Source organism: Triticum dicoccoides, chromosome 7B (genome assembly GCF_002162155.2).
Source record: "Triticum dicoccoides isolate Atlit2015 ecotype Zavitan chromosome 7B, WEW_v2.0, whole genome shotgun sequence".
NCBI classification, from domain to species: Eukaryota; Viridiplantae; Streptophyta; class Magnoliopsida; order Poales; family Poaceae; genus Triticum; species Triticum dicoccoides.
Genome location: NC_041393.1, coordinates 664,784,021 through 664,856,109, shown reverse-complemented (window position 1 = coordinate 664,856,109; position 72,089 = coordinate 664,784,021). Strand labels below are relative to the sequence as shown.

At 46.5% G+C, this 72,089-nt stretch overlaps 3 protein-coding genes across 4 annotated transcripts; 2 read left to right on the top strand and 1 right to left on the bottom strand.

Moving 5' to 3' along the window:
* The first annotated feature begins 14,426 nt into the window (after positions 1-14,426).
* LOC119341318 (polyubiquitin-like) lies at positions 14,427-15,972 on the top strand. The gene is made up of 2 exons (XM_037613193.1): positions 14,427-14,660; positions 15,381-15,972. The coding sequence occupies exon 2, from the start codon at positions 15,381-15,383 to the stop codon at positions 15,840-15,842; it is 462 nt and encodes a 153-aa protein (XP_037469090.1). The 5' UTR covers positions 14,427-14,660; the 3' UTR covers positions 15,843-15,972.
* Positions 15,973-40,525: 24,553 nt separating this feature from the next.
* On the bottom strand, positions 40,526-41,413 carry LOC119339337 (tyrosine--tRNA ligase 2, cytoplasmic-like). The gene has a single exon (XM_037611441.1). The coding sequence runs from the start codon at positions 41,411-41,413 to the stop codon at positions 40,526-40,528; it is 888 nt and encodes a 295-aa protein (XP_037467338.1).
* A 7,583-nt stretch (positions 41,414-48,996) lies between these two features.
* Positions 48,997-52,709, top strand: LOC119339967 (thioredoxin O, mitochondrial-like). Of its 2 annotated transcripts, XM_037611873.1 has the most exons (7): positions 49,074-49,180; positions 49,285-49,350; positions 49,469-49,519; positions 49,601-49,680; positions 51,687-51,731; positions 52,031-52,125; positions 52,389-52,709. In XM_037611873.1, exons 2-7 carry the CDS (start codon positions 49,296-49,298, stop codon positions 52,396-52,398), a joined length of 336 nt encoding a protein of 111 aa, XP_037467770.1. In that variant the 5' UTR covers positions 49,074-49,180; positions 49,285-49,295; the 3' UTR covers positions 52,399-52,709. The 2 variants fall into 2 exon arrangements, with proteins under 2 accessions (XP_037467769.1, XP_037467770.1); XM_037611872.1 differs by lacking the exon at positions 52,389-52,709 and having other exon boundaries at positions 48,997-49,180; positions 52,031-52,129.
* Positions 52,710-72,089: the final 19,380 nt, after the last annotated feature.

Here is a 72,089-nt window from a genome sequence, read left to right as displayed (position 1 = left end):
GTGCTCCTGAGTGCCGTGTTTCGGACAGGGCTCGTTGAGTATCTGCTCAAGAGATGGTCCTGATCCGCCGGTTCGCGGTCACTTACCCTTGCGTCTCTGATTATTACCCTGTGTACTAGCGTTAGCCACAAGCTCCGGACTACCGTCCGCCTTACGCTTATTGTCGCCTTGATTCCCCGGGTTATGCTGTTGACCTGTTCCATTACCGTTCCTTTTACCCTTCCCTGCTTTCTCATCGTCAGACGCAGGGCCCTTGGTATTATCAGAATCGGCATATTTGACTAAAGCCGCCATCAGCATTCCCATATCGCTGCAGTCACGCTTTAGGCGTCCCAATTTCTGCCTCAGCGGCTCAAAGTTACAATTTTTCTCCAACATGAGGTATAACACCCACGGTGCGGCTATATCTCCCACGTGTCGAAGCACGACTTAGAGGCATAACCGCATTGTGGTTTTGTCGCAAGAAGGGTCATCTTCACACAATCCCATGTAATGAACAAGAATGGGATAAAGAGTTGGCTTACAATCGCCACTTCACACAAATACTTAAATAAATCATACATCATTCAGAGTACACACATAGTCCGACTACGGACGAAGCCAAAAGAAAAGAAGATAACCCAACTGCTAGATCCCCGATCGTCCCGACTGGGCTCCACTACTGATCAACATGAAACAAAACATAACAACGACCAAGATCTTCGTTGAGCTCCCATCTGAGCTCGGTTGCATCGCCTGCACTGGTATCATCGGCACCTGCAACTGTTGTGATAGTATCTGGTGAGTCACGAGGACTCAGCAATCTCAAAACCCGCGAGATCAAGACTATTTAAGCTTATGGGTAGGAAAGGGTAATGAGGTGGAGTTGCAGCAAGCACTAAGCAAATATGGTGGCTAACATACGCAAATAAGAGCGAGAAGAGAGCAAATGGAACGGTCGTGAAGCTAGCAATGATCAAGAAGTGATCCTGAACTCCTACTTACGTCAAACATAACCCAAAACCGTGTTCACTTCCTGGACTCCGCCGAAAAGAGACCATCACGGCTACACACGCTGTTTATGCGTTTTAATTCGGATCTGGTGTCAAGTTCTCTACAACCGGACATTAACAAATTCCCATCTGCCCATAACCGCAGGCACGGCTTTCGAAAGATTATACCCTGCAGGGGTGTCCCAACTTAGCCCATCACAAGCTCTCACGGTCAACGAAGGATATTCCTTCTCCCAGGAAGACCCGATCAGACTCGGAATCCCGGTTTACAAGACATTTCGACAATGGTAAAACAAGACCAGCAAGACCACCCGCTGTGCCGACAAATCCCGATAGGAGCTGCACATATCTCGTTCTCAGGGCACACCGGATAAGCTAAGCGTACAGGTACCGACGTAATCCAAGTTGCCAAGGAATGGTCCCGCACGGTGCTCTAGTTTGGACCAACACTTGGAGGAGCACTGGCCCGGGGGGTAAAATAAAGATGACCCTTGAGTCTGCAGAACCCAAGGGAAAAAGGCTTAGGTGGCAAATGTTAAAACCAATGTTGGGCCTTGCTGGAGGAGTTTTATTCAAAGCGAACTGTAAAGGGGGTCCCATAAATCACCCAACCGTGTAAGGAACGCAAAATCAAGGAACATAACACCGGTATGACGGAAACTAGGGCGGCAAGAGTGGAACAAAACACCAGGCATAAGGCCGAGTCTTCCACCCTTTACCAAGTATATAGATGCATTAATTAAATAAGAGATATTGTGATATCCCAACAATCCTCTCCGTCATGGAGCAATCTTCAACTTCACCTGCAACTAGCAACGCTAAGAGGGCTGAGCAAAGCGGTAACATAGCCAAGCAATGGTTTGCTAGGAATGGTGAAAATGTTAGAGGCTGACATGGCAATATGGGAGGCATGGTAAAGAAGTGATAGGTAGCGCAGCATAGCGATAGAACGAAGCAACTAGCAAGCAAAGATAGAAGTGATATCGAGCGTAATGGTCATCTTGCCTGAAATCCCGCAAGGAAGAAGAACGAGTCCATGAAGAAGACAAACGGATGTAGACAAACGAATCCTCACAACTCCGGAACGAAACTGAAGCTAACGAGAGAAGCAAACCGGAAAGAAGCAAACAACATGGTAAACACACAAGCATAAACATGTCATGATGCACAAACAAGTATGATGCATGTCCGGTTTAATGAGGCATGGCATGGCAATATGCACAAACAACACTACAAGTTAAGTGGAGCTCAATATGCAACGAGTTGCATATTGACGAAACACCACATCAATTATTTAGTTCTCTCTCATTTAGGAACACAAGAATATTAAATGTTATTAAACATGGCAAGGGGTGAAGCATAATTAAACTACCTATTTAGGCAAGTTTAAATGAGGTCGGAACACAAACGAATAACAATTCCGAAAAATCCCCATATCTCATTTAGCAATTTAAAGCAAGCAACAATTTTAAACATTTTAATGTTGTTATCATGATGCGGATGACATATGCAAGTTTAGGCAAAATTTATGAAAATGTTGACATGAGCATGATATGAAACATTTGTCGCCATGGCGGAAGGAAAAAGGTGCCACGGCGGTGAAACGGAAATGGTGCCACAACAACATTCCGGTCTGGGTAACTCATGGAGGTACCGGTGCAAAAGGAAGTGTGATGTGAGCGAGTCATGCAAGATGGTGGGGTGATTCCGGATTCCGGGTTCCCACGGGACGGCGGCATGGCAAACGAGGAACGTGCACGAAACAAACGGGCACGGTGCAAACATATCGTACATCTCATACATGCAAGGCCATCTCATCGCGGTCATCTCGGGTTATACCTTTGAAGCGTGCGTTACGGGCGGAACGAGTTCGATACGATGTAGAGGAAGTAGTCGTTCACGGGACGGTTGTAGTGGAAGTAGTGGTTCACGGACGTCGTGGAAGTAGTCGTTCGCGGCGACGGTAGAGGTACTCGCGATCTTGGCGACGGTAGTGGTACATCTCATAGTGGAAGTAGTTGTTCATGTCCCGTGGATGTTCGGGGTCCACGGGGTCTTCGAGGGTCGACGGTAGTGGTACACGTTTCGGAAGTGGTTCACGACGATGGTAGTCAAACTTGGTGATCCGAAGGGGTACTTGGCGGATGACGACCGTAGTGGTACTTGGGGGAAAACTCCCGGAGACGATGCTTGGCGATCATGGTGTGGTCCTGGCGTCCAAGTAGTCGATCTTGCCGGCCTTGACGGTCCAACACAAAACAACACAAGTGCCTCGGGATGCCAACAAGGAGGCGATGGTGGTGGTCAGCGGCAGGAAGCGGTCACCAGGCTCGTGGTGATAACGACGACGAACAGAGGCGCGTGGAGAAGCAGCCATCCGGCAATGGAGCAGAGGCGTCCATGGCCAGCGACCCAAGGCGTCGAAGATGGCCGGAACTGGGCCAGCTCGGGTTGGGGAGGCGAGGCGGAGCAGATTCAGGAGGAGGCGGTGGAGGCCGGCTCCGAGGCGGACGGGCGCAGGTCGACGGGGTGCAGAGGAGGCTGGGGCACGCGCCGGAGTTGACGAGCTCCTGGTCGAGCGGGGAGCTCGGGCGAGGCAGTGGCACCGAAGACGGCAGGAATGAGGAGGAGGGAGCGACGGGGATGGCTGCGGGGGGTTCGGGCTAGGGTTTAGGAGGGTTAGGTGGGCCGGGTTAGGTGGGCCTAGGGAGGCCGGCGGAGGAGCCTTGGCCCATGCGGGTGGAGCTGGAGAAAAAGCCTGGTTCTCTCTCTCCCTACTTCTTTATTTCCCAAAAATAGAAAATAAATCTAGGAAGAAACGGAGAAGAAAGGAAGGTAGAAATAGAATTTTGGGCATGGGGATTATTTTCCCGGACTCGCATAAATATGCTTGTTTCGAGAAAATAGAAAAAAGGCATGAATGAAAGATGTAAATTCAAACTCATTTGAATTTAATTCAAATGGGTTTGAACTAGGACTTGATAAAAGGAAGGTCCAAAAATGTTCGGATTTTTGGTGGAGCTCCGGAAAATGATGAAAGAAATTATGGGCAAGGTTGGAGACCAAGAATTGAGATAACAACGGCATGGGATATTTTGCAAGTGGGTTATGGTTAATTCCAAAATAATGGAATATTTTATAATATCTCCCTAAATATAGGGAGGGTATGTTATAAAGAGAAATCACCATTGTGAATATCCCTCAATTTAAATGGATCGAAAAATCCATACAATTTATTTAAAGGAGTTATAAAATTAATGACATGATGGCATGATGACATGATGCAATGCAAAAATAAAAGAGCAAGCACAAAAGAAACACACGGCGAAACTCGGAATAACTGGAAGTCTTCTGGAGCGTCGGTCTCGGGGCGTTACAACACTCCACCACTACAAGAGGATCTCGTCCTGAGATCTACGATGGCACCGGAGAGAAACGGAAGAGGAAGAGAAGAGGTAAAACTAAGTTGCTTCTTCGACCAATGAGTGAAACCAAAGAACCTTGAGAGGTTGAAAAGTTGAAAGAAAGAACATAACGGAGTTGAAACACAATTGAGAGCACTACGATAGAAAATAGAAACAAGGAACACCATGTGAACCTTGGAGGTTGCAAAGCTATGAATGACGAGTACAATGGACAAGAAGGAATTGGAACCACTCTGGTTGAAACGAGATAAACAAGGAACAAGGAAGATCAAATTCGGACAACACTCCGGTTGAAAAGAGATGCAAGGCTTGATAAGATGAAAGAACTTGAATGAGAACACAACACTCCGGTTAAATGGATGAGCAAGGAAATAACGTGATCTTGACAAAACGAGGTGATGGGTGAAGAGAGCAACATCACAATGCCTCCGGAACGAAAGAATAGAAGCTAGATTGATGGAAAGAAAAGAACGAAGAAGAAAATGACATCTTCTGCCACAAATGAACTTGGAAAGCATCCTTGCAAAGAAGAATTGAACGGAGTTGTTGGAAAATCAACAATGAAAGGATAAGCTTGTTGTGGGCTTATGGAAAACTTCTCAAAACTATGAGGTGACAACCGGCCACTAACTGAAACAATTGCTTGCTTGAGATCAACGAAGAGATGAAAACTGCTTTTGCCGAGAGGATAGGAGAAAACTTGGATCATTGATAAGCACCACAAATAGCAACATTCCTTAGGGAAGGCTTTAGGTTAAATATATCCCAAGATATGTACAACAAAGAGTTTGATGGATTTAAAATACCTCATTCTTGACAACATATGAATCATGAAACATGAAGGAAATTGTCAAGGATGACATAACACCATCTCAAAAGATAAGGTAGGAGAATTGCACTTTGGAATGCATGATGAAGAATACTTGAAATCCAGAAAACAAAACATGTGTTGAACACCATGTTTATTTTAGAGTATAGCTTGGCGGGTCATAACTTCGAGAGAAATCTTGAAGAACAATTGAAGAATGAAAAGAATCCTTGATGAACCACCATGTAGAGCCTCCATGAAGAACTCCGGTAATAGAAGGATGATAAAAAGAAAGAGAAGTTGAAAACATAGGGTGAGGCCTTGCGATGATTTAGATGGAGCTTCGCGACGAGATGATGCGGAAAACTTGGAACTCCGGAAGAAGATGAACACATATAACTGAGAAATTGATATCACTACGAACTCCGGAAAAAGGAATTAAATTCACTTGGATGAAACAAGAACAAGAATTATGTTATGCATATCCTTCACCAATATAAATTGATGACAAGCAACGGATTTGGCATACTACTTATTCTCGTAGAAAGGATTAAGAGAGATATAGCGTAAACTTGAGAAGGTATTGATGGAACCACCGGTGGGATTTGGAAGCAACGAATGAATTGATATGATAACGAAGGGAGTGAAATCTTGAACGAACCATTGTAAGAATTGAAAATGGGAGTGGCAAAGGCACAATTCACCGGGAAGAATTGGAAAACAAATGAAGATACTTGAGGGGATTTAGATATAAGAGAACGGAGAGATCATGAACTGATTAGAGGATATTTGGATGATGCACCGGAAGAATTCGAGAACGAGAGCTGGAAGCTAAGACTGAGAATGAATAATTCTGAGATGATGGGCTCCGGAGAATCAAACTGAAGAGACTCCTGAATTGCTCTGGATGGGTGAAAAGAACTCTCACAATCGAAAAACAATTATAAGAGGATAGCGGCAAGCTTGAACTATGAATCTTCAAGAGAACGGACCAAGATTTAGGAGAAATCCTTCTTCGGTCTTCAAATGTTGAGAATGATGATGAGAACCACCATGAATTGTTGAGGCACTCCGGAATGACAATTTGAAAGGTAGAACCAACAATGAAAGAATTTGAAAGATCTTGAAGAAAGACATTTGACTGATGATAATTCATTCTTACATCAAACTTTGAAATGAATTTGGGATAGTTCCGGAATAATTAGAAGAGTCAAGAAAGATCCTGGGAAAAGACCGTGGGTTAGGGCCCACTCAAAAGGAAAACACCGTTGAACGATTAATTGAAAGGGGGGATTGCGCCGGTTGAATTAAATGGCTTGAATGAGATAACAACCTCAAAATAACTTGAACGATGAACAGATAGAGAATGGAAACACGAATCTTCCGAGATAACTTCAACACTCCGGATATGAACTAGGAGAGGTGAATAAATAAGAGGTGCACCGGCATGGGAAAACATTTGAAACGAGGAAAGGCATATGATCAACACCGAAAGCTTGAATTGGATCCACCGGAGAAGAAACAACAATGAAGGATGATGAACTTGAAATTGTTGAGCATCTTCATGGGAAATCACCGGATAAGAACATTGAAAGAAACGAATGAAGAGACTTCACATCCATAAGATGGGTACTTGATTAAGAAACCAAAGTCCTTGAAGAAAAAGGTGGGAGGGCGGGAAAACAAAGACAACTTGGGGCAGATGGAATGGATACCATTGAGAAAAAACTTAGAATTGATCTTGCGGATGTTGAAATGATCTGATCCACTTGAAGAGAAGCACACCGGTCGGAAAGAATTGACATGAAAATCTCGATGAACAAGAAGGATTAGTATTCACATAGCAATATGAAAACACCGTTCAGGAAAGGTATGGATTCAACATTTGACTTCGAAGCAACTCGAATACCACAACTCGAAACAAAACAAAGGATTTGTCTTGCAGAATAAGCCGGAACAAACATATGATAGAGATTCCGTCCAAAGTTTTTGTGGTGGGGCCCACATGGGCTCGATTGTACAGCACCATCATGTACAAGGCAGTGCACATGACATACGAAGCGTCCCCGAACCAGCATAGCCAAGGGTTCTTTAAGACACAACGAGACCACTTTAAAAACGACCGTGGATAGGCGGACCACTAGACGTCGAACCCCAATCTCATATCATGCATCTGTCGGAAAGAAAAAAACTAGAGCTACTTGAATTCCCACCTATAAAACTCCCTAAACTTTCTGGTTATGCAATCTGGTGTTGGGGACACAGGGGAAGCAATATATATCTCACCCAAAACTAACAATCCCTACATCCAAGTTGTATCCATCCTCAACACATAACCAAGAAACCTTCAGAAATCGTGTACCTCAACCTTCGAAAAGCATCCGTTATACGAGCTATGGCAATACTCCCGAACTCCCCAGTACTGGGTGGCGTCGAGGTTATCTCACCAACAACTGCATAAAAGAGATTTTTTATGTCGGCAAAACTCAGGTATTCCAGAACTGCAACGATAAAATTATGACGACAACACCTCAGAGCTCAACTCCCCGGGACACTGCCACAACCCCTAAATGTTAGGAGGCACCAAGAACAATGTTCTCGTCATAAGAATATCGGAACGATCCCAAGATACCCGCGTGATCCTAAAAAAAATTAGTGAAATTTGAGGAGAGGAAAGTCAAAACCTCTACGTCAGGAGACCTCACCAGAGCAACGAAGGGACTGAGGAGTAAAAAGAATCCTACTCTCCGATATATATAATCCTAAGACTCAAAACATTTTTGTTCTAGACTCAACAACGCCAACGATCAATCAAGCAGGGGGGTCCTAAGTCGGGGATGGCTCTGATTACCAACTTGTAACACCCACGATGCGGCTATATCTCCCACGTGTCGAAGCACGACTTAGAGGCATAACCGCATTGTGGTTTTGTCGCAAGAAGGGTCATCTTCACACAATCCCATGTAATGAACAAGAATGGGATAAAGAGTTGGCTTACAGTCGCCACATCACACAAGTACTTAAATAAATCATACATCATTCAGAGTACACACATAGTCCGACTACGGACGAAGCCAAAAGAAAAGAAGATAACCCAACTGCTAGATCCCTGATCGTCCCGACTGGGCTCCACTACTGATCAACATGAAACGAAACATAACAACGACCAAGATCTTCGTTGAGCTCCCATCTGAGCTCGGTTGCATCGCCTGCACTGGTATCATCGGCACCTGCAACTGTTGTGATAGTATCTGGTGAGTCACGAGGACTCAGCAATCTCAAAACCCGCGAGATCAAGACTATTTAAGCTTATGGGTAGGAAAGGGTAATGAGGTGGAGTTGCAGCAAGCACTAAGAAAATATGGTGGCTAACATACGCAAATAAGAGCGAGAAGAGAGCAAATGGAACGGTCGTGAAGCTAGCAATGATCAAGAAGTGATCCTGAACTCCTACTTACGTCAAACATAACCAAAACCGTGTTCACTTCCAGGACTCCGCCGAAAAGAGACCATCACGGCTACACACGCTGTTGATGCGTTTTAATTCGGATCTGGTGTCAAGTTCTCTACAACCGGACATTAACAAATTCCCACCTGCCCATAACCGCAGGCACGGCTTTCGAAAGATTATACCCTGCAGGGGTGTCCCAACTTAGCCCATCACAAGCTCTCACGGTCAACGAAGGATATTCCTTCTCCCAGGAAGACCCGATCAGACTCGGAATCCCAGTTTACAAGACATTTCGACAATGGTAAAACAAGACCAGCAAGACCACCCGTTGTGCCGACAAATCCCGATAGGAGCTGCACATATCTCGTTCTCAGGGCACACCGGATAAGCTAAGCGTACAGGTACTGACGTAATCCAAGTTGCCAAGGAATGGTCCCGCACGGTGCTCTAGTTTGGACCAACACTCGGAGGAGCACTGGCCCCGGGGGTAAAATAAAGATGACCCTTGAGTCTGCAGAACCCAAGGGAAAAAGGCTTAGGTGGCAAATGTTAAAACCAATGTTGGGCCTTGCTGGAGGAGTTTTATTCAAAGCAAACTGTAAAGGGGGTCCCATAAATCACCCAACCGCGTAAGGAACGCAAAATCCAGGAACATAACACCGGTATGACGGAAACTAGGGCGGCAAGAGTGGAACAAAACACCAGGCATAAGGCCGAGTCTTCCACCCTTTACCAAGTATATAGATGCATTAATTAAATAAGAGATATTGTGATATCCCAACAATCCTGTCCGTCATGGAGCAATCTTCAACTTCACCTGCAACTAGCAACGCTATAAGAGGGCTGAGCAAAGCGGTAACATAGCCAAGCAATGGTTTGCTAGGAATGGTGAAAATGTTAGAGGCTGGCATGGCAATATGGGAGGCATGGTAAACAAGTGATAGGTAGCGCAGCATAGCGATAGAACGAAGCAACTAGCAAGCAAAGATAGAAGTGATATCGAGGGTAGTGGTCATCTTGCCTGAAATCCCGCAAGGAAGAAGAACGAGTCCATGAAGAAGACAAACAGATGTAGACGAACGAATCCTCACAACTCCGGAACGAAACCGAAGCTAACGAGAGAAGCAAACCGGAACGAAGCAAACAACATGGTAAACACACAAGCATAAACATGTCATGATGCACAAACAAGTATGATGCATGTCCGGTTTAATGAGGCATGGCATGGCAATATGCACAAACAACACTACAAGTTAAGTGGAGCTCAATATGCAACGAGTTGCATATTGACGAAGCAGCACATCAATTATTTAGTTCTCTCTCGTTTAGGAACATGACAATATTAAATGTTATTAAACATGGCAAGGGGTGAAGCATAATTGAACTACCTATTTAGGCAAGTTTAAATGAGGTCGAAACACAAACAAATAACAATTCCGAAAAATCCCCATATGTCATTTAGCAATTTAAAGCAAGCAACAATTTTAAACATTTTAATGTTGTTATCATGATGCGGATGACATATGCAAGTTTAGGCAAAATTTATGAAAATGTTGACATGAGCATGGTATGAAACATTTGTCGCCATGGCGGAAGGAAAAAGGTGCCACGGCGGTGAAACGGAAATGGTGCCACGGCAACGTTCCGGTCCGGGTAACTCATGGAGGTACCGGTGCAAAAGGAAGTGTGACGTGAGCGAGTGATGCAAGATGGTGGGGTGATCCCGGATTCCGGGTTCCCACGGGACGGCGGCATGGCAAACGAGGAACGTGCACGAAACAAACGGGCACGGTGCAAACATATCGTACATCTCATACATGCAAGGGCATCTCATCGCGGTCGTCTCGGGTTATACCTTTGAAGCGTGCGTTACGGGCGGAACGAGTTCGATACGATGTAGAGGAAGTAGTCGTTCATGGGACGGTTGTAGTGGAAGTAGTGGTTCACGGACATCGTGGAAGTAGTCGTCCGCGGCGACGGTAGAGGTACTCGCGATCTTGGCGACGGTAGTGGTACATCTCGTAGTGGAAGTAGTTGTTCATGTCCCGTGGATGTTCAGGGTCCATGGGGTCTTCGAGGGTCGACGGTAGTGGTACACGTTTCGGAAGCGGTTCACGACGATGGTAGTCGAACTTGGTGATCCGAAGGGGTACTTGGCGGATGACGACCGTAGTGGTACTTGAAAAACTCCCGGAGACGATGCTTGGCGGTCATGGTGTGGTCTTGGCGTCCAAGTAGTCGATCTTGCCGGCCTTGATGGTCCAACACAAAACAACACAAGTGCCTCGGGATGCCAGCAAGGAGGCGATGGTGGTGGTCAGCGGCAGGAAGCGGTCACCAGGCTCGTGGTGACAACGACGACGAACAGAGGCACGCGGAGAAGCAACCATCCGGTGATGGAGCAGAGGCGTCCATGGCCAGCGACCCAAGGCGTCGAAGATGGCTGGAACTGGGCCAGCTCGGGTTGGGGAGGCGAGGCGGAGCAGATTCGGGAGGAGGCGGTGGAGGCCGGCTCCGAGGCGGACGGGCGCGGGTCGACGGGGCGCAGAGGAGGCTGGGGCACGCGCCGGAGTTGACGAGCTCCTGGTCGAGCGGGGAGCTCGGGCGAGGCAGTGGCACCGAAGACGGCAGGAATGAGGAGGAGGGAGCGACGGGGATGGATGCGGGGGGTTCAGGCTAGGGTTTAGGAGGGTTAGGTGGGCCGGCTTAGGTGGGCCTAGGGAGGCCGGCGGAGGAGCCTTGGCCCATGCGGGTGGAGCTTGAGAAAAAGCCTGGTTCTCTCTCTCTCTCTCTCTCCCTACTTCTTTATTTCCCAAAAATAGAAAATAGATCTAGGAAGAAACGGAGAAGAAAGGAAGGTAGAAATAGAATTTTGGGCATGGGGATTATTTTCCCGGACTCGCATAAATATGCTTGTTTCGAGAAAATAGAAAAAAGGCATGAATGAAAGATGTAAATTCAAACTCATTTGAATTTAATTCAAACGGGTTTGAACTAGGACTTGATAAAAGGAAGGTCCAAAAATGTTCGGATTTTTGGTGGAGCTCCGGAAAATGATGAAAGAAATTATGGGCAAGGTTGGAGACCAAGAATTGAGATAACAATGGCATGGGATATTTTGCAAGTGGGCTATGGTTAATTCCAAAACAATGGAATATTTTATAATATCTCCCTAAATATCGGGAGGGTATGTTATAAAGAGAAATCACCATTGTGAATATCCCTCAATTTAAATGGATCGAAAAATCCATACAATTTATTTAAAGGAGTTATAAAATTAATGACATGATGGCATGATGACATGATGCAATGCAAAAATAAAAGAGCAAGCACAAAAGAAACACACGACGAAACTCGGAATAATTGGAAGTCTTCTGGAGCGTCGGTCTCGGGGCGTTACATGAGGACTGCAGAGCCGGCATCCATCTTGTTAGATGAATGGATTATCTCCTTGACCCGGCGTACCCAATGGGTAGTGGACTCACCCTCCCCCTGCTTACAACTTGTCAAGTCCACAATTGACATGGACTGCTTACAGGTGTCCTTAAAGTTCTGGATGAACCGGGCCTTTAACTCCTCCCACGAACCAATGGAATTGGGTGGTAAACCTTTTAGCCAGGACCGGGCCGTTCCATCTAACATCATGGTGAAGTATTTAGCCATTGCCGCGTCACTAACCTCCAACAGCTCCATGGCCATCTCATAGCTCTCAATCCATGCTCCGGGTTGTAAGTCAGCCGTGTAATTCGGCACCTTCCGAGGTCCCTTGAAGTCCTTAGGCAGGCGCACGTTGCGTAAAGCCGGTATCAAACAGGGAACCCCACCGGTTCTGGTGGCTACTCCCAACTCAAAAGAAGTCGTTGGGTACTTCGGGGTGTCTTGATGAGTCGTCAGCTAAGCCGCCTGTTGAGCCGCCCGCTCGTTCTCCTGATGTATTCGGTCTTGCACCGGGTTATAGCCCCATGTTGGTTACGGCGTTGGGCGTTGCTTGATAAAGCTTCGGACTCCATGTGCCTGTTGTAACTCGGGCTCCAGTTCTGACGAGGCGGCGCTAACCAAGGCGGAGGGGTTGAATGAATCCTATCCCTGTTGTAAGAATAGGTCTCCTGCTGGGCCAGGGCCGTCTGGACAAGTTCCCTGATCCTCCGGGTCTCCACTACTGTTGGATCATCACCCTCCACTGGAAGAGCTGCCAAACGTGTTGATGCTGCGATTAAATTCTCCATGGGGTTGGAAAAGTGACCCTCCGGTATTGGCACATAACGCGGCGGTGCCATGCTCATATGAGGAGGTGGCATCTCCTAACGCTGAGCCGGTCCCCCCGCTCCGGGTGTCATAAACTGATTAGCATTGGGCGGGTTACTTGGGCCGGCTCCGTGTGTGGCAAAAAGAACCCTAGGATCGTAATTCGGAGGTAACCGGGATTGGGTCTTCTGGTGTCTCCTCCTCATTACTTCATTGGACGCGTTTAAACTCATTGTGAGCTGATAAGCCTCTGACTGCAACCGTTGCGCCCGGGCGTCGAGAGCCGCCCGTTCCGTAGCTAGCCTAGTGTCCTCAGCTGCTAAGGCTTCCTTTGCCTGAGCTATCTCTTCACGTACCTGTGCTACCTCCGCGTCATGCTCATCTTTGTTTGCAGGGATGATTGTGGCGGTTAACAGGATCGTAAGCTTATCCATGAGGTCTATCAGTACTTGAGCCGGCGGGCGCATAGGGCCTCCTGCCCCGGCTGCTCCTAACCCGGAAGTGATTGCGGCTACGGCTGTAAAGTTTTGTCCGGGTTGAGTCCCAGCCATAAAGACTCCTGCCCAATTTGGCGACTCACAGAGGTCCGGAATACTAAAGCCATCGGAACAGCCCCCGAGCGCACCATCTTGAACTTGATACAAAGAATCTGTTGAACCGGTGGACGAATCACCATCAGAGGGGACGGCCGTCTCACCACCATCTTCAGGACCTTCAGAAAGCTCCTCTCCGTGGACGCAGCCCACAAAGACACGCTTCCTACCGGGTTGAACTCGAGCGGGTTTCGCACGCTGAGCCGTCTCGACGAGGTCGGTGCAGTTGTCCGGCTCAGGCCCCGACTCACCAATCCGGCCGATAAAGACGTGGATCCCTTCAAATGGGACCCGGTACCCGTACTCAATTGAGCCGGCGTCGGGGTCCCAGTCTTCGTCGTCGATGTAGATCTTGCCGCGACGACTTTTGGTCATCCGGCCCACTACGTATCCCTTGAGCCCTTCGAAGTTGCCCTTCAAGAACTCAAATCCACCGTGCGCTGGCCCCACGGTGGGCGCCAACTCTCGTGTCCTTTGTCCCGTTTATCCCCTTCAAGCTTCCTAGTTGCGATGGCTCCACAACTAAGTCCTTTCGCGAGGACATCTGACGTGACAATTCCACGACACGCGGCGGTGTTTTTTATTTTTTTATGTTAATTATGACACTGTATGAACTGCTAAACTGGACCGTTTTATGGCCGTGACCCCCTAACTAAGTTTATGTTTATTAAACTGCGTTTATTTATTTATTTAGTCATTTTATTTTCGTTTTCTTATTTTTTTTAATAATGTTCAACACGGGCGTGATTTGGGGTGCGACCGCGTGGTGGGTGCACGCACGACTCAACGGACAAAGCCGGACATGGACGAATTCATCAACGTTTTAAAGGGACAAAATCTGATCAAACCGAATTTCCGTTTGTGGAGTTGGCCTTAGGCGCACGTAAAGCCCACCTCGAGAGGCTTCCAGAGACGGCGTGGTGGGGACGGATTCACCGCAGCCGCCTCTCGAACCCGTACGCTCTGTTCGGCTCTCGCGCGTGCGCGTAACCGAGCCGGCCTCTTCCCCGTCGTCCCCGGCCTACAGTATAAAATTCAGTTTTGCTCCCCACACGCATCGACCACCCCCAATCCCCAATCCACTCCGATCGACAAAATCCGCCGCAACACAAGCGTCGATCTCGGCTCTCGCGAACGTCCATCAAGGTATGCGCCCGCCATCGATTTAACTTTCCCCCAAGCTATGTGTTCACGTTATGGGATTATTAATCTAGATGCATACCATGATTAGTCCGTACAAACACCTAGGCGATTTCCGTAGATCCGCGGAGATCACCGTGTCTCGAGCTACTGTTGGGGGATCATTGGTGTATGAGCTCCTTGTCAATTCTGTTCCATGAAATTGCTGTCTCGTGATGGTTCATCTGGAGTTGTTTATTGTAGAATTTTGCCGATTAGTGTTGGACCTACTGTGGTAGATTGTTTTTTTCTGCACCAGATCCTCGGCTGGCCAATGTTGTTAAGTAGAATCTCGTTAGAATTCATCCAGGGTCTGCCTTATTGTTATTCTATCTATTTCTGCTAATTTGGGTCAGTTAAATCCACCTGTTAAATAGAAATCTGCATTATTTAAACTGGAAATAGATCCTAACAGTTTCCAGTCCACATCTTTGATGTACATCTGCTCTGCTGTTGTTATCTGTTAATATACAGATGCAGATTTACTATTTATTGTAAGGTTTAAATCTTTTACTTCACATTGTTCATGATCTCTTTGTAACTTTGTATACGTCCCTACCGTGCTGATTTATCTTGCAATTTCCAACTATGCATATCTTATATTATTGTTGTTTTTGTCTTTTGTCTTTCTTTTTTTGTCCATACATGCCTGACTTATCCTGTTTCTTGCAATTTTCTACTATTCAGATGCAGATCTTTGTGAAGACTCTCACCGGGAAGACCATCACACTTGAGGTCGAGTCCTCTGACACAATTGACAATGTCAAGGCAAAGATCCAGGACAAGGAGGGCATCCCGCCAGACCAGCAGCGTCTCATCTTTGCTGGCAAACAGCTCGAGGATGGCCGGACGCTTGCTGATTACAATATCCAGAAGGAGTCCACACTCCATCTGGTGCTCAGGCTCAGGGGTGGCATGCAGATCTTCGTGAAAACCCTCACTGGCAAGACCATCACTCTAGAGGTCGAGTCTTCGGATACAATCGACAATGTGAAGGCGAAGATCCAGGACAAGGAGGGCATCCCTCCAGACCAGCAGAGGTTGATCTTTGCGGGCAAGCAGCTTGAGGATGGTCGCACTCTGGCGGATTACAACATTCAGAAGGAGTCTACTCTCCATTTGGTGCTCCGCCTACGTGGTGGCCAGTGAGTTCTCCTGGCTACCGGGTCTGGTCCGTCGTATTCTCTTTGGTTATGTCAAGTTTGTGTCATGCGTCTGAAACTCTTTATGTGCCATTTGTTAGAACATCTGTTGCTGCCTTCGAGCAGCTTGGTCTGCACCTGAATCTTCTTATTCTGTACTCCCTCTGTAAACTAATATAAGAGCGTTTAGATCACTATTTTAGTATTCTAAACGCTTTTATATTAGTTTACGGAGGGAGTAACTGGCTGTTTTGTGCCGGTCCTTGTGATCCTTTTCTGGTTATCCCAGATTCTCATATGACATGTTAGCAGTACAGACTGATGGATCGTTGATGAGTCTGTATTAAAAAATTACAATGTAGATTCACAACTCTGAAGTCTTCACTTCTGCTATTCGACGTGTAAGTTGGTCCTAAGACTGCATGTTCGGTATAGGTGGTAAACATTTACAAACTTTTCGCACCCAAATATGCAGTTTTTAAGTTTTTGGCCTAACTTGGCATACCTCCAACAGTTTTAGGACGTCTCGTATATTTTACTCTATTATTTTTTGAGGGGGATTTACACGAATCAGCTGCTTCATGTCAGCAGTCTGCAAGGCTCCACTCTGATAGTGTCATGCCCGACTTCTTTTTAGAGCATCTACAACCCAATTGGTCAGATTTTATCCCCGTCCGCGTGTTCACAGACAAGAGCCGGTCATCCCTCATTTGACTGGCGCTACAATCACAACCCTCAAATTCAAAGCCTATTTTCCATATGCAACATATAACGGGACGCACCTCTGGCTTATCCTCGTCCTCGTCATCCGAGAGCGACGCGAACAGCTCCTCCAGTGCCACGTCCGCGAGGTGGAAACGATGGTGATTGGTCCATTCTGCTAGGACTGAATTGAGTAGCTCCTCCTCTTGCACCTGTGCTTCTTGTAGCTCCTCCATCGCTGCAAGCTCGGCGGCGTGACGCTCCTCGACGGCGCACATCTCGGCTTGGATCTCTGCCTGACGTTCGAGCATGAGCATCTTGTAATACATGATCTTCTGCCTGACCATGGCGGCTGGTGGCGGGCTCGGAATGGAAGTGCAAGAGGGAGAGGACGCCGCACGAGCGGTACAAGCGTGAGGCCTAGATGAGGGAAATGGGGGCGGGGCTAGGGTTACCTTGCCGTTTGGCTTAAATGGCTGGATTTGGACCCTCGGGTGACGAGTCGAACGGGCGCATGAATGCCGTCCTCACCAAACCAGAGGATGCGCCCGCCCGTAGTGTGACTTTCCGCATGGGGCTTGTTTGCCCATCTGTCTGACATGGCGAGCGTTCCGAGTGTCCCCATATGGGTTGGGTATGGAGGGTGCTGGTGAGCGCGGACGTATAGGGCCGGTTTCAGGGGTTCGGTTGGGTGGCAAAATCGTGCCCGGGAAGTGAACAGGTTGTCCGTCCGGATGTATAGGGATGATATGAGTGGTCTGGTTGTAAATGCTCTTACGCCCGACATCTTCCTTTGAGTCATCTCAAGCATTATATGTTTTACGTTCTCCAAGCACGGGTTGCCTTTCCCGGTTGAGGGGGATAGAAAATCTTGTGCATCCATGCCAACGTCCCACTCCGTCTCCTTCATGTAGATCACCCATCTTGATTCCCTTCACGTCTCAATGATGGTCATATGGCTACTTGGTTTGCGTTATATTGATATGCGTTTGAGCAGTAAGTGGTTGAATGATGTTGTCATGTGTATTAGCAAATTTTGATTGTTGGCACTGTTATGCATCAAACCAACAACCCCAATTGCTATGTCCCCAAATGAATATAGGCCCGCCTGGGCAAACCATGCAAAAATTTGCACATGAGGCTGGCCATAGTGGGGGTAACATAAGTAGTATCATGCACTTGAGACTCGCGAACATGTTTATGTGGCAGGCAATTAAAGAATAGAAAGATGGTTATAGTAACATAGATAGATATTGTAACATAATAAATGTAATGGTACTATGTGTCATGCATAGCAATAAATGAGACCCCCTATGATACTAATCTATGATAATATGCACTATAGAGGTAGTAACATAGACTAGTAACATATGCATGTTACTAGTCTAAGTTACTCCCCACTATGACCAGCCTGAGATCCTTTCCGTTGATCATTTATTTGCCCTAATAAAAACCATAGTAAATGTATACACGGAGACATGGAATTTCAAAAAATTTAAAGTGAATTAATTATTCAGAGCCAAAAACTAACTATGACTTCACGCAACCAAGATCACAGATAAACTTCAATAGGAAGAACAGATCCAAAATATGGAAGTGAGTTACTCTAGGCCCAATATTGGCACTTCGACATAAAATTATAAGCTAAAGAACTACCCTTCCGAAGTTCCGAAATCGTGAAACATAGAACCGATTATACCATGTTGTCATAACATCTCTCTAAAATTTATCAATAACAAGCATTGTTAATGCCAAATTGTATTTTCCAGTTGAAATCACAAGGTAAACAACTCTTCCGGTCAGCTGTCAAATCACAAAGAAAAAAATGCCTGAGATCGTGTGTTGAGAAGCGTTGGTTATTTCCAATATTGTGACTTTTTGAAATTGCTACCGGAAATTAAACATATATAAAAAACTCATTCATAATTTACTCAACACAATGACCAAAAATGAAAAGAGAAAGAACTACGAAAGTGCAAAAAGATGTATATCTTCCTTCCCTCAATTTGTACATATCTCTTGTGTGCATGCCCATCCATATACTTGCATTTTTACAAATAAAACCATGTTAATTAGATTGATGTATAAATGTAGGTACTGGCAACAGTGGTGAATCCATGATCTTGCGCGAGTGTAGGCCATTTCTCATATAAGTTTCGGGCCAGATGGACTTGTTATCTACTCCCTCCGTTCCTAAATATAAGTCTTTTTAGACATTTCAAATTGGCTACAACATACGAATGTATGTAGACATATTCTAGAGTATAGATTCACTCATTTTGCTCCGTATGTAGTCACTTGTTCGAATCTCTAAAAAGACATATATTTGGGAACGTAGGGAGTATTTAATTTATCATATAGAATGTTACAAAATCTCAAGGTGGCCCTGGCCCACCCGTTCATCCCCGTAGGTTGGCCCCTGTTCTAAACGTATGATTATGTCCATATCCAGTTTTAACATTGACTAAGTAAGATGGAGAAATGTGATGTTGCAGAGTCGGCACAAGGTTTTGTTCGCATCGAAATCAGGGCCGACGGTGGCTACGACAACTAGTTTGGGTGGCGGAGGTGGGAAGATGTGACGCTGCAGACGGTAGCTGGGAGGGGAATTTATTTCTTCACAAAACTGCGCAGCCGCTTAAAATTAATAGAGGGGCAAGGCTGTGGGAGTTAACTCCAAATTTTAAGGAGTTAACAGAATAAGGGATAGGCTAGGTGCGGTTAAGTTTTCAAAACAGACTATTTTGAGGAGTTGAACATTTTTAAGGGATCGACTAGGATGCCCTTATAACAACTTAAGCAGCCTGGGATAGTCTATTAGAGCAACGCTTTATACCACACAAGAGCAACGTTTTGTAACACACAAGCAAACCTAAACCCTAGGCGCCGTTAGGGTTTAGTGAAGTAATGTTTTTTGATAACTATAAGAGCAAAGTTTTATACCACACAAACAACCTTTTTTGCACCATATGAGTAATAAGGTTTATCTTTACTTAATAATAAAGAAAATTAGGTTTCTGGTCATCTGTCATGACATTTTGCAGAAAAGTCTCTCTGTTTCAGAGAATTCAACCCGCAGTCCTATTTTAAATAAGAACGAATCGTTTTTTTTCGTATTTTACACAAAAGCCCTTGGTTTTCTTGATATCAACCAGCCGTCCGGATTTAAGTCACATCTGAACCGTTATTTTACATTTTTTGAAGACCCCCCTGACCTTTTAGGTAATTCATCTGTGCATCATATTTAAGTCAAACAAATGCTTTTCTAAATCATTCATATCTTTTAAACCGTAACTCCGATTTGAACAGGTTATATATGAAATTTGATTAAAAAATATGTAAAATATGAATATGAGATTAATTTTACCTGTTAAGTATTTTTAAATATTATTTGGAAGATATTTAAGTCAAACAAATGATTTTCTAAATTATCTGTATCTTTTAGACTGTAACTCCGATTTTAACATGTTATATATGAAACTTGATTAGAAAAATGTGTGGAATCTGAATATGATGTTAATTTCACCTGTTAAATATTTTTAAATATTGTTTTTGAAGTAAACTTATAATTTATAGCGCACGATCCATTTTTCTTTCGTACCGACGGCGATCCGGATTGCAAATAAACACCCCACTATAACTATATAGGAAAAAAAACATCGATAACAACACATGCATACCTCTGAAAAATGTCCTAGGGGAAAACAACAGATTTCTCATCGAGAGTGAGAGAGAGAGAGAGAGAGGAGAGAGGGAGAGAGAGACGCCTTAGGATTAAGCATATTCAAACACGTTTTTTTGTGTGAACACTGAGGCCATCACCGGCGAGGGTGAGGAGGATTAGCGGCAACACAAAAATGATGCCTCGCTAAAATAAAGGAGATGGACCTATTGTGATCTTGGGTGATGGTTGTTGGGTTAAGAGCGTGCGTTATGTTTTTTCTCCCATTGCAACGCACGGGCTTGCAGGTTACTCTATTTTGGTAACTAGACGACACCCCACACATTGCTGTGAAATTGAATATATACTTTGTAGATATTTTGTAGAATGCTAATTTAGTCTAACGATTTAAACAACCTGAGAAATTTCTACATAATCAAGAAAAATTCTAACTTGAAAAGTTGTGCATGCCACAATAAGTGTGTATCTAAATTCTAAAACCCACCTAGAATGAACTCATGTGCATGTTGCGTAGCACAGGATTCTCACACTAGTAGAAAAGGGCCTTTTGTCTTGGTTCGTAAGGGCCTTCTGTCCCGGTTTTGGAACCGGGACTAAAAGGTCGTTACTAATGCCCTTGGCCTTTAGTCCCGGTTCTTACACGAACCGGGACAGATGGGCCTCCAAGTGGCCGCTGCGTCCAGCCCAGGCAGGGGGGCCTTTGGTCCCGGTTGGTGACACCAACCGGGACCAATAGGCATCCACGCGTCAGCAGCTGGCTGGAGCTGAGGTTTTTGTTTTTTTAAAGGGCTGGTTTATGGGTTTTGGGGGTTAATTTAGGTTGTTATTAGCTAGCTAATAGAGAGAAGTGTCCTCTTTTATATATCTCCGTGCTTGGTTTACCAACGCTACTGCTATGCCTAACGTTAACATGGTTTACATTGAAGTGAAGGCAACATGTGGTGCGTGTCGAAAGTAATACTAATCCTAACTTGATCAAGTTTGGATTGTACTACTTTCGACATGCACCACATGCATGTTGCCTTCGCTTCAATCCAATACATGTTCATTTCACCCGCTCGCATCATGCATCCATATATAATAAGAAGTCCTACTAATTAATCGTCATCATACAACTTCTACTCGTTATTAATAACAAGTCATACGATCATCATCCTCATAGTCATCGAACCAACCCTACTTAATTGTATTAGCACATGATCATCATTATGAGGTATAAATACCTTCTTTAAGGTAAAATAGCATAAAACAATATAGACCTTGACTCTCCATTATGGAGAATGGAGATCATCCTGTCTCCAATTCTTGCGCTTCGCTTCCTTTTGCTTCCAATAACCTCCTTACGACTGTCCATACATTTTTTCCATTCTTTGATTGTCATGTCTCCACTTCTTTTAGAAATCCGGTATGGACAGTTGAGATTCATAGGACGACCTGGTTGTATGTTCAAAACATCAAGGCGACCGTGCGTATACATCAGATGAGGCACATAATCATTCGGGATTATCTATTGAAAAACATAGTAATAACTTCGTAGTTAGCAATGATGTACTAGTTTTAGAAGTATGCAAAAGATGCACGGATGTCGTAATAGTAAAAAATCTTACCAGGGTATCTCCATGGTAGTTACCGTAGTTCAACACATGCACTAGTGGCACGTATTGACCATAATGTTGAGGAGTTCGATTGTAGATATTGTAATTCTCAAGATCATTACAAAATGCGATCAGATGATTTTTCTCCTTATAAGTTAATTCGATGCCATCGGTGTAGTGGGTTTTATCTACCATCTTCCGCACATTCTTTGAAGAATAAAAATAAGTTGTCAATAGAAATAAGATGTCAACTATTTTGAAATAAATAATATAAATTACTTAATAACTATGCTTGAGAAGCTCACATAGGGGAAGAATTGGAAGCATATCAACAAGGACCCAAATGTCCATATTGTCTTGCTCGATTTCAGGATCACCAAGATCCATGGTGACAAGCATACCCTCATCAAAACCATATATCTTGCAAAGTGATTCTCAATTTTTGCAACCAAAATGGGTTACACTCTCAGAATTGTACAACTTTACTTCAAAATCCACACCATGATGGGTCCTTAGGTGAATTTTCTTTGTTTCCATAGTTTCATGGTCTTCAAAACCCATCCTCTCCAAGACATAGAGTCTTGCATAGCATGGGATAAGCTAGTCGAATTGGAAAAGATGAAAAGTACACGTTAAAATAGTTGAAGTCGTGCTTAATTACGAAAAAAACTATTGTCATCGTTGCGTACCATTTCAACATCGTAGGTCTCCTCGAGCTTAATGCTGAAGCGCCGATCTTCGTCCAGCTCAAGGAACCTGTCGCACATACCTCGGTCGTTGTGGCACCAGTCGCACTCCCCCGGGTGGTTTTCGTCGTCCGAGTACGACATTTCCTATGTTCATAATTCAAATATTAAACTTGTACAATTAAATATATGTACTAAAAAACTCTCAGCTCATGTGGTGTACATATTCGACCGTCGGTGATGGTAGCTCCTCCTTTCATTCCCGAGTGCATTACACCAAATTGTCTAGCACACGGGAATGAAGGAGAAGCTACCCCCACGACAATAGTCGGGATTCTTCGTCCTCTCATATATATATATATATATATATATATATATATATATATATATATATATATATATATATATATATATATATATATATATATATATATATATATGGTTGGAGACTCTCCCTCACTGATTCCTCTATGACATTTGCGACCGTCGGTGATGGTAGCTCATCCTTTCGTTCCCGAGTGCATTACACGTTGTGTCTAGCACACGGGAACGAAGGAGAAGCTACCCCCACGACAACAGTGGGGATTCTTCGTCCTCTCATATAGGTGGAGACTCGACAGACTTAAAGTCACCCAAGGACTCATATTATAGGACTCATACTGACATGGAGATTTGGCTGGTCTCACCTCGAGGTCGGAGGGGGGTCGATGACAGGGACGACGGCGCAGATGATGGAGGGGGCTCCTAGATTTCTGCATAGTGCTCTCCAATTTTAGCATTCAAAGTAGGAATACTTTTCCAATTTGAGCATTCAATAAGCAAAACCAAATTGTAAAATAAAGTAGTATTCGAATTAGCATGCATTCAATTATAAGCAAAAGTACATCATCTCTTGTGTCCGTACATCGTCGAATATTATCACTAGTAATACTCCTCGAATACTATCATATATAGCATCGCTAATACAGCTAGAACCGTAGTGCCCGACGGGTATCGTCGCGGGCGGTGGACACCCAAAGAGAAGGAACCATCACAGGATCATAGCTCTAGTGAGATCCCTGAAGAACCTGCCAGGTATTGTCGAACTTGCCCTCCAACGCAACCATGTAGCGATGGACGTGCTCGTCCTCCTCGCTGACACGGTCACATACCACCTCCGCGGTGTCCGGAAGCCTCGGCACCGTCACTGCCCCACGCGACCGCCACCAAACAAGGATCGGGTCAACAACGGGCTGGCTCCTCACCAACCTACGCCCCCCGGAAGGTAGCACCTCCCAATACCAGCCCGGTAGAGCCCACTCCCGGACATGGCCCCTCTGATCAAGCCGGCCTCCTCCGCCGAGTCGACGACGAGGATGAGGGATAGGCATCGTCGACGTCGATGCGGGATTAATTGCTTGAACTGAAAAAATAAACTAGTTCTATTAATTTTCTTGCTAAAAATAAACTACTTCTATATATAGTAAAATAAAGTAGTTTAATTAAATCAACTAGCTCAACTACTAAGCACTTACTATAAATAAATAAAGTAGTACTTACTAAAAATAAACTACTTCTATACTAAAATAAAGTAGTTTTATTAAATAAACTAGTTCAACTACTAAGCACTTACTATAAATAAAATAAAGTAGTACTTACTAAAAATAAACTAGTTTAACGACTTCTATTATTTTTCTAACTAATTATATTAAACACTTTCTCTTCTTATTTTTCTTTTTCCTCTCCTGCTTTTTCTTCTAAATATGAACATATACATAAATGACTTTGATCATACATAATTTTCATATACATACACAATATGAACATATACATAAATTGACAAAGAAAGTTCTATGAACAAAAAAATCATTAAAATTATACGAACAAAATTACAACAGAAAAAAAATCATAAAAATTCTATGAACAGAAAAAAAAATCATAAAAAAATTGACATATTCTTTGCATATATATGAACATACAAACATGTATATTCAAAAATAATATCACCAAAAAAATATATGAACAGAAAAAAAATTCTAACACAATATGAACAAATTACAACGACTCAATTAACTACACATCTAAATTAACTACATATCTAATTAATTTAGGAAAATTCATATATATGAGCTCACTGCGCGGCGACAACGACAGTGAGGTGCGCGGCGACGGGCGACGATGAAGCAGGGCACGGCGACGGCGACGGTGAGGGGTGCGCGGCGACGGGCGACGACGAGGCAGGGCCGGCGACATCGGGGCACGGGGGCGCGGGGTGGCGACGGCGTCGGGGCGGCGCGGGACGGCGTCGGAGGCAGGGCGACGACGGCGACGGCGAGGCGCGGAGGGGCATCCTGGCGGCGTCATCGGGGCAGGGAAGACGAACTGAATGAAAATTTTCACAAGTGCTAGTTATATAGACGAAGCATTGGTCCCGGTTCGTGATAGCAACCGAGACGAATGCCACCTTTAGTCCCGGTTGATGCCACCAACCGGGACCAAAGGCCTCTTTTCAGCAGTCCAAAGGGCGGGAAGCAGAGGGCTTTGGTCCCGGTTGGTGGCACCAACCGGGACTAAAGGGGGGCATTGGTTCCGGTTGGTGCCACCAACCGGGACCAAAGGGGAGCATTGGTTACGGTTGGTTCCACCAATTGGGACTAAAGGCCTTGTGCTGGCGCAGTGCGGTGGGAAGTTTAGTCCCACCTTGCTAGCTGAGAGAGCTCAGCATCTGTTTATAAGCTGAGTTGCAGCTCAGGTGCCGAGCTCCTCTCTAATATGCAGGCATTACTTGCCTACCTTTAATACTGCCATGTTGGGCCTATTGGGCCTGCGGGCCTCCATCCTGGCCCATGTACAGATGGGTTTCTAGTCGTATGCAGGCTGTGTGGCCCATTAGGCGGCAATTTTTTTATTTTTTTCACTATTTTTTTGTTTTTTGAATTATTTATTTTCTTTTGATTTTTGCTTTATTTTTTTATTCTTTTTGCTTTTAGCTCAGAATAATTATAAACTTTCTGTTACTCCATTAGTTTCCAAATTTGAATAGTTTAAATTTTAATTCTTTGAAATTTGTGTGAATCACTAGTTTGTGAATAACTTCACTATAAGAATATATTTTGAGTGATTCTTTTTCCTGCTATTTAATATTACTGCATTTTATTATTATATTCAAAAACAGATTTTGTTATTTTAGTTTCTATCAAAAAAACTCTTTATGAAAATTCTTTTTGCTACTAAAGTTTCTAACAAAAAAATTCTTTTTGCTATTAAAGAATATCATAGTTTTGTTTTACTTGAGAGGGTTATGGTAAAAATTGGATACACTTCGTGTACAAAATGGACAATCTCTTTCGAAGTATCAGGGGTTCATACGGAAACTCATCTGTTACACAGGGATTTCATTTTTAAAACTTATTTGAACTCCTGACTTTTTGTGTGTTCAAAATTCACCATTCAAAGCCACATCATCAATTTTCAATCCTTTCCGACTTCACTAGTTATTTTTCATGCATTTACTGATTATTTTGAGCTATAAGACCCTAAAATTGAAAAGCATTTCAAATGAACTCTGAAGATCTGAATGCACTTCATGTACAAAACGGACAATCTCTTTCGAAGTATTTGGATTTCATACGGAAACTTGTCTGTTACAACAGACATTTCAAATGAACTACGAAAAGGTTGAAAGTTGGCATGGTATCATCATAATAGTTGTGGAGAAAGTCTTCACTTTTTCTTCGCTTGTGTCCTTTCCTTATTGTGCCGTAACCATGGATAATCTTCATCATTTATCAGGATGCTTGGGCCATCCTTGACTTTAAAGGGAGGAATTTCATAAAACTTTTCATAATCTTCAGACATGTCTGTCTTGCCCTCCACTCCCAAGATGTCCCTTTTTCCTGATAGAACTATGTGGCGCTTTGGCTCATCGTATGATGTATTCGCTTCCTTATCTTTTCTTTTTCTCGGTTTGGTAGACATGTCCTTCACATAGATAACCTGTACCACATCATTGGCTAGGACGAACGGTTCGTCAGTGTACCCAAGATTGTTCAGATCCACTGTTGTCATTCTGTACTGTGGGTCTACCTGTACCCCGCCTCCTGACAAATTGACCCATTTGCACTTAAACAAAGGGACCTTAAAATCATGTCCGTAGTCAAGTTCCCATATGTCCACTATGTAACATACTATGTGTCATTTCCCCTCTCGTTTGTTGCATCAAAGCGGACACCGCTGTTTTGCTTGGTGCTCTTTTGATCTTGGGCGATCGTGTAAAATGTATTCCCATTTATCTTGTATCCTTTGTAAGTCAATACAGTCGAAGATGGTCCCCTGGACAATGAGTACAGCTCAGCACAAACAGTGTTCTCACCTCTGAGACGTGTTTCCAACCAACTGCTGAAAGTCATGATGTGTTCACATGTAATCTAGTCATCGCACTGCTCCGGGTGTTTGGAGCGCAAACTATTCTTGTGTTCATCGACATACGGGGTCACCAAGGTAGAGTTCTGTAGAACTGTGTAGTGTGCTTGAGACCAAGAATATCCGTCCCTGCATATTATTGAGTCCCTTTCAAGTGTGCCTTTTCCAGTTAATCTCCCCTCATACCACGACTCAGGGAGACCTATCTTCTTAAGGTCAGGAATGAAGTCAACACAAAACCCAATGACATCCTCTGTTTGATGGCCCATGGAGATGCTTCCTTCTGGCCAAGCGCGGTTACGGACATATTTCTTTAGGACTCCCATGAACCTCTCAAAGGGGTACATATTGTGTAGAAATACGGGGCCCAGAATGACAATCTCGTCAACTAGATGAACTAGGAGGTGCGTCATGATATTGAAGAAGGATGGTGGGAACACCAGCTCAAAACTGACAAGACATTGCACCACATCACTCCTTAGCCTTGGTATGATTTCTGGATCGATCACCTTCTGAGAGATTGCATTGAGGAATGCACATAGCTTCACAACGGCTAATCAGGCGTTTTCTGGTAGAAGCCCCCTCAATGCAACCAGAAGCAGTTGTGTCATAATCACGTGGCAGTCATGAGACTTTAGGTTCTGGAACTTTTTCTCTGGCATATTTATTATTCCCTTTATATTCGACGAGAAGCCAGTCGGGACCTTCATACTAAGCAGGCATTCAAAGAAGATTTCCTTCTCTTCTTTGGTAAGAGTGTAGCTGGCACGACTGAGGGAGTCCTGGATTAGGGGGTGTCCGGATGGCCGGACTATGACCTTTGGCCGGACTCCCGGACTATGAAGATACAAGATTGAAGACTTCGTCCCATGTCCAGATGGGACTTTCCTTGGCGTGGAAGGCAAGCTTGGCGATGCGATATGAAGATCTCCTCCCATTGTAACCGACTTTGTGTAACCCTAACCCTCTCCGGTGTCTATATAAACTGGAGAGTTTTAGTCCGTAGGACGAACAACAATCATACCATAGGCTAGCTTCTAGGGTTTAGCCTCTCTGATCTCGTGGTAGATCAACTCTTGTAATACCCATATCATCAATATTAATCAAGCAGGAGTAGGGTTTTACCTCCATCGAGAGGGCCCGAACCTGGGTAAAAACATCGTGTCCCTTGTCTCCTGTTACCACCCACCTAGACGCACAGTTCGGGACCCCCTACCCGAGATCCGCTGGTTTTGACACCGACATTGGTGCTTTCATTGAGAGTTCCTCTATGTCGTCACCGTCAGGAAGGATGCCGCACCCCGTCTTTAAAGATGGTGTTGTTGGTAAAGGAGCTTTGGCTGTCGGCCAAACTCTCTGGCTAGGTAGCTTTTTAGTGACCACCTGTTCGGCCGCCGCACCGACGATGACTTCTCGGGTCATCGAAAGCAATCTCCACGTCAACTCGTAACTTGCCGAGCAGTTAGATCCGATGGAGCTCTCTTCCTTAAACGAGCTCTTGGATCACATCGCCGCCCTGGGAGTCTCTACAGACTACGGTCAGATTGGGCTTAAACCCGACCCGAGAGAGATTGACTCTCCCCAGGCCACCCACCATGTCGAAGTGGTGGAGGAACAATGCGGTGAATCTTCACCCATCCTAAGGACCAGATGTGTCCAGATTCCTGATCCCTCCAAGCCGGACATCCGCGGAGGGGAGGACGTCACTCAAGCCCTGAACCTAAAGTCAAGCAGCGGGCCTGATTCATTGGATAACGTCCAAGAACCCAAGCTTCTGAGTTCGAAAATTTCTTGGCCCCCGAGTCTTAGATCGGGCGAGGTTCCGGATTTAAATCTACCCGCCCACCCAAATATAAGGGATCTATCCCAAATTCGGCAAGAGCCCAGAGAAACAGTACACCATTACTGGGCCAGATTCCTCTTGGTTATGAACAGGATAAATGACTGCCGCGAGGGGGATGCAATTTCATTCTTCTGCAACAACTGCACAGACATCGGAATCCTCAACACCATAAGTCGCCGTGAAATTACACGCTTCGCCGACTTGGCATCCATAGTACGAAAGTACTGTGTGACAGAAGGCGTTCGGAAAATCGAAACAAAATTCTGGGACAATCCGACTCCGAATACAATCCCAGTCCGAAACAAAAGAGCGCATTATCGCCAGGCACCTGGGCCAAACAACAAAAAACAAAAACCCTCTATAGGGTATGGAACCGTACTGGAGGGACGGATCAATGGACCCTGTAAAATTCATAGTACATAGGGCGCCACACCAACTCATAGCCTTAGAGCATGTTGGATACTCCGGCAGGTGGCCAGAAGTGGCGAGAATCTTCTAACTCCAGAATCCGCAGAGCACCACCCCAGGAACGCCAGTACGGTATCAACATTCTTAGAGACTTTCGCATCAAACAATGCGAGGAAACGAACGCTCCGCAGCCTTACCGAAGTCTACCAGGTAGCGACAATAAACCCATGGAGTGACACGGCTATTACCTTTAATGCCAATGACGAACCTAAATTCTGGACAGCCCGAGCACCAGTCGCACTGGTCCTCAGTCCGATAGTGGACGGCTTTCGGCTTACCAAGGTACTCATGGACGGTGGCAGCGGATTGAACCTCATCTATGAGGAAACCCTACGAAAAATGGAAATAGGCTGGAGCCGCATTGAGCGAAGCAACACAACCTTTAGAGGAATAATCCCTAGTTGGGAAGCATGTTGTACAGGAAAAATCACACTGGATGTGGTGTTCGGCACGTCGGATAATTACAGATCCGAGGAGGTCACATTTCAAGTGGCCCCGTTCAGCAGCGGATACCACGCTCTGTTAGGGCGAGAAGCATTCACAATTTTTCAAGCTATACCTCATTACAGGTACATGAAGCTCAAAATGCCCGGACCCAACGGAATCATCACTCTTGCTAGCGATCCGGACAGAGCGCTCTGTGATGAAAACAAGACAGTCGCACTGGCCCTCGAGGCATTATCCGAAGCCCTAGCGGCCGAGGAACTAACTACGTTGCGATCCAGGGTGGACAGGGACGACGTGATACTCGAAGTCCACCTCCTTCAAGCTGACAGACGAAATAGTCAAGTTCCAAGTCCATCCAAGGGACACTACAAAAATGGCCTCCATCGGGGCACAACTAAACCCTGATGTAGACGCCGCACTAAGAGAATTCCTACGTGAAAATTGGGACATTTTTGCCTGGCACCCTTCAGACATGCCAGGAATCCCACGCAGGCTGGCTGAGCACAGCCTGAACATCCTAAAAGGATTCAAACCTGTTAAGCAGGCTCTTCGGCGTTTCTCCGAACCTAAGAGACAAGCCATGGGAGAGGAGCTAGCCAAACTACTGGAAGCCGGATTCATCAGAGATATAAAACATCCAGACTGGCTAGCAAACCTGGTGATGGTACCAAAGAAGGACAAATCCTGGCGCCTATGCGTCGATTTCAAAGACCTAAATAAGGCCTGCCCAAAGGATCCCTTCCCCCTCCCCCGCATTGATCAAATCATCGACGCCACCGCAGGACACGATTCATTGTGTTTCCTCGACGCATACGTTGGCTACCACCAAATCAAGATGGCAGAGTCAGACCAAGCCACAGCGGCATTCATCACCCCATACGGCCCATTCTGCTTCAACACAATGCCTTTCGGGCTCAAAAATGCCGGCGCAACATATCAGCACATGATTCAGACATGTCTGGCCAACCAGATCGACAAAACAGTTGAAGCATACGTGGATGATGTGGTCGTCAAAACCAAGCATGTCGAAACTCTAATAGACGACTTGAGGCTCACGTTCGATAACCTCCGAACATATGACATTAGGCTTAACCCGGAAAAATGCGTTTTCGGCGTACCAGCCGAAAAGCTCTTGGGCTTCATCATATCCGGTAGAGGAATTGAAGCAAACCCAGCCAAGATCCGAGCTCTGTCACAATTGGATATTCCAAAAGATCTCAAGCAAATACAAAAATTGACTGGATGCGTGGCGGCTCTAAGCCGCTTCATCTCCCGCTTGGGGGAAAAGGCATTACCCCTTTACCGCCTCCTCCGGCGCACCGAACACTTCGAGTGGACGGATGCCGCCACGGCCGGACTCGAAGAAATAAAAGCCATACTGGCAACAAACCCGGTCCTGGTCGCGCCTAACATCGGCGAACCAATGTTGTTATACATCGCGGCAACTCACCAAGTTGTAAGCGCAGTCCTCGTCGTCGAACGAGAAACGGACGGACACAAATTCCCTGTCCAGAAACCAGTTTACTACGTGTCCATTGTCCTCACTCCATGCAAGTCCCGGTACCCGCATTACCAAAAGATAGCATATGCAGTGTTCATGGCATCCCGGAAGCTACGACACTACTTTCAAGAGTGTTCGATAACAGTAGCCTCCGAAGTACCTCTTAACGATATCATAAACAACCGTGACGCAACGGGCCGGATTGCCAAATGGGCCATTGAGCTCCTCCCGTTCGACATAACCTATAAGCCACAGCGAGCCATCAAGTCGCAAGCCTTGGCCGACTTTGTCGCTGAATGGACTGAAGCCGAACTCCCTAAAGAGTACGACACATATTTCAACTGGACCATGCACTTCGACGGCTCCAAAATGCTGGCGGGTCTGGGGGCTGGCGTCGTTCTGACGTCCCGAACAGGAGATACAGTCCAATATGTACTCCAGATAATGTATACGGACTCCAACAATGCAGCCGAATACGAGGCCCTTCTACATGGCCTCCGGATGGCAGTCTCCATGGGCATTCAACGCCTAGAGGTGTGTGGGGATTCGAACCTCGTGATATCCCAAATAAACAGAGACTTTGATGCCAAAGATCCAAAAATGGCAGCTTATCGCAACGCCGTCCTAAATATGTCAGCTCGGTTCGAAGTGCTGGAATTTCACCATATAGCCCGGGAAAACAATCAGCCAGCAGACGTGTTGGCACACATCGGCGCAAAGCGTGATGCAGTCCCCCCCCCCAACATTTTCCTGGAAAGGCCATTCAAGCCATCCGTACAGTGGGAAGGGGAATCCGGAAATAACAATCCGGACCTGGCCGCACCACCTGACACCGAACATTCTGACACAAGGAAGACTCCGCCAACGAAGTCACACCCTCAGCCCACGTAATAATGGCAGTAATTGCCCCATGGACAGAACCATTCTTAGCCTACTTAACTAGGCAGGAACTTCCCGAGGACCAAAATGAGGCACGCTGCATAGTGCGGCGATCTAAAGCCTATAAAGTCCACGAAGGAGAGCTTTATAAGAAAAGCACCACCGGAGTCCTTCAAAGGTGTATCTCCGAAGAGGAAGGGCGGAACCTTCTGGCTGAAACTCACGCCAGACTCGGCGGGCACCACGCCGCAGCCTGGGCCCTTGTGAGCAAGGCCTTCCGTACCGGATTTTATTGGCCGACGGCCCGGGCACACGCTCAAGACTTAGTCCAGTGATGCGTCGGTTGCCAATTATTTGCTAATCAAAGCCACATGCCGCCTACCGCCCTCCAAACTATACCCATTACCTGGCCTTTTGCGGTCTGGGGTCTTGACATGGTTGGACCCCTTAAAGGAGGAACCCACAAGCAAAAATATCTACTGGTCATGGTGGACAAATTCACCAAATGTATAGAGGCCAAGCCTGTTAAGACGACCGAATCCGGACCGGTGATAGACTTCATATCAGGGGTTGTACACCGTTACGACGTCCCCTACAGCATCATTACTGACAACGGCACAAACTTTACGGCCGACGAGGTTAAACTCTGGTGCAAAAACATGGGCACTAAGCTCGATTACGCTTCAGTCTATCACCCACAAACTAACGGGCAAGTCGAGCGAGCCAATGGTCTAATCATGAGCGGCATCAAACCCAGATTAGTGCGATCCCTCAAGGAATCTAACATGCACTGGGTAGAGGAGCTCGACTCCGTACTCTGGGGGCTGCGGACCACGCCGAATCGCACTACCGGATTCACACCATTTTTTATGGTATACGGCGCAGAGGCAGTCCTGCCCTGCGACATAATTCATGACTCACCTCGCGTGCGCATGTACGAAGAAAGAGAAGCCGAGCTCGATCGGCAGGACAACTTGGACGCATTGGAGGAGGAGCGCGACGTGGCAAAAGCCCGTTCCGCATTCTATCAACAGCAGGCTCGGAGATATCAAAGCAGAGAAGTACGGGCCAAAACTTACAATGTTGGTGAACTAGTTCTACCCCTGCCGGACCAGAAAAAGGACAACCTCAAGCCCAAATGGGAGGGTCCCTTCATAATCGACCAAGTCCTGACTGGTGGAGCGTACCGTCTGCGAAACGCATCGGATAACCGACTCGAGCCGAACCCATGGAACGCAGCACGCCTACGAAGATTCTACGCCTAGCGCCAAACTCTGTGTTCGTCTCCTTCCTCTGTCCGTTTTTTTTATAAATTAGCTTCCTTGTATTTTTCTCCTTCTCCCTCCCTTTTTCTTCCAAGCCTTTAAGGGCTTGCTGGCGCATTGTTCGCACATAATTGACGCGCCACCCGTGCTCACTATACCTGGGGGCTTCTTTATCAGAAGCTTATATACACGGGCCTCATGCCCAAAACATGTGTGACACTTCCGCATGAACCTTTTATGCACCATTATATGCATCATTATGACTTAAGTTTTGGCCAAGCTGGGTTGCCTGGCTCCTGTGCGTACCCCTACGTTCCCGTTTGTTCGGCTAAGTGGCAAAGGGAGCACCTCTGCGATTGTTACTGTCGGGTCATCCGGATGTGTACCTCAGACTGGGTGAAGCCTAAAGCTAGCGTTCTTAAGGGAATATTCGGTCGGTGAACTAAAAGATGATTTTTCACTTGTTTATTTATCTGCCCCCAGATGCTTTTCTGCTTTTTTCGCAGTCCGGACATGCACTTTAGGGCATGCCTCCCAGGGAAAGGAACCCCTAACGGAACTATTCTCCCTGGAAGATGTTTCTTACTAACCATGTAATATAACATAACTAGTTGGGCACTTGTCTGCTAAAGCACTTATGACCCCTATGCCTGGTCTCCACGCATGCTCCGGTTCTTGCATAACCGAGAGGGTATTCGGACACACTCCGGACTATCGGGTCCAGAGGTTGAAGCGAAAAGGTCCGCAATGACAAATGATCTACAATCCGGCTAGAAGGCATTTTACATGTCATTTTAAATTACATAGTCAATTTGACTGGGTATATTCTTCTTTAATACCATCCAACAGGATGTCTAATTTACAGTCCTGTTGGGAATACTTGGCGGCCAGCTCTACCTGGCCGTACACTAAACTGACAGGGATCTCCTTCCCGTCGGGCCCCACAGGGCCGACCTCGGCCATGTGGTTTGGGTCTGCCTTCGTGTACCGCGTCTTCACCATGGCCCAGGCCTCCCTGGCGCCTTGACGGCAGGCCGATATCTTCCATAATCGGAAGCGCTGCCGCGCTCCCTTCAGCTTCTCTGCAAGCTCTCCAAGGCCTTCGGGCATGGAGAGGGATGGCCACAAAGCCTGGATGTCGCCTTGCATCGCCTGCCAAACTCGTTCGTGAAGTTGCGATAGCTCGGGAAGAAGGTCACCCATAGAACCGGGCATTTCCTTCGCAGGCCGACCTGTCAGCATATCTACAGACATAACTCTGTCAATCGACTTCCTCGCCGAACTCTTTTTCGAAGATTCGTTCAAGCACTTACTAAAAATGCCGCGTCGAAGTCGCCGATTCTCCTTTACGGAATCCGACAACTGAGCACGAACATCCTTTAGTTCCTCGCCCATCTGGGTATTGGCATCCTGAAGCTTGTTCTTCTCTTGCCTCACCCCCGTAAGCATGCTCTCGCCGGCCTTTAACTGGTGCAAGAGTTGTTGCTTGTCCGGATCCACTCCGGCCTCATCTGCACTATTATTGTCAGAATTGCACACATGCCGCACTTCACAACATACTTATCTTTCGAAGCATATATTACCTAAGGGGGTCCCCTTGGCATTCTCTGTAGCGGCTAGTGCGGTCTCAAGTTGGGCCTTGCACTCTTCCAGCTCCTAGGACAGTTGCATATTCTTTTTTGTAAGATCCTGCATAACAAATGATCCTTAAATCAGTTATTTTAACTGTTTCAAGTGTCGGGGGCTACTAACATATATAACCATCAGATTTACTCACCCGTATGTCTTTTACATACTTCTCTGTGGCTCTGGCTAGACCATTTTGAGAGGCACGGAGGTACGCATCTCCCATATTAAAGGCGTCCAACGCCTCTTGGGAAAAACATGCGTCACGAAGAACAGTCCGGCGACGCCTGTGGTTCATGGCACTCTCCACCTCTGAATTGGTGGCAGATAGCCCGTCCATGTCCTCTGTCAGAGGAGCGTCCGGTGCGCGCCCCGTGTTCGCCTCCGCTTCCGGACCCGCCTTGAAGCCTGGCCGGTGGATATAGTCCGGCGGGCGCTCTTCTTCCTGAAGAGAGCATGAACGTTAGTATGCCTTGAAGACATAAACCCTGAGCATTAAAGTCGCACGCCGTACCGTTGCACCGGCGTCTCGATCCGGTCTGCACTTCTTTTTATCCTGCCGGGCCTCAATGGCCCTTGTTGGCTACCCACCGCGGGCTCGGCCCTCCGCCTCAAGGATTTCCCCTGCAAAAAGAAACGCTATTGGTTTATGGTAATCAAAATAAGCATGGATGGATCCTCTTGAAAGTATTGGGACTTCGGTCTCGGTTACCTTTGAGGCTGGAAGTAGTCCGGGATAATCGGCCGTAATGGCCACTAAGGTGTTGTCCTTACTCAATTGATGAGACACCCCATCAATTAGCTCCACACATAAGTCCGGGTCCTCTTGGAAGTCCGGGTCGAGGGACCATTCCGGGTCCTCGGGTTGTGGAGGAGGGCTGTTTATCTCCTTTACAGTCTGGCGTAGCTCCTGCGTTAAAATTGCTAGACTAAGTACTCAATTATGGGAACTTGAAAACGGATAGGTGAGTGAAAGTGTTCGCTCACCCAACTTGGAGGACTGTACATAGAGAATCCGCCCCGTGGGTTGACATGGAGGAATTCCTCTTCTTCTCCCTTGTACAAAGCGGATAAGATCTTCGTTAGAGTGGCAGCCGAATCAGGCCCCTTGCGACCGCATTAGGTGGCATCGTCCTCCCCGTTGAAACCCCACATGGGGTGGCCTCTGTAGTGAAGCGACTGCACCCCCCGCATAATGCATGTGGCCATGACCTCGATCATGGTCAGTCCAGAATGAGCTAACAACCTTATCCGGCTCATCAGGTAAAGGACGTCCCTGTCAGTTTCCCTCTGAGGGCTCCGTCGGCGCCAGCTCAGGCGTTTCTTCAAGGGAGCATTATTGAACTTAGGGAGGCCGATCCGTACAGGGTCCGGCAGGGGGACGTCATCTATATAAAACCATTCTGAAGGCCAGTCCTCAGACGCCTTCTTTGGGGTTCCGGATAGATATCCGGTCCCGGCGATGCGCCATAGTTCGGCTCCGCCCACTTGATAAATCGACCCCTCCTGAGAGCGGGGCACGAGGCAGAACAACTTCTTCCACAGCGCGAAATGGGCCTCAATGCCCAAAAACAGCTCACAAAGGGCCATGAAGCCCGCAATATGCAGTATGGAGGCAGGCGTGAGGTTGTGTAGCTGGAGGCCATAAAACTCCAGTAGCCCCCGGAGAAATGGATGAATTGGAAATCCGAGCCCTCTTATTAAATAAGGGACTAGGCATACCCGCTCTCCTTTGGAGGGATTGGGGACGCTCTCCGCCTGCTCTCCGCCACTATAGGTAGCAAGCCCGGCTCGAACTGGGACCATGTATGCTGGGGGGAGGAGCCCCTTGGATTGGAGCACTACTAGCTCGCTATGCGGGACGGAACACCGCTCCCAATCTCCAGGCCGAGGGCTGGAGGGGTGAGAGGAGGGGCTGCGTCGACCGGCCATGATGGAATGGATCTTTGTCGAAAGCGCTCCAATGAATGCTCGCGGAGGGAAGATGGTGTGAATTGGATCTAAATCCCCGTCTCTTTATGGGCGGCTCATTTGCGCAGCTAGGGGGGTAAATGAAAAAACTCCCTGGCTTTTCGCATTTGTTTGACACGTGGAAGATGGTCATTATTGGGCACAGAAGCCAAGGAGCGCAACATGCACTAGAAGTCGGACACTATTCGACAGGTACGTGGAATTTGGAGAAGAACCCGCCTTGCAATGCCGAAGACAAATTTGCGCGCCGGACTCATCGTCATTGAAGCCTGGTTCGGGGGCTACTGAGGGAGTCCTGGATTATGGGGTGTCCGGATGGCCGGACTATGACCTTTGGCCGGACTCCCGGACTATGAAGATACAAGATTGAAGACTTCGTCCCGTGTCCGGATGGGACTTTCCTTGGCGTGGAAGGCAAGCTTGGCGATGCGATATGAAGATCTCCTCCCATTGTAACCGACTCTGTGTAACCCTAGCCCTCTCCGGTGTCTATATAAACCGGAGAGTTTTAGTCCGTAGGATGAACAACATTCATACCATAGGCTAGCTTCTAGGGTTTAGCCTCTCTGATCTCGTGGTAGATAAACTCTTGTACTACCCATATCATCAATATTAATCAAGCAGGAGTAGGGTTTTACCTCCATCGAGAGGGCCCGAACCTGGGTAAAAACATCGTGTCCCTTGTCTCCTGTTACCATCCGCCTAGACGCACAGTTCGGGACCCCCTACCCAAGATCCGCCGGTTTTGACACCGACAAGGACCTTCATACTGCTGTGGAGGCATGCCTTCTTTTTCGTGCAAACGTTGCAGGTCCTCCCATGCCTCAGCTGTATCTTTTTTTCCCATACACACCCAAGAAGCCTAGCAGGTTCACGCAAAGGTTCTTCGTCACGTGCATCACGTCGATCGAAGAGCGGACTCTAGGTCTTTCCAGTAGGGTAGGTCCCAAAAAATAGATTTCTTCTTCCACATGGGTGCGTGTCCCCCAGCGTCACTCGGAACAGCTAGTCCGCCAGGACCCTTTCCAAAGATTACGTGTAAATCATTGACCATAGCATGTACGTGATCACCAGTATGCATGGTGGGCTTCTTCCGGTGATCTGCCTCGCCTTTGAAATGCTTGCCTTTCTTTCGACATTGATGGTTGGTCGGAAGAAATCGACGATGGCCCGGGTACACATTCTTCTTGCATTTGTCCAGGTATATACTTTGGATGTCAGCTAAACAGTGCGTGCATGCGTGGTATCCCTTGTTTGTCTGTCCTGAAAGGTTACTGAGAGCGGGCCAATCATTGATGGTTACAAACAGCAACGTGTGCAGGTTAAATTCCTCCTGTCTGTGCTCATGCCACACACGTACACCATTTCCATTCCACAGCTGTAAAAGTTCTTCAACTAATGGCCTTAGGTACACATCAATGTTGTTGCCGGGTTGCTTAGGGTCTTGGATGAGAACTGACATCATAATGAACTTCCGCTTCATGCACATCCAATGAGGAAGGTTATATATACATAGAGTCACGGGCCAGGTGTTGTGATTGCTGTCTGCTCCCCGAAAGGATTAATGCCATCCGCGCTTAAACCAAACCATATGTTCCTTGGGTCACGTGCAAACTCATCCCAGTACTCTCTCTCGATTTTTCTCACTTCGACCCGTCGGCGGGTGCTCTCAACTTCCCGTCTTTCTTACGGTCCTCACGTGTCATCGCATCAACTTGGCATGCTCTTTGTTTTTGAACAGTCGTTTCAACATGGTATTATAGGAGCATACCACATCACCTTCGCAGGAACTCTCTTCCAGCGGGGCTCGCCATCAACATCACCAGGATCATCTCGTCTGATCTTATACCGCAATGCACCGCATACCGGGCATGCGTTCAAATCCTTGTACGCACCGCGGTAGAGGATGCAGTCATTAGGGCATGCATGTATCTTCTGCACCTCCAATCCTAGAGGGCATACGACCTTCTTTGCTGCGTACGTACTATCGGGCAATTCGTTATCCTTTGGAAGCTTCTTCTTCAATATTTTCAGTAGCTTCTCAAATTCTTTGTCAGGCACAGCATTCTCTGCCTTCCACTGCAGTAATTCCAGTACGGTACCCAGCTTTGTGTTGCCATCTTCGCAATTGGGGTACAACCCTTTTTTGTGATCGTCTAACATGCGATCGAACTTCAGCTTCTCCCTTTGACTTTCACATTGCGTCTTTGCATCGATAATGACCCGGCGGAGATCATCATCATCGGGCACATCGTCTGGCTCCTCTTGATCTTCAGTAGCTTCCCCCGTTGCAGCATCATCGGGCACATCGTCTGGTTCCTCTTAATCTTCAGCAGCTCCCCCGTTGCAGCATCACCGTATTCAGGGGGCACATAGTTGTCATCATCCTCTTCTTCTTCGCTGTCTTCCATCATAACCCCTATTTCTCCGTGCCTCGTCCAAACATTATAGTGTGGCATGAAACCCTTGTAAAGCGGGCAGGTGTGAAGGATTTTCCGGTCAGAGTAAGACTTCGTATTCCCACATTTAGGACATGGACAACACATAAAACCATTCTGCTCCACTTCAAGAAAATTATGCACGCCTTAATGTACTCGGAGGTGTGTCTGTCACCATACATCCATTGCCGGTTCATCTGCGTGCATTATATATAATTATGTGTGTCAAAAGTAAGAAAATCAGATAAATATCTATCTAAAGTAAGAAAATCAGACAAGTATCTATCTAAAGTAAGAAAATCAGAAAGAAGATAAGAACAAAAGGCTCACCACGGTGGTGCCGGCGACGAGATCGGCGCGGGCGATCAACGGCGGTGAAAACGGGGACGGGGCGTGACGGACCGCTAAATCTAGATAAATCTCGGGAAAAATGGAGCTCCGAGGTCGAGCTTCGAGAGGAGAAAGCTTAACTAGTGTGGCTTGGGCATTTCATCGAACACCTCATGTGCATAGGAGGTGAGCTAGAGCACCCAAATGACCTCCCCTCGCCGGCCAGAAAAAACAGAGTGCTCTGCCGCGACGATGGGTATATATAGGCAAATTATTTGTCCCAATTCGTGGCATAAACCGGGACTAAAGACCCCGCTTCTATACCGGTTTAAGGCAAGAACCGATACCAATGGATGTGGCCCAGGAGCTCGGCCCATTGGTCCCGGTTCGTGCCTAGAACCGGGATAAATGGGTCCCTGGGCTCATGAACCGGGTCTAATGCCCCACATGGGTCCCGGTTCGTGAAGAACCGGGACTAATGGGCTGGCCAGGCCCGAGCCAAAGCCCTGTTTTCTACTAGTGTCATGCATATAGGTGAAACGGATGCTAGTGGATTAAGCTAGTAATCTAACTGTTATAACATTTTTGATGATGTGAAACCACAAGTGTTGAGATAATTAGAATTTAGAAGTAATAGGGATCACTCTGTTAGGCGTAATATAAGGCATAATATAGCAGAATATAGGATAGGAATTAAACAGTCCACGTTCAGAAACAAAAGCTGCACCTGACATTCGTCGCAAAACACTGAATAAGAATTAAACAGTCCACGTTCAGAAACAAAAGCTGCACCTGACATTCGTCGCAAAACACTGAATAAAATCACCGGGTTGCGCTCAGCCAATGACACAGCAACCTATCGTCGTTTCATAGGCCTGTTGCTGGCGAAGCTGAAGTGATCACGGACGGGCTGCAACGCCGCGTTAATGGCCTTCTCAAGCGCGCGCTTAACGTCGGCGGCCTGCAGAGCACCGCTCTCATAGTCAGCGGCAAGCTCTTCCATGCTCAAGAACGTCCTGTCACTACCGTCCTCACGGACCACCTCAAACTTCCCAAACAGAGGAAAGATTATCTGCCTGATGTACTCCAAGCACGGGTTGCCTTCCACGGTCCCCGGCGGGCAGAACGCCTTCCGCATCGCCCGGCCGACCTCCCACTCCGTGTCCTCCATGTAGATCGCCCACCTCGGGTCCCCAAACATCTCTATCTCCGGGTACTCGAGCAGGCTGGGCAGCACGCCGTGGAACAGGGCGACGACCCGCCGATGCGGATCCTCGCGCATAGCCGCTTCCCGCTCGCGGTACCGCTCGGCCACCTTGTTGCTCGCGCGCTGGCCGACGTCCAGCAGCCACACGTCCGCCTCGTCGCGGGACAGTATGGCGGCGGAGTGCATGCACGTGCCGAAGACCTCGTGGGAGAAGAGCGACTTCGGCTCGTCGTAGTACGGCCTCGTGTCCTTGGACGAAAGGATGCACTCCGTCACCTCGCTCAGATTGGTGCTCCTCGCGACTTTCAAGGCGAGCGGCCAGTATCGGTGCAGGTCGCGGCTGATCTCGTCCGACGAGCGAACGAGCTCCACCTCGTCGATGCGCATGCCGGCTGTCCTCCACATCTCGGTGTTGTACGAGCAGACGTCGATGACTTTTCTCAGACTGACGCTGTAGCTTGTGAGAGCGAACCAGTTCGCCATGAATATCTTGACCTTGCAGCCGGCTTCGAGCAGCTTGTTTACGTTGATCGCCATCGTGATGCCCTTGGTTATGTGCATCGTGGGGGAGGGGTCGCACCAGACGTAGCAGACGGGAGTAGTTTTCCTCTTCAGCAGCGCCCTGAGGTCGTCCTCGTCGGTGCACTCCCCTATGCTCCTCAGCATCGCAAACCTCTGATCAAAATCCACCTCTTCGATATCATCGTTCGTAGTAGATTCAAGACAAGAATCGTCGGCTGGATTCTCCTTAGGGGAAGAATTGTTGTGCATCGTCGTCCAGATTGATTCGAAGGCAGGGGCGAATCCACGTGAAGGACCATGGGGGCAAATGCCCCCACTCGATTTTGAAGCCCACTTGTACTAGGCCTGGAGTATAATGCAATGCCCCCACTCAGCCTATGGCCTTTGCCCCCACTCCTTCCTCCAAAGCCCGTACATAAGAAATAAAGCCCATCCTGTCAGCCCACTAGGGGTTCCTTGTCACGTACTCCCTCCATCCGGTGAAGAGTGTACATCTAGGAATTTTGAACAAATTATGAAGTTAAGTAAAAAATGCATTGAAAAGGTGCAAGCCACCATCTCTCTCCTCTTCAATTACCCAACCCCTAATGAGCTAAGTGCATGTATAAATTAAGAAGACCATGTATAGATTGCTATTGGTCTTGATTACCGTGTGATGGGAGAGAAGTATTTTCTTCTACTTTAAAGTGCATTGGGAAGATAGAAATACACTGTTTTGTGAACAAATTTTGAAGCTAGATGTACACTCTTCACCGGACAGAGGGAGTACTAGGCCTGCATGGCTACATCCGAGAAAGAAAAAAATGATGTCTAGAAAGAATCGAAACCCGAGATGGGAGTTAAACTAATCGCCGTCTGCCGCCCTGACTGCGTGATGTGCCCTACCCAGCTCGCCTCTAGCAATATCCGTCGACGTGCGCCATTCACGTCGGCCGGCCGGCCCACACTGTCTTCCTCTGGTTCTTGAAATTTAATTCGAAAATCGCTCTGGCGCTGTTAACGGACCACGGTAAGCCCTGGAGTTAATTATTCTTTATTATCTTTCTCTTCCTATTTCTAGATTCTTGTGTTTTTTCAATTACATGGTAGAAACTGGGTTGAGCTTTATTTTATTAAAATACCAAACATGAGTATAATGCACCAATTGGCAATAAGTTAACTGAATCTAGGTTCACTAAAAAATTGTATAAAATAAGTTTGAGCATGTTAGATTATAAGGAAATATATAGAATTAATTTGTCTTCTGGTATGCCTTTGATTTAATGTCAACTATTTGAATTGGTGTCAATGCATGTGGAGATATTTGTGTTGCAAAATCTACAACTGTCAAGCCAGAAATAGTCATTTTCTTAAATAGTGAATTTACTTTGACTTTTGGAACAAACTGTCATATTCTCTGCGATGAAATTATCTTATATGGAACTATATGATTTCGCTTCTTAGCACCGACAAGCCTGCTTCTGTGATGTAAATGATCTAGGCACAAGTGAACTCCTTTCCTGAGAAGAAAAGTTTCTACACATCATTGCCCCCACTTGTTTTTCATCCTGGCTCCGCCCCTGTTCGAAGGTACTGCAGGCAGGAGGTGTTCCTGTGCTGTAATCTTGTGGCGAGTGCTGTTCTTGGGAGGCAGAATCAGATAGTAATGACCGTCGGCAAAACTGCTGCAGCGGCGTGTGGGAGCAGCGGCGAAGAGCGACAGAGCCCTGGACAGAGCGATCTAGCGGGGGGCATTGCGTGCCTTTGCTTCTCACCAGCGCAAACGCCCGCGCTAGCATTGCTACCTGAAAATCCGATCGGCACGCGCGCCTAGGCCGGCAAGGACGAGATATATAGATTGTACTAGGGTTTCTGACTTCTGAGGTTTCAGAGCAAGGGGTAATACCCACAAAATGGCTTTTATCCGTCGAATTGATGGGCATGCATGGTTTAATACCAAAATTTGGTATCTCAATGTCTGGCAAGTCAGAAAAATGGATATTTATTGGTGGAATACCAAATTAACCGGCCTCTAAAAAGTACCTCTGTTCGGAATTACTTGTCACAAAAATGGATAAAAATGGATATATCTACAACTAAAATACATCTAGATACATTCATTTCTTCAACGAGTAATTCTGAACAGAGGGAGTAGTCAATTTTGACAAGCTTCAATATTATTTAATTTTTTAGTTCTTATCTAGTAATGTTTCTTTACATGTACATTATGAAGATGAGCCATAAGCATTGTACATTTAACTCCTATTTTATTGACCTAGATGGAGACTCATGTGGACGTTTTCTTTTCTTTTTATGGATGATCGAGTCATTTAGATGTGCAATAATTAGAACACATTTAAAAAGGACACCGATATCCACCACACGTCTGGCATAATAGGCATTCGCCTACACATCGTGTGTGACATGAGCAGGGGGCAGCCCGCACGGGCTGTGTATGGGCGAACAGAGAATTGCCCACATGTGTGGACGCAACTACTTCGTGCCACACGCCCAACAAGTACTACTCATCCCCACCCCGCGCGTATGGCACGAAGAAAGTATGTCCACACGTCCTGGCACAACTACAATAGGTATCCGCGGGTTTGACGATTTAGTTGTCATCCGGGATGGCAGATGTAGTTATCCGGAATGGCAAATATGGTTGTAAAAGCATGTCAACTCTCTCTGTTTTGGTTAATTATAGTTGCCATGTCTAATTTATGGTAGTTGCCGCGTGTAATCAAACCATAGTTGTCATATGTGATTAACTACTTGCCACATATAGTCAAATAATAGTTGTCATGTGTGTTTACCTAGTTGCCACGTGTGATTAATCACAGTTGCCATGTATGTTTACCCGATTGCCACGTAAGCGCAATGCAATTGCTATTTAACAAACGAATCATAGTTGCCATGTGTGTTTACCTAGTTGTCATGTGCCGTGTGGATGAAAAGCAGTTCCCCCACACGCGCGTGGACTAGATGGTAGCTGTGTGGGCAGAAACTAGTTCGCCCACACAGCACAACTGGCAACCGCGTGCTGTGGGGGCGTGTGGGCGACCTCTCCAACACCCACACACCGGTCTTGTCCTACGTGACACGTGAAAACTGTCTCGGTGTTTCAAGATTCATGCAAACTTAACTGGACGGTGATCCAGGCGTGTGGGTGAGTTACAATATTGCCACACGTGTGGGCGTTAGTGTTTTTGTTTAAAAATGCCCTAGACAAACACAATAGAATGATATACATGCTTCACACGATGGAGCGGGCTCTTCGCCTTTTTTTTAGCGAAAGGAGTCTTGACCTCTAGTTTCAATATTGTACGGTTTCTTTCTAAAGCAGAAAACAATGGACAGGTTTCATTGCCTATTGCGGTGCCAATTGGATTACGGGGTATACTTGGTCTTTTATTTTGCGGAGGGGCATACTTGGCTTATTACAAAAAGACTAGCTAGTTTATTTGCGGAAAAACTTATGATCTATTTGTTCATCATCATGGCGGTAAAAGGGAACACAAGAAGCAATAGAAATTACATTAATGTTCATAGACTACCTTTCCCTCAAAAAAAATGTTCATAGACTACCTAACGATGATTACAACCAATGGAGCAAGCAAAAGGCACGCCGCTATCATTTCCCTTCCTTCATCAAAGCCGGGGCAAGCTTTTTGTAGTACACAGTCAGAAAGTCGTCGTGTTAAGGCCTCAAAGGCTAGCGCATCAGAGCAACGACCATCAACGATGAAGAGTTGCGTAGATCGAACGAATCTAACCCGTAGACACATGAACACAGACAAACGAAGGCCAGATCCAAGCAAATCCAACGAACAGACACTAATCGAATCCCACAAGATCCACTGGGAACTCCACAAGCCCTCCGATGGTGCTAGACGCAATGCCGAGACAGGGGATAGACGAGGAGAACATTATTCATCTTCAGAGAGCCGCTGCCGTCTCGCCTTTCTGAGCAGTACACAAAACCTAAAGGAACTAAAAAAAGACCTAACAATAGAGCAGGAGCCCTCCCACCGGCAAGGGCCGGAATCCAGCACGCCTCCATGGTCCTAAGGCCAAAGGAGACAAAAAAAGATCGGCGACACCGCCAATGGGAGGCGTGGAAACCCTATATTAGAGGAGAGTTTCTTGTGGAGGAGGAAAAACGCTCTAATTCCGGAAAATAAAGAAGTGGCTAGCTACTGCGTTTATACGAACAATATATATTTTGGGTCTGTCTAGAACACGTCTAGATGTGCCCTAGTTATTTGCACATCTAAATGACTCAATCAACCATAAAACAAAAGAAAAAGAAAAAAAAGAAAATACACACACGAATTTTACGTAAGATTAGTGAGACCGGATTTAGATGTGCAATACTTATGAATCTAGATATGTCCTAATTATTGCATATCTAAGTGACTCAATCAACCATAAAAAAGAAAAAAAATATCCACCCAGATCTTCACGTAAGATCAATGAGATAGGACTTAGATGTGCACTACTTATGACACATCTAGATGTGCTTTAGCAAAACTATTTGTTTGAAAGATCAACTAGTTCGACCACATGGTTCGTCCCCTTTAACCGCCCTCAGATGCTCAATCAAATCTTTCTTCAGTTGCTCAGGAGTTGCTCGACGCCGGATTTGTTGATGCATTTGAACAAACTCGTATTATGCTCTAGAAGTTTGATAGGCTCACCCATGTTCTCAAATTCAAGAGCTGCGACAACATCCTCACTGTCGTCCTCCACAATCATGTTGTGCATGATCGCACAAAATGTCATCACCTTCAACGAGGTTTGTGGACAACTGCAAAACGGGCCCGCAGAACTCCAAATGCTCATTCAACATCTTTTCTAGCTGTTTCTTGTCTTTGGGTAAAGTGAGACTTTTTCTGACCAGCTGGGTCAGAGATGGTATTGAAAAAGGTAGCCCACAGAGGATAGATACCGTCGACCAGATAGTAGCCCATGTTGTATTCATGCCCATTGACATTTATAGTGGCAAGGAGGAGCTTTCCCTTCAGTCATCCTAGTTATCGTACGTGCAACACATTGATGCCATTGTGAGACCCGGACATGCCAAATCCAAAGATCGTGTGATGTAACTCCTTCGGTAATGATGGTTGGCTTCTTAACATAGCCCTGATATTCCCATTATAGAGCTTTTGGGTAATTCTTCCATCTCCAGTGCAGATAGTCAAGAGATTCAAGCAAACCTGGCCACCCACTTCCTTCAGACATTGCAAAGATCTCTCGATGTATGTGATAGTTTGTTCTCTCAGGTACTGAGATTCAAACACCGACACCATGCTAGTAGCAAATATGACTATGGAGTTCCAGGAAGGTTTGGGTTGAGCGACCGGGGTGGTGGAGCGGAGGTGTCGACAATAGAGAAACAGATACAGAGAAAGATGAAAAATAATGGAGGCGCGGGTCCGGGAGGAGTTTTGGGTGAGCTGGGAGTGTCAGAGTTCTACGTGGCTGCTATCTGGACTCCCGCAAAGCCCCCCCCCCCGCGTTTGCTTTCGGTTTGTGGGAAAAAGGACCACCCTGCAGACATATACAAGCCCGCCTTGGATGACCAAAAAACGTCCGGACTGTACAGTACGGACGGTTGCAAGCAGTTCGAGGGTCAGCTTTGGTGACGCCCTTATGTACAGTCGAATTTTTTTAACATCAAAGTACTCTTTATTGCAAGATGATCACCATAGAATATTTTACAAGAGTATCAACAATCTGTACGTGTGGATCTTCCATCCACACCGCACACACTTTACTTCTACTTAGTTTGACTTAAATTATTGGCAGCACTATTAGTCTCTCTAGGAGCATGTTCAAAAAGAATATGCGGGAAATTGTCGGGCTTTATCTGCGGAAATCTGAGACAAGAATCGAGAGAAAAAAACTAAGGGTGCGTTCGGTACATAGGAATTTCACAAGGAAACTGCAGGAATCCAAAACCCGGGGGAAGTTTCACAAAAGGGACGTTCGGTGTGAAGGATTGGAAGGGAGAGATTCCAGAGGAACGGCTCGATAGCCCTCAGATTCACAGGAAAAAAAGAATCCACCTGATTCTCTTTTTCTGGGCGGAGTCCCGACGCAATGCAAAGGAAAGCCAATGTACGTGTCTCTGCTGACTCGGTCTTTTTTTTTTTTTGAGGGGTACTGACTCGGTCTTAAGCCCCACAGCTACATGAAGTGACATCTGCAAGAATAAAAAATGAGTTTTTGCACCATCCGTTGTGACTAGGGTCCACACATTCCTTTGTTTCTCTTCCTGCAAGCCGAACGCCAAATCCCAGATCTTTCTCAGAATTTCTGGTTCCTATGTTTTAGCATTATATTCATGTAGTGTTCATGTATCCTGGGAATTCCTATTTGGCGCTTGCAGCGCCCGTTACAGTGCAATTTGCAAACGGGCGCCTGCAGCAGTCCAAGCTGGGCCGGCCCATTCTTTCTCTTTCCTTTCTGTTTTGGAAAGGTCAAAAAGAGTGCGGGGAGGGGGATTCGAACTCGCATCGGTTCATTGCTAGCGATCGGCTCTAGCCACCACGCTATCCGCCCGCGAGTGTAAATACAGTGCATTTTTTTCTTTTATTCTCATTCTTTAATTTGGTTTATTCTTATTCTTTTTCTCTCACCTTTTTTGTTTTCTTTATTACGTGATTTTTCTAATTCGTGAAATTATTTTTAAATACGTGAACTTTTTTTCAAATTCGATAAACTTTTTTGAAATTCGGTGAACTTTTTTGAAATTTGATGAACTTTATTAAATTCACTGAACTTTTTTTGAAATTTGATAAACTTTTTTGAAATTCGATGAACTTTTTTTCAAATTCGATGAACTTTTTCCAAATTCGATGAACTTTTTTCCAAATTTGATGAACTTTTTTCAAGTTTGATGAATTTTTTTTTAAAATTCAATGAACTTTTTTCAAATTCAATGAACTTTTTTCAAATTTGATGAACTTTTTTTCAAATTGATGAAATTTTTTTTCAAATTCGATGAACTTTTTTCAAACTCACTAACTTTTTCCAATTTGCGAACTTTTCTTTTCAATTCATGGTCTATATGAATGCATTTTCAATTTATGTTTTCTTTATTCAAAGAATTTATAGGGGGGTATATAATAGTAGTATATGTTTAATGTTTGTACTGTATGAAATATTTAAGAGTCACGATTTCCCAAAATGAGCATCACACCGAGCTTTGGTCCAGTGGTTGACCCATGTGGTCGTTTTGTTGGGCGTTACGAGTTCGACTCCCGCTTTCTCCCAATCGACTCCCGCTTTCTCCCAAATAAACCTCGTACACTAAAATTTTTCCCTCGCTTTTTGCTTCTCAGCAGCTTGCTGGGCCGGCCCAGTTCCTGTCCGCGCGGGCGCCAGCGGCGCGAACCGGCGCCTACAGCGCCAACTAGGAGCTCCCATGTATCCTCAGCAATTCCTGTGGTTTCTTCAACTCCAAACCGAACGGGGCCTAACCGTCCGGTGCTGGAACAAGAGCCCACCTGCCGCATTCGGCCCGTATAGGCCCATTCATGATGGGCCTGCCGTACCCACCCAGGCTATTATACAAGGGCAAAATCGTCTTTAGCCCAGCGGGATCGATCCGTGGCATGGCTCGCCGACTCTGCCGTCTCCCTCGCCTCCTCCTCCCCCTCGCCGCCGCCCCCAAGCCCCAGCCCCGCCTCCCCGCCCTAAACCCTAGCCCCGCCGCCCACCTCCGTCCCTCTCCCTCCTCCCCGACGCCGACGCCCTCGCTCTCCGCCTTCCCCCGCCTCTTCTCCTCGTCATCCGCAGGTACGCCCGAAACGCCTCCTTCCCCCAACTCCTCCTCCCCGCCGATCCTTCGCTTCCCCGTGGCCCTGGACCGGCGCTGACAGTTTCTTTCCCGGCTCCCGCAGGCGATTCCAGCATGGTGGTCGTCGGCTCCGCGGACTCCTTCGAGGACATCCACGCCAAGGTGCAAGGTGCGGCGCCGATCCCCTCCCTTCTCGCTCCAGCTTTTCCACCGATTCTGTTGGCACTACGATGCGTGCGCGAGTTTCGTTCTCACGTGTGTGGTGTGGTGGCTCTTGCCTTTTGCAGTGGAGAAGCTCCCCGCCGTCTTCTACTACACGGCGGTCTGGTGCGGGCCGTGTAAGTGCCGCCTCCGTGCCATGAATTGGGATTTGAGTGAGTGACTAGAGAGAGCTACAATTATGTTGTTTGGTGTTGCAGGTCGGATGATGGCACCTGTGATTGAGAAGATGAGCAGGCAGTACCCCAAGATACCCGTGTACAAGGTCGACATCGACATGGTAAGCGATCGGATTTCAGCCTTGCTGTAATGTTCATCTGCTAGCATATTCCATGTTAAAGTGTGCTCTGTTTGGATATGAATGGTAAATTTGCATGAGTGTGACTGTATGAGTCTGTTCTAAGTTGTAACCTTATTTTACCAAAGATCACTGCATCACACTCCTTGTGTTCATTCGTCAAGTTGTGTCACGTAAACTGCGACGTTTGAAATTAAGTTATGACAAGTAATTGTTGATAAGACCATGCCTGTTAAAATGAAGCCTTAAGTTGTGATCTCATAGAGTTGGATCTAAATAAATATATCTGTCAGCTTTCTTGGTGAATCAAGTTTGGGCTCACTCAGAGCCACATTTTCTTGTTCACTTGGCTCTCTTAGGAGTTTGAGAATTAAGTTAGCACCGTCACTTGTCCAGGATCATTGTAAAAGTTGCTTCATAACTAGTCCACAGTTAGTTGGATATTCTGTAGGCTCGATCTTTCCAAAAATCTAGCAGGAGGCTTTTGCCGGTGCTAAGTCCTGATTGTTTGGTACGTGTGCCCTTGTTCTTTCTGTAAAACTCCTTAATTAATATGATGAGGCAAAGCTTTTGCCTCCGTTTAAGAAAATATCTATGTGGTGTCACTTGGGCGAAAATTGTGATGTGGTCATAAGGTCAGTATAGCACCCATTGGGAGGATTTATGCAGAATTACTCTGTTAGAGCATCTCTAGCAGACCCCTTAAACCGCGGAACTGAAAACGCGGTTTTCAGTTCGCGGAAAACGCGTTTTAAGGGTTGGTTTGAGCTGCGGCCGAACAGAGCCCTTGAACTTAAACTGTAAAACCGAATATTCGCTTATATTTTTTTCCAAGTCTTCTTCTTCCTCTCGGCCGTGTCCACGATCAGCTAACTCGCTCCTACGAAACTGGCGTACAGCGCACGAAGTGGCCAAATACGAAGCCGCCGGCGTCTAGCTAGCTGGAAGCGACCAAATACGAAGCCGCCGGCGACCAAAGACAGCGCACGAAGCTAGCTAGCTAGCTAGCTCGAATCAATTCAGCTAGCTAGTTAGCTAGCTCCTTCGTCCGCTCCCCTTAAAAAAATTACAGGTCGTAGTTGTTTACGGGTTCTATTCCGGTCGCCTTTTCCGTCTAAAACTGTAAACCGGCGGTTATTTTACAGTTTCGTGCGTTTTAAGGGGTTTGCTAGAGATGCTCTTAGGTTGGTGGAATTGCACTGTGACCATTAAAAAAGTTTGCTCCTATACCATACATGCTAAAGGGAAGCCTCAAGTTGTACTCTGTTAGGTTGGTTGGTTGGTTCAGCATAGCTATATTTGCCAGCTTTCTAGCATTACGACGGTTGAAGCTTGGTATAACTCAGAGCCACAGTATTTTTTCTCTCTCAGTTAGCCTTCTTTTAGAACTTTGAGAATACATGAAATTGCTTTGTAACTGGTCTGCACTTAGTTAAGCAAATTCGTCCAGACGAGTTACCTTCGGCAACATATTCCAGACACGCATGATCTATGCAGTATCACTTGCCTGAAAGTGATGATGCGGTACCAGGCATGTACCCAGTATAGACCAATGCAATTTAGTAATCCTATTTAAAATTACTGTTCATGATTTCCTTGTATGGGCATACTCATTTTTTTATAGTAAGAGATTGACTTGACAGTTAGTCCATACCTGCATAGTGCTCTCAGTAGAAAAGATTCAAAATCAAGTACTGTTTGTTGAGGTGCTGTTCAGTTCAGTGTTTTTACTCTATTGTGAATTTGGGATTGCGTGTAAAGGGGACAAATGTTACAGTGGTTACTTCAGTTTGTTAACTGGATGTCTTATTGGGAATAAACACCACGACAGTTGTCAGCACATGCCAGGTGGAATGCATTTGACCATGCAAGGTGGAATGCATTTCAAATACATTAAAAGTCATTGCTGTTGTGGCTATATTTATATTTCTCAACAGTATGCCTGCTCCTGTTATTGATACACTATTTCTTTTCCTCTTGTTCTGCAGGATGGACTTGGGACCAGACTTAGTAACCTGAAAATATTCTCCATCGTAAGTTGAATACCTGAAATTGTAATTCATGATATTTTTGTTCTTATTTTTACAGTACTATTCTGTTTCATGGTAATGATGCGTTACATATGTTTTTGTGACTGGAGGAGTCTGAGAATATGCATTGATTCAACCTTACTTTTTTTAAATGCATACGTGCATGTTCGTTGAGTTCACTTAAAGTGAGAGCCAGATTATAGAAATATCCTTCTACCAGCATGTTTGTGTATTTTGTGTTCTTACCAACCTTCATCCTAACTCGTAATCCAAATATTTGACTCTTGCTGAATCTGGCACAGCCAACTTTCCACTTCTATCACAAAGGCGAGAAGAGCAGCGAAGTGGTTGGTGCTGACGTGAAGAAGCTTGAAGCTGCCATGGAAAGTCTTCACAAGTAAGATCTTATATTTCTTCTCGTCCTTTTTTTCTTTTTCTTGGTACACAAACAGTACAGTGCTGTTTGAATGATCTCATCTGCGGTGAAGTAAACGAGAATAAACAAGCCTGGCCATGATAGTTTGAATCTTGTACTCAACTACAAGCGTAATTATGCTATGGGCCTATATTAAACATGTCTCCAGCACTTTGTATTGTGATGCTCTTGACATTATACTTTATATTGCCGTGCTCTTGACTTTATACATTGTACGTGCACAGGCAACAGTGAAGTTGACTTGGAAGGGGACAGTTCCTTTGCATGAAGAGTTGAAGACGCTGTAATGCTTTGTGATTTTGCGTGTTTGACATGGAAACTTCTGCCTTACGATCTTGTTTCGATATCTGGATACACCTTGGCTGCAAAACATCGATACCTGGATTTATGCCACTCTGAGCACAGGTTTTGTGCAGTTTCTGCATGTCTATTTAGGAGCATCTGTGATTGTGAATGTGTCTATATCGTGGCGCTGCTCTCCATCTCTGATGGTTGGGCCTGACTTGCGTGTGGTCTCGGCCTTTGGCACAAACTGTGATCTTGAACTGTCATGTTCTTCTCTCCTTGGTCTTCCTTACAAGTAGTTTATGCTGCTGCTTGAATGATCTCATCATTTGCCAGAGTAAATGAAAGTAAAACATGATTAGCGACGATGAGTTGAGCCCTCCAACGAAACACCTCTTGCGATAATGCAACAGTGGAAGATTCAAGCCAAGACGTTGTAATACTTGTGATCAGAATCTGCATTGACGTGGAAGATCCAGGTTTTCTCGGGAGTGGGCACGATCTGAACCCAGGGGCATCTGCACCCACTTCTCAAAAAAAATGCATTGTAAGCACATTTTAAAATCTCAAAAAAATCGAATGAAAGTTTCATGCATACATGTTCACAAATGTGTGTGCGCGGTGCAAAGTTTTGTGAAAAAATGTCTTTTTATTTTGTCTTTGTAAAAAAGACAAATTCCAGTGCTTCTAAATAGCGTTTCACAAAACAATTTTTTAGTCAAAAAAAAGTTATTTTTCCGTGAAACTTTATGCATGCACGTAGAACACGAAGACGTACCGATGCCATCTTTTTCGGATTTTTTTACCATATAAAAATTTGTTTTTCAAAGTGGGTTCATATGCACCTAGATTCGTCCATGCACTTTCCGTTTTCTCGGTCGTTATGATTGGTGGCTATGAAAGAAACATCGATGCGGTTTTTGGAAGCATGATCTGCGAATCTTTCTAACTGGCAGTACCAGGCACCGGTGCCTCTGTGGATCTGTGCCTCTGTCCGATGGTCCGGCTGGACTCGCATGACAGCCTGGGTTTCGGTCTTGACTGTATGAATAATTGTTCAAACGGCGCTTACTGGCCTATCATTCAGCGTTTTCTTTTTATAAACACAGTACAAATACAGACGAATACATACACAAATGCACCTAGCTTCCTCTAAGCTTAGCCGAAAGCGCAGCACTATATGCAGTGGGTGAAACCAACGGGAATAATCTGTAGGATGTTGGTAATTTTTGAGATAATTTTCTTCATAATGTACAGTAACTGTACAGTATTTGTAGGCTATTTTCTCTGAGAGCTGTGGGGTCAACTGACCCGTGGATTACACGTAGAATCGCCACTGACTGTATGGTATTTGGGTACATCCTTTGGACTGGTTCCACAAAGATATTAATTAAGTTAATAATGTCATTCATGAAAGGAATGTCATGTAGGGACAAATTATTGTTTAAATCGAAATAAAAGGTTTGGATGCTCGGAGCACCCTGGAGAGACCGAGGAGGCATATATCTTGAGATTAACGGATGCCTCACCAGAGAAGTTGAAATAAATTCTATCTATACCTACTAATAAAGCAAGGTGCGTTTCTTCTATTTTTTTCATCCGTCCTCTGACGAAAAGATTTCTTTTTAACCCGAGGTGGTATTAAATTTTTGTACATTCGCATGCTAGAAAAGAAAAATGTTTTGTCCAGGATTTTGTACCGCGCGCCAAGGTCCTGCGAAGCCAGACCGCTTATTTTCCTGCCCCCACAACTGGAAGAACCCTGTTTGCCGCAGGGAGCGTCAAATACCCAGACCTTCGCACAGGTCGCCCAATATTGGCCGGCCCATTTTTGTTTTATCCTCTGTTCAGTCTCTTTTCTGTTTCTTTCTATTTTTCTTTTCTATTTCATTTTACTTTTTTCACTTTCAAGTTTAATTTCTTTTTTTTCTTTTTAAGAAATTAGAAGTTTTCGAAAAACCTCAGAATTCTCATTTTTGTTCAAGTTTTCGATAAAGGTTTCAAATTCTGAAAAAGTTTCTGTTTTGAATGTTTTTTTGGAAATTTAACCTTTTTCTCAATTTTCCAAAAATGTTTGTATTTCGCACAATTAATCATGATTTCCAATATTTCCTTTTGAATTTAAAAATGTTTCAAATCTGAAAATGTTGTTATTTTAGTGAAATGTTTATGAAATTAAAATAATTTTCTTATTTGAAAAACACATTTTCAAAATTTGCTCTGAATGTTCAAAACATGTTTCCATTTTAAAAAGGTGTTCACTAATTCATTTTTTTCATGTTATTATAAAAGGTTCATGTTTTCAGAAAATGTTTGTGAATTTTGAAAAATATGCGAATTGAAAATGTTTTCCATGTTTGTCGGAAACATTCATAATTTTCAAAAAAACTGTTTGGAATATCAAAATTTGTTCATGTTTCAAAGAATATTTGCAAAGTAATTCATATTTTTTATGATAAGTTTGAATAAAAATGTTTCGAATCTAACATTGCATTATTTTCTTAAATATTCGCGCTGCTCATTGGTTATTAGGGCATGTTTGTTCGACTAGCTGGCACCACGTCGTCGGGTCTTTGATTTATGCGCTGCAATTAGTAATTCATCTGGTTAAGCCGTGATAAGAGATACCGTCCAACCCCACCACTATCACGATCTCGTAGGCCAAACATGACCCGCGAGAAGATCGCAGCTCCTAGCTCTGTCGGCCACCACTGCGGAGACTGATTTTGGATGACATATCATTTTTCTCCTGTTGCTTCTCGTAATAAATATTTTTTCCGTTACAACACCGGCATATGTGCTAGTATAGACCTAAGACTAGCCACAGTGGGAGTAACTTCAGCAGTAACATCGACTCCAACTCAACAAATTTGCTTATGTGGCAATGAGTTAATGAGGAGAGAGGTAATTTGAGTAACTTAACTAGTTACTGTAACATCACATGTCCCAATGCAGTATGAGTCTATTACCTAATAAATGAAGCTTTGCATGACATCAAACTTATGTTACTACCCACTATGAAGGTAGTAACATAGTCTACAGATATCTGTATGTTACTAGTGTATGTTACTCTCCATTGTGGCTAGTCTAAGAAATTCATCTTCACTGTTTTATTTATCTTAACATGCAATCTATACACTCATCACATATGTTCACACATGCCCCCTCCTATTTGAATGCACATGCAAACCATCCACATCATCAAGTGCACGCAATCACTTCACTATTTTTTTTTGCGGATGAACAATCAATTCACTTTCCACCACATGCATGCCCTCCACATCATCAAAGAAGAATCAAAACCTCCCACATTATCTAGTTTTAAATTTAATTTTCATTAATAAATAACTGAACTTCAATGTCACATGACAATATAACATGCATCCATCCTCCATTTATCTCTACGTTCAATGTGGTGCGGTACTATTATCATATATTCTAATTTTAATTTTAATAATTTCACTGTTAAAGAAATCTACTGCAACACGCGGGGCGTTACCTAGTTTATGAAACTTGCGACATCCATCCGTGTCAAGTCTAGGGACTTAAACCTGAGCGGTTGGTTTCACCACAAGAAATCTATGCTTAGCTGGCTTTTTTTTAGCGGGCGGCGACAGGGCGGTCACGGACGACGAAACCTATAGCATTGCCAAATAAACCCGGTCTCGCTCTGCTCCCGTTCGTTACCGGCCTGTCGTCGTGTCTGCAGACGCGCACGATACCGAGCCAGGAGAGGGGTCCGGCCCGGCCGGGTCTGGCACTGCCACCACACATGCATGCTCCCCACTGTGAGCCTGTGACGCCGCTGCGCCGGGCACGCTCCCGCCCGCTGGAGGCTGTTCCCTGAGGAGAGGAGCGGAGAGGAGAGGGTCGGCAACGGCCCGCCTGCGTGTCTCCCGTCCAAGTGACAGTAACACCCATCGGCATCGTCAGGCGTGGCACGTGAACGGGCCAGCTAGCCAGTCAGTCGATCTACGCAGATCACGCACGCGCGCACGTACGTCCGGTTCGTCACTGTGCGATGAAGACGGTGACGCGATGCAGCCCGTTGCAATCTGCAGCCGCACGGCCTCGGTTCAAAACCAATAATGCACGCACGTACTACGTACATCTGCCTTGCATTTGCATGCGTACGCGCGCTGCCGCTGGTGCGCTGGCGGGCAGGACCACCCGCACCCACGACGACGACGACTCTTGGACTCTTCCGGCGACCGGCGGCCAGGCGGCCGGGCCCGCCGTGGAAGGAAGCGCCGCGCTGCTCACATGGCGCCCACGTCCCAGGGGCGCCATGGCTGTCGCCACGCGGGGTGGCTGCACTGTTGCTTGCCTTATCTGCTTCTTGCCATCTCTAGCAGTTGCTGCCCTCGACTGGCCTCCATCGACTCCCCCTGCAATCACATTCTCCGGTCCGGTCTCTCGCTAATGGCAACTTGCTCGCAAAGTTGCTGGTCTCTGTCATGCCTTCTCTCTTTTCTTTCACTAGAAAAAAAGTGTCTGTCATGCCTCGGCCCCTGCCCACGGCCCAAAACGTGTTTCATCATGGGCTAGGTCCGTGACAGTTTCAACAAACGACATGACAACTTTGGGAGGTGGAGGTGGATAACCAAAGATAACAACCAGCAGCTAAAGAAACTGAGGCCATAGCGATGAGCCGGATGTTATTGGTGGTCCCTCTATAACGAAATACAAGAACGTTAGGAGCATCTACACCCGGTCGCCTCAAACACGCCTTATACATTTGGGCGGGCCGCCCGGTCACGATTTTTTGATCCAGAGAGGCCCCTCAAATGGCCCTCAAACACCCGGGCTAACCGGCACCCCCCATATTCAGCCCAAATATTGAGCGGATATGAGGGCGCCCGTCAAGTTGGACCCGACCCACGCTGTCTCATCCAACCCCACATAAAATTCTTCCCATTCGCTCGCCGGACCAAACCCTAGCCACTTCACTCCCCTCCCCTGCACTCCTCTCCGCCACTCAAGCTCGTCTCCGGCTCCTTCCGGTCGTCTTCGGCAATGGCGGGCAGCGAATTCGTCGACCCCGAGCTCATCCCACGCGGCCCCGAGGAGGAGATGGCCGTCCATCTTGCGCACCGCCGCGCCAGGAAGGAGGCCCGTGCACGGCGGCGCTGGGACTCCATCCGTCGGGAATCCATTGTGTCCGCTCAAATGGCGCATGGATCCGGCGCTAGGCCAGTCGTAGCTGTCTCAACAGAGGCCGTGCGGTCTGTCTGGCGTCTCGACGGAGGCCGTGCGGTCCGTCTGGCGTCTCGACGGAGGCCGTGCGGTCCGTCTGGCGTCCGAACGCACTGGCGGACACGCAACCCCTCCGGTGGCGTGCCGATATTCAGGACGCACCATCGTTCCACGAGGTCATGGCACGACGTGCCCGTCGTGCAAGGCACCAGGCGCGGGAGGCGGCGGCGGACGTCGGCGAGGCGAAGTCGCATTCTCCGGCGCCCGTATGGCACATCAGTCCGGGTGCCGCAACCGCATCGTGGTGGACGTCGGCGACTTGTCCCCGGACGTATCCATCATCGATCTGACGTCCACCGACACTGTTCGGATTCCGGGCTCCGATGAGGAAGAGTAGGGCATGGGAGACGAAGGCGCCTTGAGTCTCGTGAGCCGGATCGTGTCCCATGCCCTACCTTACCTTGCCGGCGATCTGACCAACACTGTGAGGAGCACAGCCGGCCGCCGGACATGGCCAGGGCAGAGCCGGGCGAGCGGGGAGCGGAACCGGACAAGCTCCTCTTAGATTAGGTTTCATGTTGCATGTAATAATATAGATTTGAAGTTTCTAATTTGAGGTATTCGGATGTGGAATGAATTTTTTGAAGGGTGACCGGTCACTGTCCATGAATACAATCGGGCGCGTCTGCGGGCGTTTAAGGGGTCGAATTTGCCATGTCCGGCTGTAGATACTCTTAGATGACTAAATTCTTTACAGAGGGGAGTACTTAAAAAGAAACGGTGGTAACCCCTAAAAAGGGTAGAGCTTATGTAATGCTATGTATGTAACCTCTGGCCCTGTTTGGTTCGGCTGTGAATTTCAGCTGTGAAAATCTGCTGTGGAAAAACAGCCGTGGAAAATCTGATGTGAAAAAGATGTTGGTCATTTGGCAAACTAGCTGATAAGCTTTTTCAGATTTTAGCCCGCAGTGGAATCAGATTTTGGAAAGCACGTCCTGGGTTGCTTCTGCTTTTGGTTCAGATTTTGGCAGCGGATTTCTGGAATCCGATTCAGCTGGGTTCGCCTTTTGGTTCAGATTCTGCTACGCGGCAGCGGAATCCGTCGATAAAAGCTGAACCAAACAGGCCTCTGATTGTCTTAAAAATTATATCGCCCTCTGATTCACAATATACTAATTTCATTTTTAAGAATATTTATAGCAGTAAGTACGTTGAATATTTTTTCTCAAGAAAGGGAGATAATCACAGACTTGCAGAGCCTTTGAAGTAATAGTTTGACCGAAAATGCTGATAAAATATTTTGTTTCAAATAAAAAAAATGTAATACAAAAGTACATTTCATGACAGATCCAATGCCATAACTTTCATATTATCGTATGATTGCAGTGCTACATATTTTTAATCTTGGATTCTTACCTCCAAGAGTGCATCAAACAGTATATTGTTATACCGGAAAACATTTAAAAAAACTTCCAAACTGGTTTTTATCAATTGAAATTTCCGTCCGATATATAGTTCAAGTGAATATTAGCAAAATACAATTGTATATTTTGATCACACATACCGTCTGGAGTGGCATATTCTTTCAAGTAAGAGTTTGACCAAGAACCATAGATTTTTTCAAATAAAATAAATTTGTAATACAAAAGTACATTTCATGTCAAATCCAGTGGCATACCTTTCACATTACTGAATTTATGATTGCAGCCTTTTTTTGAATCTTGGATTCTCAACTCTCTAAGCACACATCAAACGGTATATTCTTATCACGGGAAAACACACACAAAAAAAAACTTTGGAGCTTGCGCTACTTTACTCATGCAAAAAAAAAAACATCGAAGGTGGTTTGAATCAATTGAATTTTTGTCGCTTCATACATGTTCAAGTGTATTAGAAAAATAATAATGATGTACTCCCGGGGTAAAAAAATGTAAGACGTTTTTATGCCCTATCGAAAACAAAAAAGGTCTGACATTTTGGTACAGAGATAGCATGTATTAGGCACACAATAAAGTCCATAATATTGTAATTCCCTAGAATACCTCTTTAAACATTTTGAGACACAAATTGTGACCTTGTGGTGCTCTTGAGAACATTCCTATCATTTTTTTGTGTACATGTCGTCTCCCACACACATGTGGACAAGCCCTTAGAGCATCTACATTCGGAAAAATCCGCACCCCTATACATCCGCGGACGTGCCCGGGCACGCTCGCGGACATGGCCAGACGGCCCATCATATATCATGCCCGACATCCACATCCCTCAAATTCAGACTCTGAAATACATGCAAATCCATGCACGTCCATCATACATGTCAATGTCGCACGTAAATAAAAAATATTGGTACCGAAAATACAAAGTTCTTACATGAATTTTATTTTAAATGCACAACTCAAACATTAACTCTTTGGTTTTCATTATGGGTTTACATATGCTCCACAAGATCACTGAGTAGCTACGCGTGCACCTGATGATCTCAAAGATTCTGATGCATCTGCAGAAAGTTCATAAGCTAATTTGCATCTTGATCTTCCGGGATTTGAAGTTGTTCTCGTGGTGCTTCAAAATCATTGGTTTGGGCAACACCATCACCATCATCCTCAACAAATCATATTATGCAAAATCCCAATCTTGATTCATGCCAACTCAACAAATACCTTCTGAGATACCTATAGAGCATCTTTATGATCACCAAGTTACGTTGTGACGTTTGATAGCACACAAGTTATTCCTCCGGTATCCGGGAGTTGCATGATCTCATGGTCGAAGGAATATGTATTTGACTTTAAGAAAGCAATAGCAATAAACTGAACAATCATATGCTAAGCTAACGCATGGGTCTTGTCCATCACATCATTCTCCTAATAATATGACCCCGTTATCAAGTGACAACACATGTCTATGGTTAGGAAACCTTAACCATATTTTGTCAACGAGCTAGCCTAGTAGAGGCTCACTAGGGACACGGTATTTTTTATGTATTAACACATGAATTTAAGTTTCCAGTCAATACAATTCTATCATGAATAATAAACCTTTATCATGAATAAGGAAATATAATAATAACAACTTTATTATTGCCTCTAGGGCATATTTCCATCAGCTAGTGGCACTGAGGGTCGGAACGACTGCTGGGCAAGGGTGGTGGTGAAGCTACAAGATGTATGAGATGAAGGAGGAAGAACAGAGGAGGGAGCAAATGGATCTAGTAGGTCGAGGGGGTGGAATTGATGCAACTTGTGGTGACGTAGGCTTGTTGGGTCTGACGTTGCATGCCCGGACATCCCCATGTCCATCCATATTTAGGCTGGATATGAGGGGTGCCGGTCAGCCCGCCGTTTGAGGCGACCGTCTGGGTCGGGTTTTTTTGACCGGTCACTAACCGGGCTGTTCACCCGGGCGTTTAAGAAGGGTTTGGGGGTGCCCAACTGTCAGTGTCAAAATCGGCGGATCTCGGGTAGGGGGTCCCGAACTGTGCGTGTAAGGCTAATGGTAACAGAAGACTGGGGACACGATGTTTACCCAGGTTCGGGCCCTCTCGATGGAGGTAATACCCTACTTCCTGCTTGATTGATCTTGATGATATGAGTATTACAAGAGTTGATCTACCACGAGATCGTAGAGGCTAAACCCTAGAAGCTAGCCTATGGTATGATTGTTGTTGTCCTACGGACTAAACCCTCCGGTTTATATAGACACTGGAGGGGGCTAGGGTTACACAGAGTCGGTTACAAAGAGGGAGATCTAACATCCGAATCACCAAGCTTGCCTTCCACGCAAAGGAGAGTCCCATCCGGACACGGGACGAAGTCTTCAATCTTGTATCTTCATAGTCCAACAGTCCGGCCAAAGTATATAGTTCGGCTGTCCGGATACCCCCTTATCCAGGACTCCCTCAGTAGCCCCCGAACCAGGCTTCAATGACGATGAGTCCAGCGTGCAGATTGTCTTCGACATTGCAAGGCGGGTTCTTCTTTAAATCCAGAGTACCTGTCGTAGAGAACAGTGTCCGGCCTCCCATTAATGTTGTACTCCTCGGCCTCTGCGCCTTAATAATGGCCACCTCCACGTGTCGAGCGAATATGAGGAGCCGGGGCATTTTTACATTTGCCACCCTGACCCTATGAGCGAATCATCTATTTGAAGAGACGGGGATTCTCAGATCCAAATCTCACCATCTTCTCCGAAGCAAGCATTCAACAGAGCGCGTCCGGAGAAATCCATTCCATCATGGCTGGTCGCCGCAACTCCTCTTCTTGCCCCCGTAGTTCTGCGCCGGGTAACTGGAAAAAGTGTTCCGTCCCTCATAGCCGTCTAGTAGAGTTGTAGACCCAAGGGTTCCTTCCACCTGCATATATGGTCCCCCTCCGAGCCGTACTAGCCACCTATAACGACGGAGAGCAAGCGAAGAACTTTCCGAACCCATCTAGAGTGGAGCGAATATGCCTTGTCCCATATTTGCTGAGAGGACTTGGGTTTCCAATCCACCCATTCCTCCACGGGCTCCTGGAGTTCTATGGTCTCCAGCTGCATAGCTTCACTCCCGCCTCCATACTGCACATCACAGGGTATGTTGCCTTCTGCGAGCTATTCCTGTGCTGCGAAGCTCATTTCGAGTTATGGAAGAGGCTATTCTGCCTCGTCCCTTGCAATCAGGAGGGATCTATATATCAAGTGGGCGGAGCCGAAATATGGCGCGTCGCCCAGGCCGGATACCTGTACGGCACTCCAAAGAAGGCATCCAAAGACTGGCCTTCGGAGTGGCTTTATGTAGATGATGTTCCCCCTGGACCCAGTCCGGCCGGGCCTTCCCGAGTTCACCAATGCCCCGCTGAAGAAACGCCAAAACTGGCACCCGCGGAGCCCCCAGGAGGAAGATGACAAAGAGGTCCTCTATCTGATGGGCAGGATAAAAAATACTGGCCAAATAAGGATTGACAATAATAGAAGTCATGTCAATATGCATAATGGGGGGGGTGCAGCCACTTCAATATCGGCGGAAACCCATGTGGCACTTCAACGAAGAAGACGACGCCACCCGCTGCGGTCGTAAAGGTCCGGACTCCGCCACCGCACTGGCGAAAATATTGTCCGACTTGTACAAAGGGGAAGAAGAGGAGTTCCTCCGCATTAAGCCGTGGGATGGATTTTCCATGTACAACCCCCAAGCTGGGTAAGCTATCATTCCTCACTCGACTCTATTCATCCCTGTGTCCTCTGTCACCAATCATTTATCCTGCTATTTTCAAAGCAGGAACTGAGAAGGGTCGTGGAAGAGTTCAACAGCCCCCCTCCGCAGCCAGAGGATCCTGGCCGGGCTCTCGACCCTGGACTTGAAGAAGATCCGGATATATCAGTGTAGCTTGTCAACGGGACATTCTATCAAGCAAGCCGCGACGACGCCTTGGTGGCCATCCTTGCCGATTATCCCGGGCTGCTCCCGATGTCGAATGTAAGTAAAGCCGGAGCCCTAACTTCTGAATTATGCCATGCCTTAAGCGCACATGTTGTATTTTTACAGAAATGGCCATTAGGACGCCGTGCCGAGCCCACGGGGGCTCATCAGCAAAGGGCACCCGGGCTGGGCAGGCGTAAGAGGAAGGCAGTTAGGACCGAGACGCCGGGGCGGAGGTACAAGTTAAGCTTGCTCTGTGATTATCTTTGCCGAAATGTGACAGTTTTCATTATGTCCTGGCAGAAAAAACTTCTGCCGGACTATATCCGGAGACCCTGCCGGCCACGCCTCAAGCAGTCGGATTCCTGAACCGGACTCATGGGTGGAGGCTGATGTGGGGGCAACGCCGAATTGCCCTCCCACAGAGGGTGCGGACAGGCTTTCCGCTACAAACTCCGAAGTGGAGAGCGCCATGAATCATCATCGCAGATGGGCCGTACTCCACAATGGTATTTTCTCCAAGGAGGCTTTCAATGCCTTCAATTCCAGAGATGCATATATTCGCACCGCTCAAGATGGACTTGCCAGAGCGATGGACCAGTATGCGAAGGATATACGGGTAAGAAAATTTGATAAGTATGTGTAGTAGTAGCCCATGAGACTTGAAACAGTTGGCACAACTGATTTAAGGATCATTGTATGCATAGGTTCTTGTAGAGAAGAATACCCATTTATCTCAGGAGCTGGAGGAATGTAAGACCCAGCTAAAGGCCGCTGCTGCCGAACAAGAGGAAATTAAAAAGGCCTCTTCTGGTAAGACTTGCCTTGATAATGGAATTTGTAAGGATGTATACCAGTTATTTATTCGACATGGTTTATAAAGCTAACAAAAGATGCTGCAGACAATCCCGGAGAGAATCCGAAGATTGTGGAAGATAATGAGCCACATCTGCGAAGTCAGCTGAAGGCGGGCGAGCGTGTGCTAAGGCAGGCTATTCGAGAGAAAAATAATCTCCAAGATGCTAATATCCGACTGAACGTCGAATTAAAAGATGTTCGGGCTCAGCTCGCTGACTCCGTGAAGGAGAACAGGAGGCTTCGACGCGGCATTTATAGTAAGTGCTTAAATGAACTGTAGTACAGTTCGGCGAGGAAGCGTATTGACAGAGTTATGTCTGTAGGTATGCTGACGGGCCGTCCTGAAGAGGAGATGCCCGGATCCGTAGGCGATATGCTGCAAGATCTTTCACAACTGCACGAGCGAGCGCGGCAGGTGATGCAGGGTATTGCCCAGGCCTTGTGGCCACCCGCTTCCCTGCCAGGAGGCATGAGCAAGCTTGTGGAGATGCTCAAAGGAGCATGGCTGTGCTTCCGGTTATGGAAGATATCAGCCTGCCGACAAGGTGTGAGGGAAGCCTGGGCCATGGTGAAGACACGATACGCCAAGGCTGACCCGAACCATATGGCCGAAGTCGGACCAGTGGGGTCAGATGGGCAAGAGATACCCATAAGTCTGGTATATGACCAAGTAGCGTTAGCCGCAAAGTATTCCCAACAGGATTGTAGGCTAGACAGCCTGTTGGATGGTATAAAGGAAGAATATAGCCAGTCCAAGTGACTATGCAATTAAATGGACCTATGTAGTCCCTAGCCGGATTGAAAATCATTTGTCATGGCGGACCTTTTCGCTTCAGCCCCCGGACCCGACAGTCCGAAGTGTATCCGAATACCCGCACAGTTATGGAAAACCGGGGTATGCATGGAAACCAGGCGTAGGGTTCATAAGTGCTTGAACAGACAAGTACCCAACTAGTTATGTTATATTACATGGATAGTAAGAAACATCTTCCAGAGAGAATAGTTCCGTTAGGGGTTCCTTTCCCTGGGTGCGCATGCATCGATGTGCATGTCCGAACTGCGAATAGAAGAGCAGGAAACAAAACATCCGGGGATTCACGTTGTAATAAACGAAAACATCTTTTGTTCACCGACCGAATATTTCCTTAAGGACGCTAGCTTTCGGCTTCACCCAGTCTGAGGTACACATCCGGTTGAACCGGAAGTAACAATCACAGAGGTGCTCCCCTTATGCCCTAGCCGAATTAACGGGAACGTAGGGCATAAACACAATAGCCAGGCAACCCAGCATGGCCAAAACTTAAGTCATATCGATGCATATAATGGTGAAGAAAAGGCACATATGGAAAGAAAACGCATATGTGGATCGCAAGGAGACATTAAAGTAGTTATATTTAGCTTCCGTGTAGGAAGCCCCCAGGTATAGTGTGCATGCATAGTGTGGCCGGAGCGATCAAAGCATCCGTACAGTTTTTTAAGGCTGTATGTGAAAAGGAAAAGAAGGCGAGAAAGGAAGAAAGAGAACATAACTGAAGAAGCAGAGGTGAGGAGACGAACCCCGAGTTCGGCACTAGGCGTAGAATCTTCGGAGTCTGGCCACGTTCCATGGGTTCGGCTCAAGTCTGTTATCAGATGCATTGCGCAGACGGTACGCTCCTCCGGTGATAACTTTATCAATGATGAAGGGACCCTCCCACTTGGGTTTGAGCTTGTCCTTCTTCTTCTCGGGGAGGCGTAGAACTAGTTCACCAATGTTATAAGTTTTGGCCCGTACTTCTCTGCTTTGATACCTTCGAGTCTGTTGCTGATAGAATGCGGAACGGGCTTTTGCAACGTCACGCTCCTCCTCCAGAGCATCTAAGTTGTCCTGCCGGTCTAGTTTGGCTTCCTTCTCTTCATACATGCGCACGCGAGGTGAGTCATGGATTATGTCGCAGGGTAGCACTGCTTCTGCGCCGTACACCATAAAAAATGGTGTGTATCCGGTCGTACGATTTGGCGTGGTCCGCAGCCCCCAGAGTACGGAGTCGAGCTCCTCGAACCAATGCGTGTCTGATTCCTTCAAGCATCGCACTAGTCTGGGTTTGATGCCGCTCATGATGAGACCATTTGCACATTTGACTTGACCGTTTGTTTGGGGGTGATAGACAGAGGCGTAATTGAGCTTGATGCCCATGTTGCCGCACCAAGTTTTCACCTCATCAGCTGTGAAATTTGAGCCATTGTCAGTGATGATGCTGTGGGGGACACCGTAACGGTGTACGACCCCTGATATGAAGTCTATCACTGGTCCGAATTCGGCTGTTTTAACTGGTTTGGCTTCTATCCATTTGGTGAACTTGTCCACCATGACCAATAAGTATTTTTTCTTATGGCTTACCGCTTTAAGAGGTCCAACCATGTCCAGCCCCCAGACCGCGAAGGCCCAAGTTATGGGGATTGTTTGGAGAGCGGTAGGGGGCATATGGCTCTGATTGGCGAAGAGTTGGCAACCAACGCAATGTTGGACAAGGTCCTGTGCATCTGCTCGGGCTGTCAGCGAGTAAAAACCTATACGGAAGGCCTTGCTTACCAGTGCCCGAGCTGCAGCGTGGTGCCCGCCAAGTCCGGAATGGATTTCGGCTAAGAGCTTCCGCCCTTCCTCTTCGGAGATTCATCTTTGGAGCACTCCGGTAGTGCTTTTCTTGTAGAGCTCTCCTTCATGGACTTTGTAGGCCTTAGAACGTCGCACAATACAACGTGCCTCATTTTGGTCCCGAGGGAGCTCTTGCCTATTTAGGTAGGCTAAGAAGGGCTTGGTCCACGGGGCGATGACAGCCATGATTTCGTCGGCCGAAGGTGTTATTTCGGTGGCAGAGCCTCCGATTACGTCAGATGGTTCGGAATCTGGGGTTGTATTCGGAGCCGGACTAATATTGCCGGACTCCCCTTCCCATACCACGGATGGCTTGAACAGCCTTTCCAAGAAGATATTAGGTGGGACGGGGTCGCGTTTAGCACTGATGCAGGTGAGGATATCCGCTGCTTGATTATTTTCTCTGACCACATGGTGGAATTCGAGCCCCTCGAACCGAGCTAACATTTTGAGGACGACATTACGATAAGCCGCCATTTTCGGATCCTTGGCATCAGTCTCCATTTATCTGAGATATTGCAAGTTCGAGTCCCCGCGTACTTCGAGGCATTGGATGCCCATGGAGATTGCCATCCGAAGACCATGCAACAGAGCCTTGTATTCAGCTGCACTGTTGGAGTCTGTGTATAATATTCGGAGTACGTATTGGACCGTGTCTCCGGTGGGGGGTGTCAGGACAATGCCCGCCCCCAATCCGGCCAGCATTTTAGAGCCGTCGAAGTGCATGCTCCAATTGTAGTACGCGCCGTACTCTTTAGGGAGTTCGGCTTCTGTCCATTCGGCGACAAAGTCAGCCAATAGTTACGACTTAATGGCCCGTCGTGGTTTGTATGTTATGTCGAACGGAAGGAGCTCGATAGCCCATTTAGCAATTCGGCCCGTTGCGTCGCGGTTATTTATTATATCATTTAGTGGTACTTCGGAGGCCACCGTAATCGAACACTCTTGAAAGTAATGTCGTAGCTTCCGGGATGCCATGAAGACCGCGTACGCTATCTTTTGATAGTGTGGGTACCGATATTTGCATGGAGTGAGGACAGTGGACACGTAATATACCGGCTTTTGGAGCGGGAACTTGTGTCTGTAGGCTTCTCATTCGACGACGAGCACTGCGCTTACAGCGTGGTGTGTTGCCACTATGTATAATAGCATGGGCTCGCTAGTATTTGGCGCGGTCAGGACTGGGTTGGTGGCCAAGAGTGCCTTTATTTCTTCCAGTCCGGCCGTGGCCGCATCCGTCCACTCGAAGTGTTCGGTGCGTTGAAGAAGGCGATAAAGAGGTAGTGCCTTTTCTCCTAATCGGGAGATAAAGGGGCTTAAGGCAGCCACACATCCGGTTAGTTTTTGAATCTGCTTGAGGTCTGTTGGGATAGGCAACTATGACAGAGCTCAGATTTTTGCCGGATTTGATTCAATTCCTCTATTGGAAACGATGAAGCCGAGCAATTTCCCGGAGGGTACACCAAAGACACATTTCTCCGGGTTGAGCTTGATGTCGTATGTTCGGAGGTTTTCAAACGTGAGCCTGAAGTCATCTATTAAAGTTTCAACATGTCTTGTTTTAATGACCACGTCGTCTATGTAAGCCTCTACTGTTTTGCCGATTTGTTTTTCCAGGCATGTCTGAATCATGTGTTGATAGGTTGTGTCGGCGTTTTTTAGCCCGAAAGGCATGGTGTTGAAACAGAAGGGGCCGTATGGCGTAATGAAGGCCATTGCGGCTTGGTCGGACTCTGCCATCTTGATTTGATGGTATCCGGAGTATGCGTCGAGGAAACACAATGAGTCGTGTCCTATGGTGGCGTCAATGATTTGATCAATGCGGGGGAGGGGGAAGGGATCTTTGGGGCAAGCCTTATTGAGGTCCTTGAAATCGACACATAGGCGCCAGGATTTGTCCTTCTTTGGTACCATCACCAGGTTTGCTAGCCAATCCGGATGTTTAATGTCTCTGATGAATCCGGCCTCGAGTAGCTTGGCTAGCTCTTCTCCCATGGCTCGCCGCTTAGGCTCTGAGAAGCGCCTAAGAGTCTTCTTGACTCGCTTGTATCCTTTCAGTATATCGAGGCTGTGTTCGGCCAGCCTACGTGGGATGCCCGGCATGTCTAAAGGATGCCAGGCGAAAATATCCCAATTTTCACGCAGGAAATCTCGCAATGCGGCGTTTATTGTGGGGTTCAACTGTGTCCCAATGGAAGCTGTCTTTGTAGGGTCCGTTGGGTGGACCTGGAATTTGACTATCTCGTCCGCGGGTTTGAAAGAGGTGGACTTGCGTCGCTTGTCGAGTATCACGTAGTCTCTATCCACTGTGGCTCGCAAAGTTGTCAGTTCTTCGGCCGCAAGGGCTTCTGATAATGCCTCCAGGGCTAGTGCGGCAGTTTTATTTTCCGCGCGGAGTGTGACATCCGGATCACTAGCTAGAGTGATTATTCCATTGGGCCTGGACATTTTGAGCTTCATGTACCCGTAATGGGGTATAGCTTGGAAGCTCGTGAATGCGTCCCGCCCTAAGAGGGCGTGGTATCCGCTGCTGAATGAGGCCACTTGGAATGTAATTTCTTCAGACCTGTAATTCTCCAGCGTGCCGAATACCACATCCAGTGTGATTTTTCCCGCACATCGCGCCTCCCGACTAGGATGATTCCCCTGAAGGTCGTGCTGCTTCGCTCAATGCGGCTCTTGTCAATTTCCATCTTGTTGAGGGTTTCCTCGTAGATGAGGTTTAGTCCGCTTCCGCCGTCCATGAGCACTTTAGTGAGCCGGAAGCCGTTCACGATTGGACTAAGGACCAAAGCGGCTGGTGCCCGGACTGTTGGGAATTGAGGTTCGTCACTGGCATTGTAAGTTATAGCCATGTCGTTCCACGGATTTATTGTTGCCATGTGGCAAACTTCGGCGAGACTGCGTTGAGCTCGCTTGCGCCTATTATTTGAGGCGAAAGTCTCGAAGACTGTCAATACCGTATTGTTATTTCCGGCGGGATGTTGCTCTGCTGTGTGGTTTGTGAGGAGATCCTCGCCGCTCTTTGCTACCTGCCGGAGTATCCAACATGCTCTAAGGCTATGTGTTGGCATGGTATCCGGTGTGCTTTGAATTTTGCATGGCCCATTGAGCCATTCCTCCAATACGGTTCCTCACCTTGCATCGGGCTTTGATTTTTTGGTAATTGAATCGGGTAACTTACGAGAGTTTGCCCTTTTAGTTCGGACGAAGGGTTTAGTGAGAGCCGGATTATCCCAGAAGTTTGTTTGGGTTTTCCAAGCGCTTTCCATTGCGCAGTATTTGCGCACTATGGCCGCTAAGTCACCGAAGTGTACTATGTCACGGTTGTAGGGTTTCGTAGTAATTTCAAAAAATTTCCTACGCGCACACATGATCATGTGATGCATAGCAACGAGAGGAGAGTGTTGTCTACGTACCCAACGCAGACCGACTGCGGAAGCAATGACACGACGTAGAGGAAGTAGTCGTATGTCTTCACGATCCAACCGATCAAGCACCGAAACTACGGCACCTCCGAGTTCGAGCACACGTTCAGCTCAATGACGATCCCCGGACTCCGATCCAGCAAAGTGTCGGGGAAGAGTTTCGTCAGCACGACGGCGTGGTGACGATCTTGATGAACTACAGCAGCAGGGCTTCGCCTAAACTCCGCTACAGTATTATCGAGGAATATGGTGGCAGGGGGCACCGCACACGGCTAAGGAATCGATCACGTGGATCAACTTGTGTCAAATTGTGTCAACTTGTGTGTTTAGAGGTGCCCCTGCCTCCGTATATAAAGGAGGAGAGGAGGGGAGGCTGGCCGGCCAAAGAGGGAGGCGCAGGAGAGTCCTACTCCCTCTGGGAGTAGGATTCCTCCCCCCAATCCTAGTCCAACTAGGATTCCTCGGAGGGGAAGGGAGAGAGGGGGGCCGGCCACCTTCTCCTAGTCCTAATAGGACTAGGGGAGGGGAAAGAGGCGCAGCCACCTTGGGCTGCCCCTTTCTCCTTTCCACTAAGGCCCATGATGGCCCATATGGCTCCCGGGGGGTTCCGGTAACCTCCCGGTAACCCGGTAAAATCCCGATTTCACCCGGAACACTTCCGATGTCCAAACATAGGCTTCCAATATATCAATCTTTACGTCTCGACCATTTCGAGACTCCTCGTCATGTCCGTGATCACATCCGGGACTCCGAACAACCTTCGGTACATCAAAATGCATAAACTCATAATATAACTGTCATCGTAACCTTAAGCGTGCGGACCCTACGGGTTCGAGAAAAATGTAGACATGACCGAGACATGTCTCTGGTCAATAACCAATAGCGGGACCTGGATGCCCATATTGGCTCCTACATATTCTACGAAGATCTTTATCGGTCAGACCGCATAACAACATACGTTGTTCCCTTTGTCATCGGTATGTTACTTGCCCGAGATTCGATCGTCGGTATCCAATACCTAGTTCAATCTCGTTAACGGCAAGTCTCTTTACTCGTTCTGTAATACATCATCTCACAACTAACATATTAGTTGTAATGCTTGCAAGGCTTATGTGATGTGTATTACCGAGAGGGCCCAGAGATACCTCTCCGACAATCGGAGTGACAAATCCTAATCTCGAAATACGCCAACCCAACATCGACCATTGGAGACACCTGTAGTACTCCTTTATAATCACCCATTTACGTTGTGACGTTTGGTAGTACCCAAAGTGTTCCTCCGGTAAACGGGAGTTGCATAATCTCATAGTCGTAGGAACATGTATAAGTCATGAAGAAAGCAATAGCAACATACTAAACGATCAGGTGCTAAGCTAATGGAATGGGTCATGTCAATCAGATCATTCTACTAATGATGTGACCTCGTTAATCAAATAACAACTCATTGTTCATGGTTAGGAAACATAACCATCTTTGATTAACGAGCTAGTCAAGTAGAGGCATACTAGTGACACTCTGTTTGTCTATGTATTCACATATGTATTATGTTTCCGGAAAATACAATTCTAGCATGAATAATAAACATTTATCATGATTATAAGGAAATAAATAATAACTTTATTATTGCCTCTAGGGCATATTTCCTTCAGTCTCCCACTTGCACTAGAGTCAATAATCTAGATTACACTGTAATGAATCTAACACCCATGGAGCTTTGGTGCTGATCATGTTTTGCTCGTGGAAGAGGCTTAGTCAACGGGTCTGCAATATTCAGATCCGTATGTATCTTGCAAATCTCTATGTCTCCCACCTGGACTAGATCCCGGATGGAGTTGAAGCGTCTCTTGATGTGTTTGGTCCTTTTGTGAAATCTGGATTCCTTTGCCAAGGCAATTGCACCAGTATTGTCACAAAAGATTTTCATTGGACCCGATGCACTAGGTATGACACCTAGATCGGATATGAACTCCTTCATCCAGACTCCTTCATTTGCTGCTTCCGAAGCGGCTATGTATTCCGCTTCACATGTAGATCCCGCTACGACGCTTTGTTTAGAACTGCACCAACTGACAGCTCCACCGTTTAATGTAAACACGTATCCGGTTTGCGATTTAGAATCGTCCGG

What these genes read in the sequence shown, in the direction of transcription:
- LOC119341318 (XM_037613193.1), top strand. Translation starts at nt 15,381, where the DNA reads ATGCAGATCTTTGTGAAGACTCTCACCGGGAAGACCATCACACTTGAG.
- LOC119339337 (XM_037611441.1), bottom strand. Translation starts at nt 41,413, where the DNA reads ATGGCGATCAACGTAAACAAGCTGCTCGAAGCCGGCTGCAAGGTCAAG.
- LOC119339967 (XM_037611872.1), top strand. Translation starts at nt 48,997, where the DNA reads ATGGCTCGCCGACTCTGCCGTCTCCCTCGCCTCCTCCTCCCCCTCGCC. An exon ending in CATCCACGCCAAGGTGCAAG is followed by an intron (nt 49,351 to 49,468) that starts GTGCGGCGCCGA and finishes TGCCTTTTGCAG; the next exon opens with TGGAGAAGCTCCCCGCCGTC. An exon ending in ACAAGGTCGACATCGACATG is followed by an intron (nt 49,681 to 51,686) that starts GTAAGCGATCGG and finishes CTTGTTCTGCAG; the next exon opens with GATGGACTTGGGACCAGACT.